This window comes from Hydractinia symbiolongicarpus, chromosome 12 (assembly GCF_029227915.1).
Source record: "Hydractinia symbiolongicarpus strain clone_291-10 chromosome 12, HSymV2.1, whole genome shotgun sequence".
Taxonomy (NCBI): Eukaryota; Metazoa; Cnidaria; class Hydrozoa; order Anthoathecata; family Hydractiniidae; genus Hydractinia; species Hydractinia symbiolongicarpus.
The window spans coordinates 8774703-8839668 of NC_079886.1; the positions used below are offsets into that span (position 1 = coordinate 8774703).

General features: G+C 33.3%; 6 protein-coding genes across 6 annotated transcripts; 2 read left to right on the plus strand and 4 right to left on the minus strand.

Moving 5' to 3' along the window:
• Window positions 1-2614: 2614 nt before the first annotated feature.
• On the plus strand, window positions 2615-14732 carry LOC130621846 (cullin-1-like). The gene is made up of 21 exons (XM_057437199.1): window positions 2615-3126; window positions 3685-3767; window positions 4922-4998; window positions 5094-5261; window positions 6212-6262; window positions 6503-6593; window positions 7052-7212; window positions 7468-7630; window positions 7980-8110; window positions 8419-8526; window positions 8941-9096; window positions 9300-9431; window positions 9918-10035; window positions 10423-10499; window positions 10613-10744; window positions 10829-10921; window positions 11312-11359; window positions 11705-11775; window positions 11931-12036; window positions 12479-12592; window positions 14349-14732. Exons 1-21 carry the CDS (start codon window positions 2990-2992, stop codon window positions 14427-14429), a joined length of 2298 nt encoding a protein of 765 aa, XP_057293182.1. The 5' UTR covers window positions 2615-2989; the 3' UTR covers window positions 14430-14732.
• A 2137-nt stretch (window positions 14733-16869) lies between these two features.
• LOC130622514 (uncharacterized) lies at window positions 16870-22644 on the minus strand. Its single transcript, XM_057437972.1, has 6 exons — window positions 22447-22644; window positions 20884-21019; window positions 19243-19344; window positions 18461-18548; window positions 17758-17866; window positions 16870-17129 (listed from the first exon to the last, which is right to left on the minus strand). Exons 1-6 carry the CDS (start codon window positions 22502-22504, stop codon window positions 17005-17007), a joined length of 618 nt encoding a protein of 205 aa, XP_057293955.1. The 5' UTR covers window positions 22505-22644; the 3' UTR covers window positions 16870-17004.
• A 4385-nt stretch (window positions 22645-27029) lies between these two features.
• Window positions 27030-28454, minus strand: LOC130621903 (syntaxin-6-like). Its single transcript, XM_057437270.1, has one exon. It carries the CDS (start codon window positions 28350-28352, stop codon window positions 27618-27620), a length of 735 nt encoding a protein of 244 aa, XP_057293253.1. The 5' UTR covers window positions 28353-28454; the 3' UTR covers window positions 27030-27617.
• A 396-nt stretch (window positions 28455-28850) lies between these two features.
• On the plus strand, window positions 28851-35234 carry LOC130621904 (protein LSM12 homolog B-like). The gene is made up of 4 exons (XM_057437271.1): window positions 28851-29040; window positions 32460-32694; window positions 32780-32906; window positions 33346-35234. Exons 1-4 carry the CDS (start codon window positions 28893-28895, stop codon window positions 33403-33405), a joined length of 570 nt encoding a protein of 189 aa, XP_057293254.1. The 5' UTR covers window positions 28851-28892; the 3' UTR covers window positions 33406-35234.
• A 3994-nt stretch (window positions 35235-39228) lies between these two features.
• Window positions 39229-41422, minus strand: LOC130621180 (tubulin alpha-1 chain-like). The gene is made up of 3 exons (XM_057436499.1): window positions 41261-41422; window positions 40719-40941; window positions 39229-40428 (listed from the first exon to the last, which is right to left on the minus strand). Exons 1-3 carry the CDS (start codon window positions 41261-41263, stop codon window positions 39299-39301), a joined length of 1356 nt encoding a protein of 451 aa, XP_057292482.1. The 5' UTR covers window positions 41264-41422; the 3' UTR covers window positions 39229-39298.
• A 527-nt stretch (window positions 41423-41949) lies between these two features.
• On the minus strand, window positions 41950-60081 carry LOC130621179 (telomere-associated protein RIF1-like). The gene is made up of 25 exons (XM_057436498.1): window positions 59939-60081; window positions 59624-59699; window positions 58830-58915; window positions 58091-58128; window positions 56341-56444; window positions 54535-54629; window positions 54309-54399; window positions 53797-53895; window positions 53496-53591; window positions 53354-53413; window positions 52814-52898; window positions 52686-52732; window positions 52240-52338; window positions 51863-52094; window positions 51181-51285; window positions 51036-51101; window positions 50766-50851; window positions 50362-50513; window positions 49262-49366; window positions 48683-49004; window positions 47796-48011; window positions 44448-46793; window positions 43475-43594; window positions 42798-43119; window positions 41950-42661 (listed from the first exon to the last, which is right to left on the minus strand). Exons 1-25 carry the CDS (start codon window positions 60046-60048, stop codon window positions 42150-42152), a joined length of 5670 nt encoding a protein of 1889 aa, XP_057292481.1. The 5' UTR covers window positions 60049-60081; the 3' UTR covers window positions 41950-42149.
• Window positions 60082-64966: the final 4885 nt, after the last annotated feature.

Below are 64966 nucleotides of genomic sequence, written 5' to 3' on the forward strand. Positions count from 1 at the left end.
TAAACATATATTTCAGTTTACTAGGAGATAAATATAATTTTGCCCTAGTAAACCCCAGAAACTGCCAAAGTTAGCAGAGCTCGAAGTATGACAGCCACCGTGGACAATACAAAACACACAACTTACACAGACAACACTACAAAACAAGACAGACAAGTGAAAAAATGTGAAAAATATTGCAATTGCAAATCCCAAGAAAAAAGTGGTGTGAAAGTGATTGTGAACAATAGTAATTTTAGGTATATATAAATTAAACATAATTAGACAACAATGTATGCTTTATTAGAGATTTAAGTCTAATTCAGATTAAGCAGGCATTATGAAATGGTGTACACCTGTCGTAATCCTAATGTTTTTGTGGACAAACCTTCGTAAATACAAGACTGGATATTTCAAGGAATTCTTTTTTTTATTGTTGAGTCTTTAATAAGTTTTAGATACTTAATCTTTGCCATTTAACTGCATTTTAATGCCTTTTTTGCTTCTAAGTTTTGTTTAAATTAAGATTTGTACTGTGAAGGTTTGGCCATGAATAGTCAAATAATAATAATAATAATAATAATAATAATAATAATAATAATAATAATAATAATAATAATAATAATAATAATAATAATAATAATAATAATAATACATATTTAAAGTGCCCAGTCCAGAAAATCACAAAAACCTATATGTAGTCAGTGGAGTGTTTCCACTGGGGGCCACTGAAACAAAATCAAACATAATAACACATTATTTTATTATATGTGAATTGAATAAGAAAATAATTAAAGTACGAAGGAGAACATCCGACTACAAATATTGATTACAGTAATGAAAGTCTTGATGAACAAGACATCATCATGACACATTTAAAGCTGCCGTTAATTAAGGAAGAAAAACATGTGTATCATGGTATTTAATTGACCAGCTAATGGTTGCACTAACGAAAGTACCTCCAATCATCATAAAGGGCAATTACATTTTTTATGATTTACCAATTTTCAGCAATTTGGTAAATTAATTGGACATTTTTGACCGGCTGTTGATATGACCCCCCCCCCCCCAAAAAAAAAAAAGGTTGCTAATGCTAAAGGTATTGATTTGGCTGTGATAACATTATTGGACTTGGAATAGGAAGAGGATAACAAAAATTTAATTTGCTATTAACTTAGTGTTTTTATATTGTTATCTCTTTTAAAAACTATTTTCGCAAAATTAGGACTTTTTCTCGTTCATGTATCGTGGTCTTTATGTATAACAAACATTCAAACATTCTATTGTGGCCACCAAGCTAATATTATCTCCATGAAGGATCATGTGACCCACGATTATTTTTTCGAGCTCCACAATTTTTATAGCCAGTATAATTTAAATGTTTTTCTTTTCAAAAAAGTCTTTGAATAAATTAAATTTGTTTGTTTCAGCTTTTATCAAGTTAAAAAAGCATATTCACAGTTTTTGCTTGGTGTATACTTTTTCGTCATGAACGCGATTGTATTTTTACGAAATGTCATCTTTCTAAAGAAGTTAAATTTTTCTGCAGCAATAGAAATGTTTTTTAAGATCGCATTTTAAAGGTTTATAAACGAAAAGCGGCGATAGAAATGTTTTTTCACATCGCATTTTAAAAATTTATAAACAAAAAGCGGCGATGGAATTGCTTCTTTACATCACATTTTGATTCACGAACGATTAAAATCTTCTATATAGCTAGCTTTATGACAATGAATTAAAACAGCAAGTATTTATTTTTTTGCGGTCGGTTTTTGATTTCATTGATAAACTAATACGATCTTTGTTGTTTTACAATAGAAGTTATCTATCGTGGACACCACAGTGTAATGTTTAATTATTGTTCGTGTAGTCCACAAAACAAGATTGTGAGGTCCATGATTGTTCGTGTGTAACGTGAAAGAAACATGAACCACGTTGTTAACAAACCTTTTCACAGTACTGTAGCTTACATTGATTGCCCAGCATTTTTTTGTGTGTGGTTATAAAATTAACTGGCAAAATTGTACCACTCCGAGTTCTGACAGTGAAGGCTATCTGTAATACACTCTTTGTCAGAATTTAACTTAATTTTTAATTGTCAGTGTCTGGCAATATTTAGTCGACAAAACAAGCCATATGCTAGCTAAGCATATACTGCTAATTAGACGATTCTCTAAATTAGAAGTAAGAAGGAAGACTAATCTATTTTAATTATTAAGAAAATATCATCCACAAATCATTTTCCAAAGCCCGGAGCCCGGCCCGGATTTCCAGTTCATAAACATGTAGTCTCATATTTCAGCTACCACATATTTCAGCTACCACAGGGCAAGTTGGACTATCCATCGCGTTGTCATCAGTTTGCAAAAAGAAGTTACCCTCAAATAAATACCACGTTTTCGTGAGCACTACTTCTATTAAAGGCACTATGTATGTACTGAAATTTTAAGTGGATTAATTGATGGTAAGAATAATCACTGGTGACAAGGAGACTTATGACTATGACTCTATGACTCTCATAACAGTACAAAATATCTCAAACATCAAAAATAAAGCAAAGCAGATAAACAAGTAAAAGAGTCAAAAACTTTTTCGCTTCCCAAAATAATTTGTGAAGCTGGTAAAGAGAAAAGGAGAGTGCAGGGTGGTAGCGAAAAGTTCACAATTCAGGCTAGTAGGCCCAAATTATGAATGCTTATGAGAGTTTCTAAATAGGATGCCCTGATGACGAGATTGGAATTCTATGGTTCGGATGCTCAAAGACAGCTTTTATGACCTTAATTCTTCATAACATTAGCATATGTTGAGTCATTATTGTTTTGTTTAACTCGCCGGCTACTATTGCGCTAAACTATGTGGTGAACTATGATGTTTTAGTGAAAAACACTTTTTCTTTAGATGTGACATTGATAAAAAAATTGTAATTATTTAATGGTCAATTATGTCTTTCTGGAAAAAAAGATTCAATGGACCCTTGTTGAACTGCTGATACTATTAATTAAATAAAAGAATGTCTTATGCTATGACATCTACTTCCCGATCGAAGACTACAAATTTGGAACAAATATGGGACGATCTAAAAGAAGGCATTCAACAAATTTTTTTAAAACAGAGCATGTCACGACCACGATATATGCAGTTATATACGTATCTTTTCATTTGGGATATTCAGTATTGTAAGCAACTTAAAAGAAACAACCAGGGAACTCAAAGAAATTTACCACAATTTCAGAGAAAATGTTTTAGCTTTTTTTACTTTATGTTAGGAAGGCAGGTTATGTAGTTGGTTTTTAAGTGCATCATTCTTATTAAGCTGTTTAATCCAACTTAATCCCTCTAGATTTAGTGTGGTAAATGTTTTGCAACTTATTTTTAACTAAACTTGTACCTAAATCACCTGAACAAAGTAGCGAGATAAAAACTTTTATGAAGTTGTGCCAGTATATAAGGTCAAAATTTTATTATATATAGCAATCATCCATTAATTTGAATATTAATTCTTGTAGTTGATTTGCATATATTCCAGTCTGTAGAATATACAGTATATATGAAAAATTGAATACCATACAGACCATTGTGCAAACTACAAAATGGAAGTTATTGATCCCATTTTGTACCACTTAATGTTCAAAATTCCTTTAAGAACATTGGTTATTTATGTATAACATTTGTATAAAGTTTTTTTTTACTTTAACTAAATGCTAGTCATGTTTACAACTACTGCACTAGTGTCCAGAATGTGAATCAAACATCGAGAATACATAAAAAGCGCTCAGCTAATCCTGGAGGTATTTAATTTGTATAAAAGTGCCAGCGGTTTCTATTTCGTAAATTTTTTACAGTAAATGGAGTACCTCTTCACTTTACCCTTCACATGCACACAAATCTTAGGACATCATTTGGTGTTTACAAAGAATAACCAATAATCTTTTGACAACTATAATAATTTAATATAGGACCACATCACCTAAAAACCTGTTTCACTTTTTGTGTAAATATTTTTTACCAAGCTGCAATTATATTACTTGAACATTTGTATTATATACTCTGCATTAGTAGGGTATTTCTTGGAACCTGCCTCAAAGTTATTGCATAGAATGTTTGCTCCTAAAATGACGTATACACCTTTTCACAGTTTAGGTTGTTTGCTCATTTTCTGTATTGAAAAAAGGAAGTAAACAGAGTGAATTTAACCAGACTTTTACCATGGGCATTATGAATATTTTACGTTTTCTGATGAAATAATTTGTCTCACGGCATGTAAATTTAGTTTATGACATTTTTTTAATGAGGTTTTCAATTGTAGACATTAAAGACTGCTGAAACTCGCTTTCAACCTATTTTTTAAAACAAGTAAAATGACATCAAGCAGGCTTGAGATGTGTAGGCTGATTTTACATATTCAAAACATTTACATATCAACAAACAGTATCTTAAACACTTTAATGTCTCTGTTGATGGGAAAACACAGGGAACAGAAAAGTAAGATGTTAGCTGTATAACTGTCAAAGTAAAAAAAGTCCACAATATTGCGTGAACCTAGGAGAACTGACATTTGGTGGAATAATAAAAATGACACAAAAAATAACAAAATTCTCATAAATATTCGATTTGCGAAATCTCTTCTCCACATGAGAAATTTGTTTTGTATAACGAAATGAGTCAAAAGTGTTTCCATTGGAATATTGTAGCCTCTTGATTTTCACAACACTAAATCTTCATAAAGGAAACGGAGTCTGAATTTCACCAATTAGCGACATTCCCAATAATTTGTGGAAATAATTCTGACAAATAAAAACTTGTAAAAGAAAGTATATAATTCAGAAAATTTAATATTTCTACAAGCTAATTGTCTATTTTTGAATTGGTAATATTAGTTATTATAAATTTGTTTTTCATTTCCATTAAAGTTTCTTTTTCCTTGTATTTATTTCATATTCAGGTGCGCAATTTGTTGGTTTGGAGCTTTATAAAAGATTAAAAGATTTTTTGAAAAATTATTTAAGTAATCTGCTCAGGGTAAGTGTACAATGAACCTAAATAAATTTATGAGACATTCATTAGTAATATGTACGTTTTCTTTGTATTATACTGACTTAACACATTTATTCCAGCAAGGCGCAGACCTCATGGACGAATCTGTTCTTACATTTTACACACAGCAATGGGAAGGATTCAAATTCTCAAGTAAAGTGCTGCATGGTATATGTTCCTATCTGAATCGTCACTGGGTTCGTAGGGAATGTGATGAGGGAAGAAAACATATTTATGAAATATATAATGTAATTAACTTTCTTAAATTATTTCTTCTTTACAATAATTAAATTACACCATATTACCTAAGGGAAGAACAGTTTGTAGAATCAAAGTTTGTGAAAAAATTGTAAATTGCAGAACTAAAAATTGGAAATTGGTGATACAATCTTGAAATTGCAGAATTAAAAATTACCAATGTGATATTGTGGAAAATCAAAATTGCGAATTAAAGCAATAATCCATGAATTTTACCATGAAATCGCTTGATAAATTTTTTTATCTTGATCATTAAGATTTGTTTTTTTGAAAACTTCTTTCGATGCAAATAGTTAAGGGGTTTCTCCTGAAAACCTTCATATAGTAGATCAACCACAGAAATACCTCGTTTTTTTTTTTGAAAATTGACAAAATTAGGTTGCAAATTTTTTTTCTGGAATTGCAGAAGAAAAGATTGCGTATTACTCCTGGCTTGAAACTTCAGAAGAAGCGATTGCGAATTTTGCCAAATTTGCAATTTTTAATTCTGAAATCTTTTCTTGCGCCATATCTTTCTGTGCAGTAATTTCTTCTCTTAAGGCAAGAAAATCGTAGTATTATGTAAGAAATTTTTGGAATAGCTGCTAAAGGGTTCATTTAAAAAATGTAAAAGCGTGTTCTGAATACCATTGCCCTATTAAATACTTGATGTTTAAATATTGTTTAAATACATTATAAAGCATGACTGCTTTCAGCAATTGATGATAATTTAAGTAGTGTGTTTGTTATGGTGTAAAATCTAAACATTAGATTGATGTTTAGCATGCCCTTTATGTCCATGCTATTTATTAAAGTAAGTTTCTTTTGCTTGAAGTTTGAACTTCTTAATCTATGATAAACTCTCACAATATATCTGCAGGCTTGCTCTTTTGTTATGTTCTATGTTTGACATTGTAATTTTTTTTACCATAGTGGAGAGTTTTTTGTTTTTACATTCTAGTTAGCATTAGTTACGTGGAAAGACATACTGTTTAAATCATTAACTTCAAAGGTTTGTTGTTTTAACTTGATTTGTGTACTCACATTAAGAGAACTAGTGTATCAGTGGAATAAAAGATTTTCAAGGAATATCGAAAGAAGGAGTTATAAGACTTAAGTCTTTGTTCTAATGAAAACCTCTCTTTTAGTTCAACTTGTCAAGTAAACCTAAAAATTACTTTTTGTGACATTTTTTTATTTGTTTTTAGGCCATTTGTTTTCTATGTATTGTCATATTTGTCCACTTTTTTAGGTAACTAATGCAGTGTTAGTCTTGATCATGAGGGAGAGGAATGGTGAAACAATAAATACCAGCTTGATATCTGGTGTCATTGACAGTTATGGTAAATTATTTGACAATACTTTAATGTTTACACGATTTCAATTTTTGCGAAACTTGCTCTAGTCTTGCAGTTAAAAAAAATAGTCTACTGGTATCTCTCTAACTTTGTTTTAAAAAATGAAAACAATAACACAATGCCAATTTCAGCACCACCACCTGTGTGTTAAAATTGAAAACTTTATAAGTTGTGGTGCTTTTTTTCTTTTTCCACCTTTATAAAAAAGTGTGGTTTTACCAGCCACATAAATTTGTTCTACAGATTTGACCATTATGACTATAAAATGTCGATTGCAAAAATAGACTCCATGAAGATGTCAAACCATGAAATTTTCTGCCCTCGTAATTTTTATTAACGGCATGAGATAAAACTAAATTATGCAAACTTTTGCAAAATATAAACAAAAATGGTATTCAAATATGAAGCGTTTAAAATTTCATTTCTGAATTGTTTTATTATAGTTCACTTAGGTATAAGTGAAGAAGACGTGTTGGCAGGTGGTAAAACAATTGTATATCGGGATTACTTTGAATCAGCTTTTTTAGCTGCTACGGAGCAATATTACGTTGCAGAAAGCAACACCTTCCTGTCGCATAATCCAGTTACAGAATATATGAAAAAAGTAAGTTGATATGAACACCGTAAATGATGACTTTGAAATGAATGACACATTTTTCACCAACTTCTTTGTTTTATTAGATTTTTCTATTTACTATTGGTTGATGCTAGATTCCAACAAAAAAATTGAACTCATTGCGATTGGAGATGTCCTTTTTTGTTTTTTCTTTAATTCATGGAATTTACTTATGTCAGCAGACTTAACAATTGACTTTATTGTCTGTAAACCACAAAACTGATAATCAATTTTTTTTGTTAGGTAGAGTCTCGGTTGAAAGAAGAGCAGAGGCGTGTTCAAGTTTATCTCCATGAAAGTTCACAAATAGAACTTGCAAAGAAATGTGAACAAGTTCTTATTGAAAAACATTTAGAGACTTTATACACTGAGTTTAAAAATCTTTTGACTGATGATAAAAACGAAGGTAATTTATAGGATACCTTTGTTGATATTGATGTTTTTTACAGAATTTTGTAAATTTTTAATGCTGGTACATTATACTTTAAGCGAAGTGTTTACAGAAGAAATTTTTGCAATTTTGTGTTTTTTGGAAAATTCCCACAAAAAGTGAGGTTGATTGACAAAAGTGTCCTTTAAAAAAACATTTCAAGTAGAAGTAGTCTCCGAGAGTTTTGCTGCTGTAACACTAAGTCCATAAACACTAGTCGTAAATAGATGAAAATTTCACAGAACCGCAGAAGTTTTTTCTCAGCAAATTTAGCAAGTATAAATTAGGTTCTGGTAGCGTTAAAGCAAATTTAAATTGCGTTTAGATTTAGGAAGGATGTACAGTTTAACTTCAAGGATACCAGACGCATTAAATACTTTAAAGGCATTACTTGAAGACCACATCTACACACAAGGTTTAAATAATATAGATAAATGTGGCGAAACAGCCATCAATGTAAGTAAAGGTGTCTACTTTCGAATTATGCAGTGGAGTTTTTTTATTGAGTGTTTGAGTCCACATCTTGTTATACTTCTCATTCAAATTCTTGTTAAGGTAAAAATTAGAAGTTATATAAAGGATTGAGTTTTGTTTTGTTTTACAATAAATGGTCTAAAATGTCAAAGCTGACATTAGATTTAGCTTGCCAACACTAAATATGTTTTTGTTAAAAAAAGGACTCTTTCGCCATATAAATCTCAGCCATCAGCTTCTTATTTATTGTGTAGGCTCAAAACATACAATGTGTTATCTATTTTTCTTAGGATCCAAAGTTATATGTTACGACCATGCTTAATGTCCATAGAAAATATCATGCCCTTGTGCTGTCCTCATTTAATAATGACAGTGGGTTTGTTGCAGCACTCGATAAGGTAAAAAAGAAGTTTTCTCTGAAACTTATTTTTTGTTTGTTTGTTTGTTTGTTTGTTTGTTAGAATAATTTATTTGAGAAGACGTAGCATCTCTAAGTCCAGCTTGAGTTTTAAAACGTCCACAATTTGTATTTCTTGGAAAAACCAAAGTTATACAAGTCAGTAGTCCTTGAATGAATCCACAGGGTTGCCTGGCTTTTATGTGTTGCATTTTGTGTGTAGCATGACTATAAAATTGTCCAGAAACAAAATATAAGTATTAATATGAGATTCCAAATTTTATCCATTTTTTAATTTATTTTAAAGCTGCAAAAGTGCAAACATAAGAACGCTATTCCTTGGTAAAGTGTGTTACCTTAGGCAGTTTTATTAGAAGTTTAGATTCAGTTTAGTTTACATACTTTGTTTATGTAGGCATGTGGCAGGTTTGTGAATGCGAACGCTGTCACAAAACAAGCCCAGAACTCATCAAAATCCCCAGAATTACTTGCAAGATATTGTGACTCACTGTTAAAAAAGAGTGCGAAAAATCCAGAAGAATCTGAATTAGAGGATATTTTGAATTCAGTAGTAAGTGCATTTTTTCTCGTTGTGTTTTTTGTGCTCTTCGTTATTGTAATGGATGATCACTATATAGTAGTTGACATTCGTAATCAGCAGATCTTCTGGTGGAAATTCTTGTTTTTCTTCACAGAAGATTTCACACTTTTTTCTGCTTAATACAATCTCTATTGTTATAGTTGATCAGAAATATTTTCAAATTTCATTTTAAGATGGTGATATTTAAATATGTGGAAGATAAAGATGTTTTCCAGAAGTTTTATTCAAAAATGTTAGCTAAACGTTTGGTTCAACAACACTCTGCATCGGATGATGCAGAAGCCACAGTTATTTCTAAATTAAGGGTGAGTCCTTATATTCAGGCATCGAAATCACGACCAGTCGTTGGTCATTGTCGACTAGATTTTGATGTAGGACTGACTATTCTCTGTCCAGAGTTCCACAGAGATTCAAAAAAACACTTTTAAAGCATTTTAAGGTCTCTTTGGCGGCATACTTAACCCCGCTGTGGTGGCTTATAGCTCAACACGTCCCCAAGTATTTTGATTTGCTTGCTATTTAGGCTCTTTAATATTTTGGCCAACAACTGATAATTTTGTTATATCGGTCCCTGATTGACTGTATTGTGGAAGATTAACTGAGAAAGTTTGCGAACAGGAAATAAAATTTTAAAAAGTTATTTTATAACCGTTTCTGTCAACATTCCTCCATGATTATACTATCATGTTTCGTTTTAAAATTTGTTGAAATCTCTTTTTAAATGTTTTTAGAGAGCTACTCCTATCTTTGTTTCATGGTTACAATCTCTTCTTTTTCTTTTTTCTTTTCAGGAGATGTGTGGTTACGAATATACTAATAAATTACAACGGATGTTCTTAGATATGAATGTCAGTAAAGATTTAAATGATAAATTTAAAAGACATTTACAAACAACTGAAAATTTAGACAGTGAGTGTTGCTGTATTATGGAAATAACCTCTACTATTGTGTGCTAATATTGACGGCTTTTAGTCAAGTATGTTTCCATAAGTAATAAGGTTGTTATGTTACTGAGTTTTCATCCGCTGTTCGAGATTCAATCCTGTAGTGCATTTTGTTTCTGACGCTCATGGAGTTCGTGTTTGTATGATTTCTGGACTGCAAAATACCACACCGCTGCCTATTAAGCCTAGAAACCGTCCTAAAATGTAATAAATAAGTTAATAGAGAGTAAAGACAATTTAATAGCGATTTAGATAGTTTAAAATGGTGGCACATACTACATAAGGCCTGGTGTATAAAAAAATTCATATTTCGCAGTTGTCTTTTTCATTATATACATTTTTCTGTTTTTAGTTGATTTTAGTATACAAGTTTTGTCTTCTGGTTCCTGGCCATTTCAACAATCTACTAATTTTACTTTACCTCCAGAGGTATGGATAAAAAATATGTTACTTGCATAATGTTAACTCGCATGGTCGATGTTTGAATTACCAAGTATGAGTGGTTAAGCGAGTGAATAATTGTAGTTTGAAACTTTTTTTAGTTAGAGAAAAGTCTGCAACGTTTCACCACGTTTTACAGTGCACAGCATAGTGGAAGAAAATTGCATTGGTTGTATCAATTATCGAAAGGCGAACTGGTGACGAATTGTTTTAAAAATAAATATTCACTGCAGGTGCGCATTTTTCTGGTTTGGCTTTATGCATGTTGTTGTTGTTCTTAGGTTGTAACCTGACTGTAACTTGCATTTCTTCCGTAGGCATCCACGTACCAGATGGCTGTGTTATTAATGTATAATTCAGAAGATAGTTATACTGTTGAACAAATTCATCTTCATACTAATATTAAGATGGTAGGCATCATAAAAAAAAACAATTTTTGGCCACTTCAGAAAGAAAAAAAATACCCCACAATTTTTCCAAATAACGTCATCGCCAAATTAATTAATGTGAATTTTCTTTGATTCGCGAAATTTTTGTGAATTTTTATACAATTAAGGTATTAAAGACTTGTGCATTGATCACCTTCTATTCGCCAGCGTTTGTCACAGCTACAACCGCTTTATTGTCTTACAAGTGATGTTCTTAACATTTAAAAAAAGCATGTTATGATGTACAACAGATTCTTAATTTCGAAAAGGCGAACAGTTGATCAGTCTAACTTCAACTGGTGGTTGTACGATAGACATTACGTAGTCGTTTTATAAAATAACAGGTTGTACAAAGTGTTGTTTAATTATTAGGATGTGTTGCAGCAAGTGTTATCAATCTTACTTAAAATCCGATTACTGGTGAGTAGTTTGTTCTTAGAGATCTGTCTGTGGTTTAGTTTTGGTGTTGTGTTGTTGTCGTCGTCGTTGTTGTCGTCGTCGTTGTCGTTATTGTTGTTGTTTTATGTTAGTACGCAGAGATAAAAGACTTTCATCTTGTCATGTGTAGCGTACGTAGACATAACGTAGGTGTACCCTGATCAACGTAGGTGTAACATGTTGAACGTAGGTGTAACATGTTCAACGTAGTTGGTGTAACTGTTTAACGCAGACATACAATGACATGTTCAATGTTGGTGTGCCATGTCTGATGTAGGTGTACCATGTTTAACGTAGGTGTTTATTCGCAGCTTCATGATTTTACAGGTTACAACGGCGTCAACCTCTTCAGAACTGGAACCTTCTGCTGTTATTCGCTTATACAAAGATTATAAAAAGTACGAAATAATTTGTGATAATTTATTTTATTTAATTCCGAAATTTCCAACTCATGTATTTGATCCGTATACCACCCTTTTTTTACTTTTTTGTTATATTCAGCTAATTTGCGGACAAATTTTTAACTGCTTTGCGTGACGCTTATTCGTTTCAGCAAAAAACTTCGTGTTAATATAAATGTTCCCATGAAAACCGAACAAAAACAAGAGCAAGAACAAACACATAAATATATTGAAGAAGATAGAAAATTATTAATACAGGTAAGAGTTTACTCCTATGAAAGGAATATATTAGTTTATGTCTTTAGCAATAGCCGTATTCCGTCTGTCTGTGTGTGCGCGAGAAAAACATTGTGCTACGGAAACACGAAATGTGCGATACACAACGGACGGGCGATCCCGTGGATTTTTCCACGGGTTAACGACTAGTCTATATTATAATACCAAAATACATCTGTCTATCACGCAAAATGGTACGGCAGGTAGCGAGACGCATGCAATGCGGTATAAAAAGGTCTGGCTAACCCGTGGATTTTTCCACGGACCACCAACTAGTAATGTACAAGTTGCAGAAAAACATTTTTAAGCGTAAATCAACCATAACGTTAGAGGCACGCAATAGACTTTTTGTTTTCTCTGGTTTCGAAAGATTTTTGCTTAACGCAAATTTCTAAATTAATTGAATTTTGTGTGTGAATTTTAGGCATGTATTGTGCGCATAATGAAGATGAGAAAAGTCATGAAACATCAAAATCTACTGACGGAAGTTTTAACGCAACTGTCCACCAGATTTAAACCTGGAATCCCTGTCATCAAGGTATGTGAGCGAAAACATTTGTGAGTTTTTTGAAATTTCAAAGATTTTGGAACAAAACGTGCAGGCGTTTCCGTACGAGTTTTACTTCGCTTATTCCCTGTTAAAAAACCGAAGCTGTTTTTTATTTCTGTATTTTTGATAAGTAAATTCAATTTTGGTCTGGTTCTTGAGTTCCTATATTTTGCTTACAATTGATAGATGGTTGCGTAAGAGTTGTTTAAAAGGAAATGGGACAGTTCGGAAGTTATTACTAACCATGCTAAGAATTGCCCAAACTAACTCTCAGTTCTTCTATTTGATGTTAAATTCTGCTAAAAGAGTGTTTTCATGAAATGATATAAACTATTATCTAAGGGAAAGCGAAACCTTTACGTCGCTCCTTGATTTGGCATCGGCCGAAAGCATAAGTTGTTGCTTATGTCCACTAGAGCAGCCATTGTATTCTACATGTCTAACGTTTGCACAACTTTAGTTGAAATTAAAGCTGTTTTTACCCCAGTAATTATAAATCAGTGTTCCAGAATCATTTATTTCGTATAATAAGTTTCTGGGAAGCTTTCAAAATTATTGGTTAAGGCTGGTTTCCATACAGCTGCATTTTGCGCCCAGTCGTAAAATGTACCGCGACTTTTATCGCATATACCGAACCATTTCCATTTAGCGATTTTTGCTTGCGTGTGGCTGCTGTAAACAGACGATATTTATTGCTGCAAAATCCGAGTTTAGTCTTAGCATCATTTTTATGGCGTAGAAATAAACAACGTCGTAAAAAATACGTAAGAAAAACATGTGGATGAAACGACTTTTCATAGAAAGAAGAACCAAAGGTCTATACAACGTTTTGGTTGAGGATTTAATGTTGTCAGATCACGAGTACTTTTTTAAGTGCCTCCGCAGATTCAATGATGTTATTTTGTTCTTCATCTTCTTTACTTGATTGATATATATTCTGATTCTCTACATTCATTTGGTGTTGATAAAAATTTAACACAGAAGCGAGATCTTTACGTTGTTGCTAGCCATCTTGAAATAATCTAATTAAAAATTGTTTCGTAATTTGTGTAGATTTCTACGTTTTGATTGGCTGTTAAGTTGAAGCGCAAAATGTAGCTCGCAAAAAGTGGAGCCTGTTCAACTTTTTTTCAATCGCCCCTGTGCATGCAAAAGCGCGAGGTCAGTGGCATTATTCTGATAAATGCGCATGCGTAGATCAAAAGTCACGGCGCTTTTTACGACTAGGGGCAAAATGCAGTTGCATGGAAACCGGCCTTAAGGAATGCTCGATCAAGCGGTGAATACATGTAATTGATGTGGGAAATTGTTTCAAGTATAATTGCCACGCATCCAAAATGTTATTAAAATAGTGTTTTAAAGATTATCAGGTCAGCAAATAAAAATCAAATATTCTTATAATACAAAAATTATTTGCATCATTTATTTCCCTATACCCCAGCCCCAACCTAGAGCAGTTTTTTTAAAAGCAATATAAACCCTAATGATGTCTGTTATGGAGATGTTGCAACAAAGTTTCTTTTTTATGTCTTAAATGCATACAAATTATATTACGTTTACAACATATCTCAAATGTTTCTATCTATTCTTTTCCTGTTTTTAGATATACTAGCAAACATTCGCGAAAATAATTCCACGCGAAATAAGTAAAAAAAGAAAAATTCATCTGCAAAAATTTATCTCCTCAGGCTATGTATCTCGTTAAAATATGCTGCGATATGTGAATAATCTTTTTTTTTTTTAGAAATGTATTGATATTCTGATAGAGAAGGAGTACTTGGAACGCGTTGAAGGTGAAAAGGACACTTATAGTTATCTGGCTTGATCTGCTCTCCACCGTTGTAGCTCGATATATTTTTAACCAACGTTTTCGAATGTTTTTGTCGGGGTTTTCCACTAAATATAGTTTTTAGCGTTCGCCTTGTGGTTGTTTTATCGCCAAGCAATGAAATAAATGTTCCAGTTTTTTAGTTTGTTTCTTGTTTTGAATACTTAACTTCGAAAAAACACGGTTTCAAAATTCTTACCCCGGAAAAAGACGTTTTTTTTGCTTTGTTAGCATTATTTGCTTTTTGTAAAAATTTATTTAAATCTTTTCGAAAGATTAAAAATAATTTCAAAGGTCCTATATTATTGAGCTTTATATTTTCATATACAGAAAGTTTGTGCAAGACGATTTTCTTAAAGATACACAATTTCCGCAAAATGAAAAACGGGAAAAATGAACTCCGCAATCCATAACGTTTAGTCTGAAAAATTTCAAGTTGAATAAACCTTAATCTTGATTTCATGGTAAATTTAATGATCAGGAGACAATAAAATTTACATGCATAAGTATTGTCTAGAAAAACTGAATTTGGCGGATAACGAAAAAGACTCAATGAGGCGAGGTTTGGCGGAAAGCGAGGATAAATAATTTTAGTAGATTTCATTTGATGGACGGAAAAATTTACGGAAGGAATTTAGTTTTGAGATTTTTTGTCAAATCCGCCAAGTTTTCTTCCCTTGTGTTATTACAAGCTAAACTGTCGCATAATTGTTGCATAATGACTGTGCACTTGAAGGACGAATTTCACGTGTTTACTTGCTCAGTTAGGCTGGTGTGCCAATAAACTAGTTTCCTTCACGTTTAAGTATGTTTTCGTAAGCTTCAAATTGAGCTTTTATTACTTGCTCGTTTTTTTTTTAAAGGATTTTTTAACCTTTACCCCGCAGGCTTCTCTTTTCTTTCTTTTTTCGATTTCGGGGGACGGCGGAAAGAAAATGACCCTGGCATTGCTCCGTTATGAAAAGAGGCAAAAAGCCCGAGGGTCAAATTTTAGCTTTGTGTTGCTTGTCGTATTGCTTTATGGAGAATGAAGCGTGAACTGAGTAAAGAACAAAAATTAACGCCAATAGATGAAGGGAAAGAGATGACGGTGATATAATAAAGGAAAAAAAATGTTTTTGGAAGAAAGTATTGCAAAATTTAAGTTTGCGAATAAGACCTCGAGAATTGCACAAAATGCAGAATTAAAAATTGGCGAATGCGCATATTTTCATTTAATTGCGGAATTACAAGGTGAATTCATCTGAATGTATAGAAAAATTAAACGACCCGGATTAAAGGTAAAATTCGAATTAGAAAATTATGATTGCACGTCTTTCCATAAAAATTCGGAATTTCAGTTTGCAAATACAAGTGAAATTCGCAACTTTTTTCTTTCCTTAAAGTATGATCATTCTTAGTTGTTTTTTCGTTACCAATCTTTCTGCTTCAAGAAGTCAAAATTAATACTACTATAAAAAAAACAATAATATAAAAACCTCTTACTTGTATGCGAAAAGAATGAAAAGGACTTTAACTTCCACTATGGGCAGAGAGATTTGTTTTTTGTCGTATTTTCTGACGCATGCTTTTGGTATACGATAAGTTTTTTATTAAAAACAACAACTTCGTCCCCAGGGTTCTTAAGTTTTTTTCATATATTTTTTTGGAGAAACCGGAATAGCACACGAACTCGCAATATCTCAATTAATGCGTGACTGGTATGGCATTTAGAAAGGTTAAAACAAACAAACAACGGTGTTCTGTTGTATGAAACATCATCTAAAGCTACCAAAGGTTTTTAAATGTCATAACAATCAACACAAGAGTTTTACGTAGACAATGTAACAGAAGAAGAAGATTATTCCGATTGGTAAGCATGTTTCGAAAAAATCAACATAATTTATGTCGCATGAGAAAGAGATCTAAAGACAAATGGGGGAGCAAGAGTTTTTAAACAGTGAAGAAAGAGAACAAGGTTGTTCTAGTTATGTTCAAAGATTTTAATTAAAGAATTTCTTTTCACATTGAGTGAGAGTTTTTTGTCGTGTTCTACCACGACAACCTCGTCCCCAGGACTTGTTAGGTTTTTTATATTAGGTTCAAGCCATCCAAACATAAAAAGCCTAACAAGTCCTGGGGACAATGTTGCTACTACGAGGGGTTTCCGACACGTGTAAACAACAAATATACTTAAGGAAGTTTCGGGAAAGTAAACTTCTAAGATCTGTTCAGTATTAAGTGTGTGACTGACACATCTTCGTGTTATCGGAATAACCAGTTGCCGATATCACCATATCTGGGAAACCGAGAAAAAGTCAAAGAATCTACTACTTTTAGAAAAACTTGTTAAAATTTCCTAACAAGGCGAGAACTTTCTGCATAAGTAAGACCACTTATATCATAGCACGCGAGTAAACAAGTGAATTTTTCTGACTAAAAAAGAATAAAACAAAGCTTCGATAAAAAGGGTATTAAAATCAGGGAATTCCAACATAAAAATCTATCAATTCCTCATAGGCTAGGAACATCATAAGTAAAACAAAAAATAAAGGTATTGAATAAAAAACTACATAATTATTCATTCACATGGTTAGTCAAAAAAAGCAATCACATTTTTGCTAACTTTGACAGATAAGCTGCATTCCATGAGTTGATCCAATTCTGCATTTGCGATGTTCTGAATTGTTTTGCAGCCATCATGAAGAACCATTGCATCTAAGAGATTCAAACAAAATTAATAAGTTTCATGTAGCAGCATGTGACATTTAGTTCTTAAAAAGAGAAGTTACTAAATATATAAACCAGCTAGAAAATGTCTCTTCTTTCTAACCATACCGCCGAGGAAATTTGAAATATAAGTTTGTGAGGGACAAAAGCTTTCACAATTCAGAAGATGTTTAACAGAAATACGGAAATTACTACGCTCTTTTTCCGTTTTCCCGATAAGGTAAGAAAGATGGAAAATGCAACCTTGTCCCAAAGGTCGTCTTGTATTTCTTTTGACATCGGAATGGCGGCCCGATGTCAGACGAGAGACAAGATGCCCTAGGGACGAATTTTGTAGAGAATACTTCTTATGCTGTAAATATTTGGAACTTAAGTTAGTTACGCCTTGACTAAAATGTTTTGGCTAACACACAACCCTTATATGCACAAAAAGGAAGTCTTGAGTGTTCAAAATGTCCTTTCAATGTTTCGGGCAGTTTTCTGTAAAATTATTAGCCTTGTTTAATGTCCCAAAATGCAATTATAAATTTTTTTTGTAAAAGTTTATATTAATAAAACATATGTATTTGATGCCAAGAAATGGTTTTATGTTTTGAACAAATAACAACAAACAAACCGTGTGAAGAAACTTCTAGATTTTTCTCAATAATATTGCATATCATACTCTCATCTAGCTCTCCATCGCAGAGCTTCTTCATATCACTTAGCATATTGCTTGCATCAACCTAGACGAAGCATTCAATCTACCAAAAAAACATAATAGTAGCAACCAACTTAGTCCCCAGAGATCTTCTACGCCTAAGCTGTCCCGTCAGAATATCATAGGCGTAGAAGAGCCCTGGGGGCTGAGTAGTAACGACAGTCTGGCGTTAAATGTGATCCGGTATCCGTGGACAATTTTTAGTGAAATTAATTGGAGGGTGTATTCTTTTTTATTCGGTAAAGTCTGCAGTTTCGTGCCTTCTGCGGATTACATCGATCACTTCCCCACATATAAAAGCCACGCGGTCACGTAAATATTTTCAGTCTTTATTTCGGTTCATAATATACAGTCCTCTCTCCTAATATTATTTAAGTGTTTTCTTCTTAACCCCACATTTGTCAACACATTTATTCTCGCGCATGCTAGTAAACTTCATCGCATCAAAGTGAGTCACTAAAGTCGCCAATTAAAATCTTGTTTCGTAGCGTCTTCAAATAGCAACCTCGTCCTTGGGGTTTTACAATCCTGGGGAAACACGATAAAGGAGCAGTTGCATCAACAATAATTTAAATTGTGCATCTGGGCAAGTGAGAATATTTCTAGCACACGTTCTTACCTCTGAATGGATAATATCCATAATTATTTCAACACACTGTGAAGCACCACCTGTGATTGGTAGGAAGGTTACATGGTGTTTGATGAAACTAAAAATAATCCGTTTGGAATTAATTGTTACTTTTATTTTAATAAAAATTTGAAAAAGAATACAATATAAAAGAAAAATTTTTTCTTATTGGCAATTTAGATGACGGTGTGGATGACAAGGTTGACAATATATATAACACATCATCATATATGGACTGTAAATTCTATTAATAACATAACTATTAATTTGAGACCTGATTTCAAGAGAAAGAAAAGTTATCATGGAATAAGTGAAGGAGGGAGTGGACGGCCGTAACATCGTAATTCCTTCTTCCGATGACAAACAAAGGGAATGATACAAAAGAAGCTGTTGTTTATGTCGGCTCACCACCTTAATTATCGAACCCGTTCAACGTGCCAAAACTGTTAAAAACCGCCTCGGTTTATGATGAGAAGAGCTGGTGAGAACAGGAAGAAACGAATCGTTGAAACCTGGTTTTAAACTTAATTTATATACACAATACACGTATTACTTAGACATTCATTTGGCTAACCCCGTTCCAGCAATTGACATTTAGTTGCAAACTAGAGGTTAAGCTACAAAAATTATTCGTTCAAAATGATTAATAAAGGCTATGTTTAGTAACTTCCTAGTCCCGTGTCCTCTCTATCTGTGACGGGCTTTTTTACGTGGATTTTTCCACGGACATAGCACAGTTAAAATCTAAACTCCCAAATTTTCAAATTCTATACTGTTTTTGAGTAGCATCCAGGATCAAAGCTTCATCCGATGAGATTTCGCTGGCAGTAAAAAGCACATAAGCATTCCTATGAATCCGCAAGAATCCATCTATCCTAAAAAAGAACAAACGTAATTAAAAGTTAAGAAAGTAAATTAGGAACTTGATGAGGGACGGTGATATACAAAGGAGGAAAAAAACTCCTAAGAAGTTCTAGAAGGTCTTGGAAACGCAATTACTTACATTGTCAGAATTAGAATCTACAATAGACTCTTCGTATCGTGAATACCCTCTATCTTGAACACACTCCTCAGTTCTTTTCTATCACCTTACAACTGATTCTCTTTCTATATATCTCAAACAAATTTTCTGCTTTCTTGCGAATTCGAGATAGAGAGAGTCCACTGTATTTTCTGTTTACAAGATTGGAATTTAAAAACAACTTAGTGATGGAAATTATTTGTGAGAAAAATGTCTACATCATCTTTTCATTCAATGCTGATACTACTAAAATGTGTCATACTTCCTTTGGAGAGCACAAGAAGTTGAAGAAAAACTTGCGTGAAACCAAATTATATATGCGAGATAAAACATGTTTATAAATGAGACTTGAATACTTTATCCAAATTAGAGAGAAATTGAGCAGTAAAAGAGGCTTAGATAATGACTGTTTAGGTAACAAGAGAAACCCGGATAAAGTAGAAGGTCTGAAAATGTGTCATACGACGGCAGTCATTTGATTTATTTAGGATCAGTTAAAGAAGGGAAAACGGAATTTGAAGAAGTATTTTTCGGGCCAGAACAAAGAAACAACGGCGGTGTAACATTTTTGTAAAACAAATTAGTGATATGTAGGTACTTGATGATATTTCAGAAAGTCTATTTATCTGTAGACAGTCTGGCTCGGTTGTAAGGCCGGTTTTTAACGTTTGTTTATCCAAAAACGTGTCTGGGTAGGCAGCTAAAAATCTCAGAATAATAAAAAAGCTTTAAGGAGTGGAAAAAAAATACAATAAAGTTTAAAACAAAATGAATTAAACACTTTGAAGATATGTGCCAGCAAGCGGGCAGAAAGAGGTTCAACAACTTCCCGACATCTTGTCCTGATTTTGAAAAAACGCGATCTTATACACCGAACCAGTACCCTGGTTAATAAAGGCACATGATAAATTGTTCGAAACAAGCTCTTATAAAAGCTGGCCATCGTATCCTCAAGCACTTTTTCCACTCAAAATAGTTCGCTCTGCAGCGAAATTTTGTTTGCCAACTTAGCTTCTTAAATGGTAAAAAATAGCTGGATGATTATTCAATTACTCATCAGGCATGCCTTCCTGTTGTTCCCGAGGTGTAGTCACCAAATAATATTGTGATTCACAGGCCATGTTTGCAAGTTGCAGATAGTGCCTAAATTTCGTATCTGAGCTTATTCAACATGCAGAACAGAATGATTCATTTTTGATGTAAAAATGAAATAGTTTCGCTCCAACACTGCAACCGCATTGTATGAACAAAAGAATCAAAACAAAATGGCAACATTGAAAGCTTACACTGGATGACCTTTTTAGAGTATTCCTTGTAAATGCCTTTGCACATTTCGAAATGATTTTTTATCTTAAGAATGAATTGGATTTTCAAACATAAAGAAATATCGTACCTTTCTAAAGATTTTTGATCGAGAAAGTACTTCCCTGTGGGCGGCCATACATTGCTCAGTTCACATAAAGGTTGTACGAGAAAAGCTTTCGAACTTTTTGGAAAGATAATCGAATGCTTAATCGTTCCATCAGCCACTAAATAGAATATCGCACAGTACAACTTCTACACAGCCCTATAGCAGACACTTTTTAAACAAGAAAACTTTGATTTTACTAAACAAATCCTTGAAGAAACTCTCACAGCCCAAACTCTTAAGATCGGACCGAATTCTTATTTCATAAAAACCAGTAAACTTTCATTGAGCTTAAATGTTCTTATTTTTTTCCATGACTTAAGCCTCAATTGTTCTTATTTTGTTCTTGTTTATGTGGGATCTTAATAAACAACACAGCAAGCGTTCTAGACTGTTTTTTTATGCCTGGACAGAGAATTTTCTTTGTTGTGTGCTTTGAAAAGAGTTAAATAGGAAAGTTCCTTGATAAAAGAACAAGAAATGAAGTTTAAAGCAAGGAAATACCGTTTTTTGTTTTGAATTTGAGAGCTTGCTTAGTATATTTTGATTTTAGTGATGGATCGAGAGACTTCGAAAATGGAAACAGACGTTAAGGAAGATCTTTACTTCTATTGACACTATTAGCCTTGTTCCTAAGTTGTTCTTATTTTTTTAACCAATTTAAGCTTTATTGTTCTTATAACGTGTGTTTTTTTTAAAAAAGAGTTTACCTCTGAATAGGAGACTTCAAAAGTGACCAACTTTGTCCGTAAGGGTTTTGCCTTTTTGACATCGAAATAGGCTTTGAAATAGGCTTTTTAATAGAGAAAAAACCCTGGGGACGAGGATGAAAAGTGGCCTTGTCTTTCTAGTGAACATTGATACAAATTGATGATCTTTGTCATTCATTGATGTCTTTTATTCACTTGTGTAGTAATTTTTTTTATTTAGTGAATGGCTTTGAACTGTCCAACAAAACTCCTGCTGTTAAGCAAGAATAAGGATATGGAGATGCGAAACGCAGATCTATCTTTTAGATCAAAAAATGTCAAACAAAAATTGACGAAGTTTTTTGATAGTGAAGAATTTTTGTCTGATAAAAGTGATTGAGAAGACATAAACAAGAATTTTCACAAATTGACAAAAGTAACGAAGTTTTCTCCCTGGGACGAATATTTTGTTCACCAAGTATTGTAACTAATTCTTCAATCATCTTTTAAAATTATTATCATTTTCAGCAATTTTCTTAGTTAATACGCTGACGTCAACAATTTTAAAATAGTTACACGTTTTCTTTTTATATAAGAACACCCAACTTTAAGAAAACCTTAAAACCTTAAGATATTCTTAAATTGTTCTTAATTTTCTGTTATTTTGCCATTTTTTAAGTTTAAAAAGAGCATTGTGGTACTTCTTGGTAAAGGCAAGTTCTTGAATGTTCTTATAAATATGTTCTAAAGTTTTGGACCTCTAAAGTCATATGTATATGAAAGAATAAAGAAAGAAAGTGTAACAATATATCGTTTTGTTTTTCATAATTTGTTGTTTCATTATTAATAATTTACGCACTACTTGTACCACGCGTCGACCACCACTTTCTCCCAATACAACACGCAACAACTTTCATAATAATTTCTTGACCAACGATTTCTTAACATCAGATGAAATATTCGGACCTTTCTCATTGTAAGATCATGGTTAAATTAACAAATACGATGACGTTTTATTATCATTAGCAAAGCTACAACACAGATTGTGTTTTAATTGATGTTGACCTGGTCAAGGGGTCAATCGATGCACGTCTTTCAGGACACGCTCAGCAATTTATAACCAAACAAAAGCTTGTTTCATTATACGACAACCTCGCCCCCATAACTTGTTAGGGTTTTTGTATTTTGACTACTAAATATAAAATAAGCTAACAAGTGTTGGGGACGAGGTTGATTATACGAATTAAACAACTCCAATGGAAAAAGTATCTTTCACGTATTTATTTTTCTCTTAGTCAATAAAAAGACCACAGCAAATTTTTGTCACGCCATGTAAAACTTAACCAAGGGTTTGCACAACCACAAATTATCAAGGTGTTTTCTCTACTCTTTCGCTATTTTTATGTTTTCTGCTATAATTTTTACAACATTTTGAAATTTTCAACCATACATTAAAAAATTTATACTCTTGCCAACCTAATTATTCGTAGGGAGGGTTGGGGGCGGAGGGTTATGGGCGGAGGGGAAATAAAGTTTTTTAAAAGCATCGTAAGGAACGAAAGTAACCCAACCGTGCAAATTCCCCCACAAATAGTTCACTTAATCTCGTTTCCAGGACATTTTGCCCTGTTGATCAGTTGATTGCGTCCCGTAATAACAAGGGACAGGGATCACAAGACCCTGGGGACGAGGTACTAAGAGTGACACAGCCAAATCGAACATAAAGAACCCTAAATATGAAATGGCCAATCATTTAAAATCATAAAAAAGAAAGTATTTAAAAGGCAGCAAACGCAACTAATACAGTGTATAGAGTTTCTACACAGAAATACATTTAAATATATATTATTCGTTTCCTAAAAAAATGAGGAATTCAAGGCTCCTAAGACAACTAAGACGCTGATTTCAAGACTTGCAAGGCTCTCCTATTCAAGTAGGCAACCTGTTCCGTCTGCAATATTTACGTTGGGGAGAACTTCACCACAAGTAAATATCCCCAATCTTTTGAAGTCATGTTCAAGTTGCTGGACCTCTATGAAACAGATACCAAACATGTGAAAAAATATTATTTTTCTATTTGTTTTCAGTATTTTTGAAACCTCTATTTGAAACAGTTTACAACAAATTTTATTTTGTTTACACACGCAAACAAAGTAATACTACAAAAAATATTCACGGCATACTCCGACCTTTTTTGTAACTTAACTGAATTGAATAAGACTTTGGCATGTAAATATACCATAAAAATATTCTCTTTTAACCCTTCCATGGATGTTTATAATATACAAGACAATTGTGGACGGCTCGAAGCTCGAAGAACGAGGCTGTGCTTTAAGTATTTTTATAATCAAAACGATTAAGATTTTGAGGTTACATTTAAAGGAAAGGAAACGGAGGTTTGGAGTTATTCACAGCAATCTAATGAAAATATCAAGTGCTATTTAACACTAACGTAAATACATTGTTTTTAAACGTAAAAGATGTTGTGATCTTTTAAAACTTTTTCTTCTTTCATGATGTGTTAAAACGCAATGTCTTTGACAGCTTAATAAAGCCTCACCAAAAGTAGACAAGATAATTTTCTAGTGTTAACTCACATCGCAACTTTGAATGAGAAAGTCAAAATATATCCGAAGGAGTGCTGAACATTTTCGACCCCAGAGCTCTTTGAGATAAACTCTGGAATTTTTAAACTCAAAGAGCTCTGGGGACGAGAATGAGTGATGAAGTGTTTTTGAAGTCAATCTAACTCTTGAAGGCGTTTGTTTAAGAACATCTATTTTTCGGATGGATGTGCTTATTTTATTCAAGGAACAAGGCTTAAGATTTTCTTATTGCGTTTACTCACAACTTTACTTTCCAAGAAGAAATCCATGTTGTAATACCCGTATATGTCTGTCTGCGTGTTACGCAAAATGGTACCGCGAGTAGCGAGACGCACGCACTGTGGTATAAAAAGAACAGGCGAACCTGTGGATTTTTCCACGGGCCCACTGACTAATAATAAATAAAAGGCCACGCTTAACACGGTTGGCTTGTGATCATTTTATAATTTAATGGGCGGGTAAACGCTGTTTCAAGGTATTTAACTCAACAACCCGAACAAAACCTATGATGTCATTTCTTACCACATTAAACGTTTTATAAATCAACTTAGTGGACGCTATCCGGAAAAAAATCGGATTCTTTTAATCACTCCGGAAATATTGAAATAAAGGAAATTGTAGCCACTGTTTTTTTTGTTTAATGGAAACCGCGATAATCCAAATTACTAAATGACCTTCCTTCCACTTTCCTCCCTCAGTAAATCACAGAAATTCCCATCTACATAAAAGTACCTAGGTTTTCTTTAGATTCGGGACTTTTTAATTCGGGAATGGAAAACCCTAAAATGTAAGCAATTGACAGTGGTTTTACTTATTGGTTTTCATAACACAGCCATGCATGTAATTAAAAACAAATTGGTCAGTAAATCACAACATTGAACTTTACAAGTTATTTTATAAGTGAGAGAAGAAACACATGGTTAAGATTATAGATACTTTCAACAGCTACCTTGTGAAATGTTGAATAAAATTTTATAGCATGACTTTTAGCCCAGCCTGAACAAAAGAAAAGTATAATACTAAGAAATGTAACATTAAGCTTAGTTTCCAATGAAGTGCGCAATTGTTGTGAAACGGTTGTTGTCGCTTTAACGATTTTTGTTATTGGAATCCTACCTGAAAAATTATGAGTACCTCAAAGAAGGGAAAATTAGTATTATCTTTCTACGGTCATCATGAAACGCTAAATGTGCTTGTTCAGGCTTTCTGATTTTTTTTTCTCAGAAAATAAATAAAGTACCAATTACCGGAAAGCTCTCAAAAAGTAAATAAAAATTACTTCAAGGACAATAAGCACATTCTAAAAATATCGCTAGATAAATGGCATATTTATGGTGCAAAATGTCAAAATTCTACTATTCTATCCAGACGGCATAAAATATTCTTTTTTAATTAATGACTAAACTCCCACAGAAAGCATCTGAACACCGAATAAAACCTTTGTTTAGAGATGTAAAAAATTAACAACAACAGTAACAACGGAAGAAAAACAAATACAATTTAAAGTTTGTAAAAAGGTAAATCTGTAACTTATATATTTTTCCTATAAACTAAATAAAGCACACTATAAGGAAAACGAAATACTATAAGATTAACTAAACGAAACCGTTTTTTCCCTAGATAAACAACGATATTTTCCCTCTTTTCTAAAAACGTTATGTTTCGTTTCTTATTAACACATGATGATGCATGACAAAAAAATATTATCAAGTATGTTTTGTTTACATTTCTCGTCCCAACAGACAATTCATCAATTATGACGTTTCTCGCTTCATTAAAACGACTAACTTTCAAATAAAACCGATGTTTTTTTTTTAATTTAAAAACCTCTGTTCTATGGTTTAAATTTGTAGACCGATTAACGAGACATTGTGCAAAATTGATTCACTCATTCTCCTGAAAAGCCTTAAGAGCTTATTTGAAATATCAATGACTGGCACAGACACAACTAATGCGGGCGTCAAAAGACAATTAATAGCTCACTATTTTGAAAATTTCAACCTATTGAAAATATAAACTGTGCTATGAGGGTGGTATCAATCGAATTTGATTTCTCAATAAACGATGACGAAACATGATACGCTAAAGTTTTTTTAAATATTAAGTAAACAAAACACTGAGAAACTATACTATGTAAAATAAGGTATATACGCTTTGTCTTTAATTAAGTCTCTATGTTACCTTTACCAAAAAAATAATTTCTATTAAGGAAAAAACTAGGTATAAATTTCCTGTTCGAAACTAAGCAACACATAGACAGTATAAATTTCCTGTTAAACTAAATATGAAACTAACTACTTTAACTATATACTGAATATTACCTCGTAGTTTGAAAAATTTACTAAGTAGTCTTTGTATCTCACTCCCCTCAAAGAATCTATGAACAATGACTGGTTCTGGAGCATAAGTCATATTTCTCTAAATAAAAAAAATGTAAAAATATTAAATTAAAGAACTATTTCAGTAGTATTATAAATTTCCCAGTCATGAAGGACAAAGTCAATTTAAACTGATGCTACCAATATAACTACTATGTCTGCATGTGTAAAATGAAGTTTACATTGGAAGAAGGGTAGCCAGCTAATCTTCACCCCCCCCCCCCCCCCCCCCCCCCCCCCCACTTCAAATAAAATTTTTTGTAACCTTTTTGTGTAATATTGCAATCACAAAAACAATTTAAGTTGCATAAACATACAGCTAAATTCCCAAGTTCTCTTTCAATTTTAAAAAGTTACAGCAAATTTTTTAGGTTCTACGTATACACCTGGCCATCCTGAGTGGGGAGGAATTTTAAATGTCTAATTTTCTGCAAGAAGTTGACAAAAAAAACATAGAATTTTTCAATGGGGAAATTTCTTGGCGAATATATAAATAAGAAATTGTTAGACGTACAAATATAAAAATTAGCGATTTATATAGCTTTCTTTACAATATATATTACCCCAACTTATCAATATTATCTATTCACCATAGGTGATTATTTTAAACCAAAAGTCTAAAAAGATAAAATAAATGTTGAGGAACACTGATACCTCCTGGTACAATTGTTTCCTAAGTAATGTGTTAAAATGAAAAAAAAAACTAGAGTAAACAAAGTAACAATTAGGTAAACAAAAACAGGCATATCAAAGTTTCTTAATAGCTATATGTTGCTACAATATATAACAATTAATAAAAACACATTAAATGAATTTCGTAATTATAATTGAAATAATAATAAATTATCTTTTTTAACAAAGATTTCCTACGCTTTTGTTACATAAGAAGTTGGCCAATTCAATTTTAATGCAATCATTAAAATGAAATTATAAAATCATTCAAGTTTTAATTGACCACATTGCCAGTATATTGTTAGTAAAAAGAAAAACAAGTAAATTCAAGAGTAAAAAATGTCTGGCAAATACAAAAATACATTTCCATTGTCCTAAAGAGCAACAAATAATATTACAACAATAACCATCATTAGAACAAGGGCGATTAAAACATAAGTTTGTTTTTTGTCATCTGCTAATCGTAACATCTTCTCAACACGAACAAGTACGGTTTGAAGTTTAGAGTCAGTTTGGTCAATTTCGTGACCTAGTCCATCCAGGATTATAGCCTGTTCTTCAAGTTCATTACCAATTTGTTGTCCCATTGATTTTAAAACACCAACAGAATGACTAACATGCTCCATTTGATTATCTTGTTGACTCATAAGAACCTGTTGCTGTTGTTGCTGTTCATTTATATATCTTTGGTTGGATTGAACAAATTCATTGTCAAGTTTTTCATATTTATTCCCTGAGTGTCTTGACAATAGAGCATTGCGTGTTCCCTTTTCGACAGTTGCGCTTGTTTCAGGGCTTAGTAAATGTTGTTTTATAAGTTCAGTGCTACTCCTCGTGTTCTTTATAAACTGTTTTCTTTCCTCAATATCATTTAGTGTTAAATGAAACTTTGTTGGGTTTGATTCAACAATACTAACAGTTTCTGTAAGATCCTCTAAATCCCATTCAATACTTCTTATGTTATTTTTAATTTCATTTGTAGTCCAAGTAAATTCTTCTTTACCGACAGCTTTTGAGTCTAACAAATCTCTCCATCTTAAGTGTAATTTATTGACATTATTTAAAGCTCTCTCTACCTCTTCTTTTACAACAAAAAATGGATCTTCCATTATCTATAAGGTATATACTAAAAAATTTTCTTTAAACCTGTTCGTTCTACTATTTTTTTTCTGTTTTGTAATCGCTACAGCTGCCCCCTCATTATTTATGTCTGTGTTTATGTTAACACGGTTGATTCTGTATTAAAAGAATTAATACCAAATAGGCCGGTAAACTAGAAAGAGCACATGATTTTAGTAAAGCCTGATGATGATAAAAGTATTGGATTAAATACAATTATTCAAAAACATTACATAAAATTTATTAGGAAGACTATGTAAAATTTTTAGTCAAATAGGGGAAATAATGTTAGGTAATTTGTCAAATTGGTGAAGTAATAAAACTATTTAAAAAATTAAAACAGAAAAAGAAAAAAAAGTTCGAAATATGTAGACCTATTACATGTAGGGTCTGGAGTGAAATATTATTATCTTTAATATTTCATATCAGGGCCTTAAAACAAATGACAAAAAATTATTAAAAGTAAAATCAAAGTCGGGATCACGAAGTGCTAGTTTGATGGACAGCGTGGACCCGAAAAGAAGTTCAAAATGGCTGCTGGAAGTGATGCTGCGAGCGAAAAGAAAAAGTCAGTTACTATTCAACCAGGATCTGTCATTCGCTGTAAAACAAATTTTGGTGAATCCTTTGAGGGTGAAGTAATGGGATATGACGAGGAAACTAAAGCAGTTGTAATCAGTATCTTTTCCTATTTAGTTTTCTATTGAAGTTTTAGAATGAATCTGTCCATCTGTGTTGTTGACATAATTTTTTACAAAAAAATACTATATTTTGCTCTAGCTATATTAACAAATTTCAGGATTTTAACGTGTACATGCAATGCAATATATTTATTTGGCACAATACAGGGAGTATTTAATTAAAACTCTTGTATATTCTCAGATTCTCAGATTATTTAGCCTAGCTATAGTTAGCTAATTAAGCTTTCTTCTTCGAGTTGATAAAATGAGTTTCTCTTAAACAAAAGCTAGCTAGGGGTTATTATGCTTGAAATTATTTTATCGTTTTCAACAAAAAGAAAATGACAAAGATGTTTAAATACACTAAGTACAATTGCCTCTATTAGTAATCAAGGTTTAAATGTTCTACAAAGGAATTATATACCATGCAAATCAATTGCAGTGAGAATTTTTCACTGCAGTTATAGCTAAAATATTGTAGTCAAATTTGTATAAAAATTTAAATAATTGTATAGCTGTTCTTGTTCTGCCCGGATAATAAACGCTGCCCTCATTAAGTACTGCAGCTTGCCCTGGTTAAGAACAGGGCAGAGAATATATAATCAGGGCAACATAATCAGAGCCGGCTTATATACAATATTTTTATATTATTTCTCACTTATTATAGAACGCATATAATCGGGAAGGCCGGATTATGTATGACAGTCAAATATTATTCGACACTTTAGAACAAATATAATCTGGGCAGACCACTTTTATAACGAGGGTGCCGATAAGCCGCATACGCCGTAAAAAGTGCGGGCGTTTTCAGGCGAGTTCGGCGTTTTGAAAAAAAATCAAGTATTTGCCCGAAAACCCTCGAATAGACCCGAACAATGCCCGAAGAAGAAAAGAAAAACAGACACTAATGATTCAAAAAACTATAAAAATTAAAATAAACTTACTACGTGGTAGCGAAGTTCTTAAAAGAACTGTTTTTGATAGTTTAAAATAAGATTTACTTGATGAATAACTTATATATAAACTTTATAACTCCTTTATCTTCAGGCGCCTTCTTCCAACTATCGTCCGCATGGTATGTTTACAAGGAATTGCATTTCGGTAATGTTACGGGCAAGTTCGGGAAAGTGTGGGCGGTTTCCCGGCGACAACCGCCAATTTAATTCGAAAAGTCGCCTGAACTTGCCCTTATATATGCGTTTGCGACTTATCGGCACCCTCTTCTTTTATATCATTGTCATCATTTCTGACAAGCAAATAGCCCTGGTGGCAAAGTTGTTGTTGTTCTCAAATGAAGGGAAATTTTGTGGCAAATACTAAATTTTGGGATTCACAAGTTTAATAACTTTTCACCAAACTTAATTCCCGCAAAAAGAATAATTTAGGTTCCATGAAATTTATAGTTATTTCAAAGTATTTTATGTTGAAATGTATTTACTACAAGAGTACTTTATACTAGAAGTACATCGAGACTTTTTTCTTTCACCATGTCTAGTTTTTAGGGGTGTTCTATTGTCCAGAGAATGTTTAATTCACAAAAGTTCAAAGAAAATGCCAATCACAGCCTTAGCGTTCATAATCTGGTCATCACGATATAACCAGTGCAAAAACAACATAATCAGACCATGTGTACATAACCCGGCTGTCCCGGTTGTAAACAGACCGTTTTCGCAATCTGGGCAGAACATTCTGCCCACGAGGGTGCTGACTCGCCGTATATGTGAGGGTGGCTTCGGGCGTTTTTTCTGGTTTTGTTCAAGGTTTTCGTTTGTAACCGCCTGGAAAAGCCTAGACCCATCCAAAACCGTCTGAAATGCAACGCATCCAAGCTCATTGTTAAATTTTTTTTTGAGTAGAAGGAAGATGCTATTTTGTTGTTGTACTCTCAGTTTATTATTTGTGGGATTTTATTACATCTATTTATCGAATAAAAGATATAAAAAGCAGTTTTTTTCAGAACTTTGTCCTTCAACTGATCGACCTTAAAAGAATAAATTATACATGGTAATAAATGTTTAAAAAATGTTATTTTAGTTGATTCAGGTTTCTCCGCAAGAAATATTAAGATTTTTTTAAAAGCCTGGAAATTGCCAAAAGCCATATGGTTTTTGCGGCGTTTCTGTCCAGATTGCAAATGAGGCCTGTTTATAAACAGGATGGCCAGATTATGTACACATGGCCTGATTATGCTTTTTTTTGCTCTGATTATGTTGTGGTGACTGAATTATGAACATTGAAAACTAGGCATGGCTAAAAGTAAAAAAGTCTTAACATAATTCTTAGTATAACTTCCTCTTGTGAGTACATTTTACCATAATATACTTTGAAGTAACTAAATTTCACGGAACTAGATTTTACAGATTCTTGGGATGACCTATGTATTATTCCTTTTGCCGGAATTAAGTTGGGTGAAAATTTAGTTAATATATAATATATTTAACTGTTGTACATATGTAAGTGCCAAATAATATAAAAAGTGTTGTACATAAGCTGGCCTGCCCTGATTATGTATTTTCTGCCATATTTATATATCACCAAGAAACCGAGATAGTGACAGTGGGCAAATTGCAATTGGTCTCAAACTATTTTTCTGCGGTTAGAATAATGGTTGCACTTTTTGATTGTTTAATTCTATTCTTTGTTCACGTGTTTAATATTGGGAAATCCTTTGTTCTGTGCATAATGACCTTAATCACCTGGATAAGTATAATTAATTCTTGCATTATTTAAGAGAGTAAGATGTGACTACGTCTCTTGTACCCTCTTGTACTCATTGGCCATGATTTGCTCTGACATTTGTTTGCATCTAAGGTTTTGTTTCATAGAAACTGCTTTTAATATCCTTGAAAAAAGCTTAGTTATCTAGGCTAATAATAGCATGGTATTCTAAATTTCTCTATAAATTTTTATTATAATTTTTGCCAATAAATCGAATTATGTTAGTTGTGAACATGTAAACAGAGAACATGGCAAGACATCCCTAGCAAAACTCACCCACCCCCAAGATGTCAATTTGACATCTTTTGTTGTTAAAGCGATGTTTAAGCAGCCCCTAAGCGAAAATTGCTAATTTGACATACTGTTCCCAAATAGCAGAATATAATAACAGGAAATGTAAGTGGTTGGCCTGTTTATAAATTAGACTGAACTTTAGGGTCAGTGAAACAAACCTGTTTGTAGCTTAATAAGCAGCCCTCTGGATTTGCAAAGATGTTTGACAACTAAAATTTGCCACCGTTAAGGTCAGCTTCAACGACAAAACGAAAGTCACAACAGCAAAATTTTGACGTTGTGAAAGATTAAAATAAAGGCAAAAGTATAAAAATGTGGCAGCAAAACTGACAAGGAGTAATTTATAGGTTTGATATGTGATTTTATTTGTAAGTTTTCTCAGATTTTTCTTAACTAATCCCACAGAATGTAAACCAACTGGTAAAAGTTTACAAAAATCCTTGTCTGATGTAATCGTTATAAATTTATCATTAGTGGAGCAGTCAAATTTTGAGCTAGTTTCGTTACCTCAAGGTGAACCTCCTCCTCTTCCTGACATCGACAAAATGAAAATTCAAAAACGCCTGGAATCAGCAAGGGATAGGGTCGGCATTGGAGTCACACCTGAAGGCCAAGGATTGTTTGATTTTATTAGAAAAACGTAAGATTTGAATTTTTTTCCCAATGTTAAATCAGTCTTATATTTTCTTCATATCTGCGATTACAATTTCCACTTCTATTCGTAGAATACAAGAGTGCTATTGGGATGGGCAGAATATAACAATTTTGGACGATGTGAAAATTACACCTCCTTATTCTTCAGACCACTGTATAGGAAAAGACACCAAAGCTGTGGAATACATAAAAAATATTGTAAGTATATATTTATGTGCGATTTTGGTTTGATTTTTGTATTATTGGCCTTCCTCAGAGGGACATCGTCATACTATATTTTTTCATTATTACATGATTAGATCGTTTTTCCTCTCTTATAAAAATTCAACACAGAAATGTTTAAAATATGTCAAATTAAGGCCGTTTTGATGCATAATGGTCGGGTAATTGTCAATGTATGAAGTAAATTCGACGTAACGTATCATTTTTTTAATCCTTTTTTCGAGCTTTGTGCAGTAGTACAAGCAGCTTTTTTTTAATTTTACCTATACAGGGGGGAGTACATGAAGTTAATTTTCACGGTCTGGTCTATGAACAACCGCATTGCCACCTAGTTGGCTAGTTAGCTCAAAAACATGCAGTATGATATAATACATTGACTCACCAAACGAGTAATGCTTATCTCTGCTTTTTTTAGGTAATAAAATATCACAGTGATAAAACGAAAGTACCTTCAGAAGAAATGCCTGCTACGTAATGTACCTTCTTCAAGGCTCAGTTGCGAAGTCACATAGTAAAAGTCACAGTAAAAGCCTGCGCCCAATGATGTTTCATCTTTTTAAGATCTAGTGAAACCATTAACAGAGAAAGAAACATTTGTGAAAGACGCTTCTCCGTTGTGCCTGTTTTCTAGTTTGCATTTACTTACTTCATTAGACTTTCTTAGGATTATTTTATTGTCAAAAATTTTAGCGAAAGAAAATCTCGCGATTCAAAAAAAAAAACAAAAAAAACCGGCGAAACATATGCATTTTTCGAGGTTGATAAAGTTAATGTATTTCGCAGATGATGAAAGATGACCAGCAGGGATTTTTAGGAATTAATCTAAAATCTAAGAACATCGCAAAATTCATTTTCCTGGTTAAACTTCTTCCTGCGAAAATTTGTATGTGTTAGGCGATAATTTTTAAGTTGTTTTAGAATATAGAAACTGTAGAATTGTTATGTGCCATCGACTTTCGATATCTTGAACTGTCAAGGGGATGAGAGTGGTTGGGTATAGCATTGTAATTACTTATACGAACAGTAAAAATTTGAGATATCGAGACTTTTACATTTTTTGCACGTTTTCAGATTAGTTGAGATTTCGCTGTTAACATCGTGACTGCAAGAACATACACGTTTATTTCTGTTTTATAAAAAACGGCTTTTAGGAAACTGTGGTTTTTGGTTAAAAGAAACGAAACTGCATTTAAAGGGGGAAAATAATGACTGATAGTTCTTTTGGTGTTCTAGAAAAATTTTAAAAAGCCAAGAAAACTATATTTTTCCACATTTCGAATACATGCCTATCTTTTACGAAACCGTAAAAGATTTGAAGCTTTTGGAACTTGACTCTTGCCCAGGTTTTTTATGTAAAAATAAACGTGTGATGATTTTTGTTGTCGTGCTGATGTGTTTATTTTTTAGGGTGTTAAATGAAAGGGTGGCCACGCCTCCTAAAACCTCCTAAGTAACCTGAAAAAATAGAGGCACTTCCAAAATCTTCTAAATGACCTAAAATTTGGATCCAAAATATTGCTTCTAAAATCTCCTAAAATTGTTTATGGTGAAATCCATTTTTTTTTGTTTTGTGGCAGTAAATTGAACATCTGTTTAGCGTGCAGTAGGACTTATAATTATTTTAACATATTTCCTCAAATTTCAAATGAACGAACTCTTTGACGTCCCAAGAGGAAAGGCTCAGTTATTTTTAAGTCTTTATTTCCACCTCAAATTTGGACAAAATCTCTTAAATTATGGATTGTATTTTGTATTTTAGTGTTTTCTTCTAACATTTGACCTTGAAATCTCCTAAAATCTCTTAAAATTCTAAAATTTGTGGCCACCCTGAATGACTACTGTCCAATTCTTTCTGCTTTGTTTTTTTTAAAAACCTACGGTTAAGAAAAAGGGAAAAGAAAAAAATGCATATTAGCAACATTTTTACCAGCGAGATGTCAAATCTTAGAAATACGCTTAGAACGTTGAACTTAATTCTAGCTTTTTGTTATTTTACTATTTTTTGTCGATGTCTTTGTAAATTTTGTGACTAACCCGACTCTTCTAGCCTCGGACACTTTAGTTTGGAAGCTAACCCCTTGTTTCTTTGTAAAGCTAACCGTTCTCTGCTTACGTATATATTTTATATACATTATCGGTTCTTATTACGACGCCTTAGTTTGTAAATATTCGTGGTCAAACTCACATAGTCAAAAAACCTAACACTGATGCTTTAACTCGTTCCGCATAGTGAGAATTAATAATGTACGCCATCTTTATGTAAGCTTTCAAATTCGTTTACCATGCTGGAATTCTTTCCTTGAAGATGAAATTTTTTTGTTTTGTTTTTTACATTTGCTTGAGTGCAATTCCCCGTTTGATGAATATAACACAATATACATAGATAAAGTGCGAATTCACTGCTGCTTTTAACAAGTTTTAAAGAGAAAGAAAAATTTCTTTAACAAAATTTTATATTGAAGAATATTTTGTTGGTTTTATTTTAGACAAGTAGTAATGTATTGGATTACTAGTTAAAAAAAAAATGAAATAAAAATTAAAAAGATAAATAGCTAAGAGTTAATTGCTTTCTTTCTAATTAATTTCCATCTGTTTTTTTTATTTTTTGATTGATGGGAAGGAGTTGATCTAGGACCATCTGAAATTGTAACCTTAATATGCGCGAGACGTTTGCTTGTCCTTGTCTTGCGCCTAATTTCGAAAATTAGCTAATTGTACATCTTAGTGTAGATAGGGGTAGCTGGATGTGTTACCGTGTTTTGCTAACTCTTTGTAAGCCCTGAGATGAATTATTCTAGATTTTCGTATTTTTTTCCATTCTATTTTTGCATATATCTCGGCTCCCCCATCTTAAACTTTCTTTCCTACACTACTTGTAAATAAATTCTTCTGTGATATCTTGCCATGTGTTTTTCTCTTGCTATTTTGCCTGTGCGTTTGCTGTGATAAAATAAAAAGGAGCAACTAATCCAAAAAAGTTTACAAAATATTGATATTTTTTTTTTGTTTTGCAAAAGGCGACTGGTTGAAAGCAACTTTTATTTATTTTTTATATGATACGAAGTGGTAATTCATAGAAAGCAACTAATCGAATAGTATTATTTAAAGATATTACTCCGGTTTGTCTGTTCAGTATTCATATTATTGAAGAAAGTTTATCATTTCTTTAACATGATAGTTTAGTAGGCGAAGTTTCTAGAAATTCTTTTCCCATCGTTCTATAATCACTCCCATGAAATTATATAAATAGATACTCAACATCAATTTACTTTGCCCGAGAGAAATAATAAATAATGAGGGAAGGATCTCCCGAAACATCGCCTGCTAAACTATCATGTTAAAGAAATGATAAACTTTTAACAATAATGCTCGACTCGTATTTCGCCGCCTTTTTAGTTACTTCGCGTCCTGTGGCAAAATTGCGTTATACTTCTTTTACTTAGACATTTTTCTATAAAACTTCATGGCTCTGTGTATTGACAAACATTCTACACTATATATATATATATATATATGAACACTATATATGAAATAACTGCACCAAAAATTAATTCTGGGAGACTATGTATTTGCAAAAGTCAGGCATACAAATATAACAATAGATGATGACGTAACTGCCCGCTGAATGCAAAAATCGTAAGCAGAGTGGCGATAAATATAATGCCGTAACAAACTCCCAATGTCGCGTAACGGTGTGCTTTCAAAGCTGTCTTTCTAGCTCTTCTGATGTCCAACTTTTCGATTGCATGCTGAGTCTATAATCAAAAGCATAAATTGACGTCAAATCATCAAAGTTTATCTGTTGTTGACAGTGCTACAAATTAAACAGATTAAACATTTTATTGATTGTCACATTTCTTGATTATAAGTAAAACATTCTTAGATGAGTATTATACACCTGGAGTGGTAAAATTTGACAAATGTTGTCAAAGAACGCCAAATTAAGAACAAAAATTCTTTACTTCCCTTAAAAAACAAAAACCATAATAAATAGACCAGTGTTAATTAACACTGCTTTATCGGTGTGGCCAAAGATTTGGGAGAATTTAGGTGGTTTTAATGTCAAAATTTAGGAGCTAACGTTCTTTTCTAAAAACGAAATAATAAAAGCAGGATGAACAATTCTAGAAGATTTTAGGAGGAAACAATGTCTGATCCAAATTTTAAAATGTTTAGCTAGGGGATTGGTCTTCATTTTAATTGGTTGGTTAGAAGAGGTTATAGATGTGTCCAGTCTGCATACTGCTACAGTCCTTTTTCTCTACATAATGTAACTAGATTTCGAAAAAGACACCCTTTTTATCCCTTGCTAAATTATATCCACGTCAAATTATCTCTGCAAGGTGTCTTTTAACGAGTTTTTGAAAATAAATCTCAGTTAGACTATTTTCGTCCATAGAGGTCTTTGAGATGAATTTTCAAGTCTTATCTCAAAAAGCATTGGGGACGACAATGGCCATAGATTTGCGCAGATTTGCGCGCTACAAATAGTGCAAAGTTGTTCGCAGATGAGAGAATTCTCATTTCTTGACAACATCGTCCCAAGGCTTCTTAGCTTTTTTAAGTCGAAATCTGACTAAGAGAAGAAAAGAAGCCCTGAAACGAAGTTGAGTTTTTGATCTAGATTTAACATTTGATTTTTTCATACCCTTCGTGACTGATATATGGCGTATACTCCTACAGGAAAGCAGAAAAATAAAGTGACGGCGACAGCATAAAGGAAATACGTAGGCGGGAAAACAACTTTACTTTCATCACTCTTCCCCATAGATCCCCATCTCCACCGCGGTATAAAAGTTCTGTTCTCATTGTAAACATGATACACTGACGCTTTTCTCTTCGATAAACCTTTCACAATAGATTGCTCTTTTAATACATTATCATGATTCTCACAAATTGCTTTTAATCTGTTAATAAATTCCTCTTCAGTTTGTACTTCTGGATCAGCTACCGAGGAGTGCGGCAAGACACTGGTTACTTTTGCTATGTCCTTCAACAACATCAAGCTTTGTGCATGCGTCGGGTTTGCACTGGCGCTAAACGAATTTTCCTGCACGTTTTTGTCGGTTTGCATAGATAGAAAAAGATTATGCTGACTAAACTTTTTAGTCAATTTGTTTAAATTTCTTGTACTGTTTACGTCCTTGTACAATAACTTTTGTAAGGTAACAATTTGACGTCACAAACAAGTGAAATAACAATTTTACGTCACAAACAACCTGCACGTAAAATTTGTGCGCTCCTTCTTCGCGAAGTAAATTTTCAAATTATTTTGAAGCATATGCCCTTCATGTAAATTCGTCTACCATAAAATTATCAACTTACACTGCGGGTTCTAACTTGTGGCTGAGTACAAATAACACAGGGTGACCCTATACTGGCGCTAAAATTTTCTGGTTTACCATTATTTTTGGAAGGCAACTCTTTTGGGGAAAACTACCTGTCTTGGTATACTAACGTATTTTTTAAAGAACAAAAGTATTCGTTGGAGTACCTTTTATAGGATTGAGCCAAATGTTTAGCACCGCTAGTTAGCACAGCTAGTTGACATTTGGTTCCCAGGCGTTCTCATCTCCCCAGATCTCAATGAGATGAGGCATCAAAGAGATCCGGGTTCGAGAATGGTCCCCAGGATGTTTTTAGGAGCTAAATGGTTTCTCTTTAATTCGACCTTGCAAGAGACCACAAAATTTGACAAAGTGATGAAATTAGCTTAAAAATTAAATATACTTTGCGGGAAGAAACTTTTGTGGTTTTTGAAACATTCGCTAAAATTTATCCCCTGAAAAAAATAACTTTTCTTGCAAAACATTCTAGTTTCTCCGAGCGCCAAAAATAACAATTATATATAGCTTCAATTAGATATAGCTTCTAAAAATTTTGCTGCTATAAAACGAAATTTATAAAAAAATCATAAAAGCAAGGCAAGACTAGATGAAATAGGAATTGCATATATTACACGTTTGTGAGGACTAGATAACCTGTTAACATAAAAAGAAAATATATCTTAATACGAAAAACAAAAGGAGAAATATTTCGATGACCCACAACGCTTTTGTCGTCAAGCCAAGAAAGTTGTTTCCTGTGCAAAATGCGAAAATTTTACGGTAACGACGGTTAATCTCAAGAGTTTCTTTCCTCAAAGTAATAGCAAACTTTAGAAGAAAATATTACGAAGTTAAAAGCCTGGGGCGACGTGAAAAATCAAATAACAACCGATGTTAAGCAAGTTAGCATTGAAATATGACCCGAACATAGCTTTCGCGTACTAAATATGATGTAAACAAAAAAATGTTGATCAAGAATAAAAAACGGTGTTGATGTATTTCTTAATTTCTTTCTTACAATGTTTTTACATATTAAAACATTTAATATTCATCTCCATCGTCCTCGTTATCTTCATCCACACTATCCATACCAACTTCTTCATAATCCTTCTCAAGTGCTGCCATATCTTCTCTAGCTTCACTAAATTCTCCTTCTTCCATACCTTCACCAACATACCAATGAACAAATGCACGTTTTGCATACATCAAATCAAACTTATGATCAAGTCGTGCCCAGGCCTCGCCAATAGCAGTTGTGTTGCTCAACATACACACAGCTCTCTGCACTTTAGCAAGATCCCCACCAGGAACAACAGCAGGAGCTTGGTAGTTGATTCCGATCTTGAAACCAGTTGGACACCAGTCTACAAACTGAATGGTACGTTTTGTTTTGATGTTGGCGATTGCGACATTAACGTCTTTAGGAACGACATCTCCTCGGTATAACAGACAACACGACATGTATTTGCCGTGTCGGGGATCGCACTTTACAAGTTGGTTTTGAGGTTCGAAACAAGCATTGGTAATCTCTGCTACAGTGATCTGCTCATGGTAAGCCTTCTCAGCTGAAATGATTGGAGCATATGTTGCCATGGGGAAATGGATTCGGGGGTATGGTACCAAGTTGGTTTGGAACTCTGTTAAATCAACATTCAGTGACCCGTCAAAACGAAGTGATGCGGTAATACTTGAAACAATTTGACTGATCAGTCGATTTAAGTTGGTGTAAGTAGGTCGCTCGATATCAAGGTTTTTGCGGCAAATATCGTAGATGGCTTCGTTATCAACCATGAATGCGCAGTCTGAATGTTCGAGAGTGGTGTGAGTTGTAAGGATAGAATTGTATGGTTCCACAACAGCGGTACTCACTTGTGGCGCAGGATAAATTGCAAACTCGAGCTTTGATTTCTTTCCATAATCAACAGATAGCCTTTCCATCAACAATGAAGAAAATCCTGACCCCGTACCTCCGCCAAATGAATGGAAGATCAAGAACCCCTGGAGACCTGTACACGCCTCACTAAGCTTGCGAACTCGATCTAAAACAATGTCAATCTTCTCCTTTCCAACTGTGTAATGACCTCTTGCGTAGTTATTGGCTGCATCTTCTTTACCAGTGATCAGTTGCTCAGGATGAAACAATGATCGGTACGTGCCCATGCGAACTTCGTCTAAGGAAAAGTGGAGAAAGGTTAGACGGTGAAGCTTTGTAACAAGAAGTAGTTGTAAATCAATAAATAAAAAATCAGTAACAAACAAAAACTACGCACTCAAAATGTCCCCAGGGCTTTTGTTAATGTTCCCGGGGCTTTTTTCATTTTATCGGGAAGAATAAAAACAAACACAAAAAGTGGTCACAAAGATAATTTTTACCGGAATCATTCAAGTTTAATTCCGATCATGTAGCTCCAGCCTGCAAAAATGTTTTAAAATCCTAGAAAGTAAAAGAATTTACACTTACCGATAACACTAGGCTCCAAATCGACAAAAACAGCTCTGGGTACATGTTTGCCGCTGTCTGTTTCACTGAAGAACGTATTAAACGAATCATCTCCACCACCAATGGTGGTATCAGATGGCATCTGTCCATCAGGTTGGATACCATGTTCTAAGCAATATAATTCCCAACATGCATTTCCAATTTGGACACCAGCTTGACCGACGTGAACAGAAATACACTCACGCTATGAAATAAAAGATATCAACAAATAAAGAACTTGTTTCTCAGCAGTTCCATGGCATTTAAGAAACCCTCAGAAAAACTAAGGTAATTTTTAATAATGATGAGAATTCTTGTCTAATGTCTCTGAAATACCACATAGAACTTTCGCTAATCGAGGCAGCTACAAAAATTTGATTATGTGAATAACAAAGTCATTAAAAACGTTTTTTTTGTGAAGTTTTGTATTAATCTTTCTTCCCTGCTTTAAAATTTTCCTTTACAAATAACCTAGATCTAAACAAACAAACAAACAAACAAACAAACACAACGATCAAACTTACCATTTTCAGTTTTCTGACTATCAACTAGATGTGACGATTTAGTTCAAGCCTCAACATCAAATGATGCTTACAAAACAAACGACATCAATATCACACTACAACTCCCAACATCACATGATGCTAATTCTCAACTTTCATTGGCTGTTTCCATGGTTTGTTATCTATTAAGATCAATTTACCTGCAGATATTTTTGAGCAGATAAAAAGAATAATTCTTTCCAATTTAATCCACAATTAATAACGTTAGAAACAGCTTTTGTCAATTTCTAATGAGGAATTAACTCTTCTTATGGACATACTGCGCCGAGCTAAGTGTTGTGCTAAAGCTGTCACGGCAACAAGGTATTACTAATAACTTTAATTAGGCATTTTAGAAAGTGCAACCAGGGTTATTAGAGCTCATTAAAAAGAACACATTCAAAACGATAACATGTTTCTGTAGATTTGATGTGTTTTCGTGGTGTGACCACATATTAAATGCAAAAAGCTGTTTCACACACCTAACTCTCCTCCTTAGATGGTATAAAGCAATCAGCAATTAGCTTTTGTTCGCCCTAATGCAGATAACGACAGGTATTTTTATTACCCTTGTCGGCGTTGCTTAGAGTCTGAAATCTAGGACTACGTGTCATGGTGTCATGTACACGTCGCACAAAAGATGGTTAGATTTTTTAAAAAAAACCAAAATATGAAATAAAATATTTTTAAAAGGTATTTATACTTGTACATATTAAAATCGTATTGTTAATACATCCCGGATCCAAACCATGATGTATTTCTTTTGGTTAGCTGGTTTAAAATAAGCACAAGATTTTGTGCATCGATGTCTTATTAAAATGATCAGAAAATATAAAAAAAAAAAAGATTTGGTTAATTAAAAATAAGATGATTAAACAGAATGCTTCGATGTCATACGAGTCCTTAATTCGTTCATGGCTTTAGCCTTCAGTTTATCTAACTCTCCGACGATGTTAAATATTTCAGTCGTTGATAGACCCGTAAAGTTTATTCTGTGAAGGGTTTCCGTGACGTCGCAATTTTTTAGCTCATCGCAATCACTAGCGTCTTCCTGTAAAACGTCGTTTTGTATGGATGTCGGAGCGACGTCGCCGAAATCGAATGTTTCGTCTTGGTTTTCTATAACCGCATCAACTTCGGGTAATTTGACAGCATCAACTGCAAGTAATTTGACAGCATCAACTTCGGGTAGTTTCACAGCAACATCCGTGTCTTCAATGTCAGTCGAATTCGTAGCTACTTGTTCAGATAATGAGGTATTTTTTAAGACTTCTTCCTCGGTAAATAACGACGTCGGTTTAACAAGTTCGGCATGACGTGACGGTGTTGCCAGAAGTGCCGCTTCTTTAGCGAGGGTATCATCTTTTGGCGGCGTGGTCGAATCTAAAAGAAAGGTTTGGATGTATATTATGTAACGTACTATAGCGCGCATGTTAAACGTGATGATTATAAACTTTACTTACTTACACAAAAATAGAGCCAGGCGGTAAAAAGGTTTAAAACAGATGTAACTTCTTACCCATCATGCTTTTGTCTTCAGGTTGTGAAATAACCAACGGTGATTTAGGAAGAGCTTTCTCACGTGATGTTTGGGACGAAAAGTTACGCAAAGCATTTCGAACTGTTTTTACTTTGGGTGATCGGAATGGCAAATTTTCAATTTGACTTTCTGACAACGAACTCAAATCTCCAACTGTTAAAATATTTTGTGCTCGGACCAAGTTGCCAATACCACGAGAAAATGTTAACGAAGGGAGGACTTTTTCTATTGGTGCTGTACACTTGATCAACTCGGGGTAAACGGCGATTTTATTAGCAGAACTAACAGTTTTATCTCGAGACTAAAATGAAAAAAAGTTTACAGTAGATGACAATAATAGATTTTTAAACAAACACATACTAAGAACATGACCAACTTTCTGAGATATTAAAGAATTTTAGTTTTGACACTAATTTGAAAATTCCTGACAGAGTGGATACCCTGGTATATGCGCAAATATATAAAAGGAAGTAAAAGGAAATTTCAAATCCGAAAAATATCACATCTTTATTATCAGTCTTAATCGCCAAAATCGCAAAAATGCCTTCCCGCTTAAATTTCTGATTTTCAATGTCAGAATATGACTGAGTGGATATAAAAATTGCTTAGGAATAAAATTAACGTTGGCAGATATCCAAGACGAATATCTCTCTCACCTTTCGTTTTAGCACTGTGAACTTCTTCGTCGATACTTCGTTTTCAGCGATAGGTTTGGCCAGTTCTTCTTGTTCTAATAACTTGCAACCTTCAGGAAGTTGAAACGAAACTCGTCTTGACTACAAATAAAATTCATAGAGCTCACAACTTCACAGGTTTATACGTACATCAAATCTTTCTGTAGGTAACGCTTTGGAAAAATTAAAAATCTCCCATTATAGATATTCCCTGAAAAAAAGAATTACTAAGATTTTTTAATAAAAGTCAAGTACTACAAAGACATGGCCGACATCTAACACTCAGAATTATTTACCTGAGTCGCCTGCGTAGAGTGGCGTTTGAGCAATATAGAAAGGTAGGCGTTAGGTCCTTGTTTACCAGTAAGCATACATGATATAAAGCCAGTTGCCCGTCACGAATTTGGTATTGCGTGAAAGCTAAGATTTGTAAATTTTTTGTTTTCAAATCCGGCATCGTTTTATATAGGATGTCATGCCGCTATAGGCACTCATGCATGCTAATCTCTATGTTAGCCTAGTCAACTAAACGTTTTTTAAAAATATAGAATCCAATTGTTTTCAAACGAAAACTCAGACGGAAACAAATGTAAGAAAAAATCCATAAAATTTAAATTCCTCTCATAGCAAACCCCCCGAAATACAATCAACCAAGGAGCACAAAGTCGGTCTGATCACATCTTAAATAATACAAGAATTATTATATTTGTTTGGGTGAATGAGGCCATTTGCGCATAAAACAAAGGATTTCCTGTGATTGACCACGTGAGCAAAGAACAAGAGAATTAACCAGCTCAAGAGCGTGGTCAGTATTGTGACCACAGAAAAATCGTCCGTAACCCTGCGTAATTTTTCCCACCTTAACTATTCCGATTTCCTAGTGGTAAAAAAATTTATGCTGCGTCCCCTGGCTATTTCTATGATACTATAAAAAGATCATTAGAAAAAATATTACCTTGCTAGGTGGTGAAGGCGAGCTAGTACCATTCGTCAACCTCTTTTTCAGTATACCTAGGACGGGCGATTGCGGTATTTCACATAGCCAAGATGGACTTCCAGCGCTAGTAGTGAGAGTAGTCGCAGCTAAGGTTTCCATCTTCGTTTTAACTACAAGTGAAGGAAGGTTAGGCTTCTCGCTCACGAAGCTATTACACGTATCGCTTTTGATAATTATTTCAACGGATTTGCTTGCACGAGTTGAGTCAAATTCGACAGATGTGTTTTTTCTTAGAGTATTTCCTATTAAATCTTTTTCTTTAAATGTTTGTATTTCTTCTGACAATCTGTTAGGTACTTGCTCCAATTTATCTTTCGTGGCCTTTTCACTCGCTTCTGCAACTTCAGATATCCTCTTTTCTTCAATCGTTTTGTCGATAGTTTCCACAACAGCAGACTTGGTTGCTTCTTTAATCGTCGACTTTCTTTCCTTGATTACAGACCTTCTTGCTGACCCCGTTTTAAAATCGGCCACTACCTTACCTTTCGTACTGCCTATACTATGGCGATGTTTCACTGGATTTTTATCTTTTCTTCGTGTTCTTCCAGCAACAGGGGACGGTTTCTTATTCTTTTCGTCCTGGCTGAAATCAAACACGTCTATGACGCGTTTAGGAGAGGAATTCTCTTTGCTTTCTGTTGCGCCTATTAAAGCATCGCCTTCTGATTTCCGTCTTTTGGTTTTGTTAACAGGTGCTAAAACGTTGGAGCGTTTTCTTTTGTCGCGTTTAGGTAACTTCTGCACTACGATCTTTGCTTCGACGTGCATCTGCTGAAAATTCTTAATCGTATCACCAGGATCTTTGTTCGCTTTTGTTGCAGAATACCTTTTCGTTTCTTCGTTGGGAGGACTGATCTCCTCCACAGAGCTGGTCATTATTTTTGACACAGGTTCGTCGCACGATTTATTTTGTTTGAAATCCAGCGGAGGAGACTCATGTGCTGTGTGTGCATTTACAAGCACCTTATCAACATTTTTACACGCACTCTCCGTCCAATTTATCAGTATTTCACTAGATTTAAATACATCTTTTAAACAAATATCATCTGAGCTGGAGCACTTTTCATCTTTTTTTAAATGTGTTTTTTCATGTTTCATAGAGTCACGCAGTTGTGTTAAAATCGATTTGTTCGCTTTTAAATCCGTGTCTGTTAATTCTTGTGTTTGTGAGGAAGGAACAATGTCAGGTGAAATATCCTCAGTTGCCTCCGCGCTGGCTGTCACGTCCAAATCCTCTATGTTTTCAGCAACAGTAATATTTTCATTCTCCGTTGTAGAATTATATTTTCTTACTACGTCATCGTTATCGTCCGCTAACAAAGATTGACTCATTTCTTCTTGACTATTCTCCTTTTGGTTCCCGACCTCGTCCGTTTTCTCTTCTTTGACTTTGCCTTCCAAAGCTGGTACATCGAGTTGTGTGGTCTGATCTTGACTGAGACTATTAAATAGCGTCGTATCTTGCGATTGGTCGAGGTTATTATACATCATCGGCATGTCGCGACGTTCTCTCATTATCTCTTTCTGATGTTCCGTCAAAAGACGCTTCTTTTTTAGCGGAGAATCTTTTATCTCCACAAAGTCGGAAGAATTCTCGTTTAAGCTGATCGGCAGTTTACGGCGAACTTGTTTACCACCGAACGGCGATTTACTAATTGGAGAATTAACGACAGGTTTTACTGGCGATTTAAATAAGTTTAACTTTGGCTTCGTGTCGCTTTTAACTCCTCCACCGTGAAGGAAACTACCACGGATCTTCATTGGTGACGCTGACGTGACGGATTTTGTTTTCAACTTAGGGGAAGTGTCAACTTTAAAATGCGCAAACTGAGCCGTGTCATCTTGAGATTCGAACAAAACATCTTCCTGATTCGAAAGACGTTGCAAACCCGGTAAAACGAGAACGACTTTCGTTTTACAGTTCAATAAAGCATGTTTTAATTTCTCCGAATATTTCAAAGTATCGCTTTTACCGAAAGTTTTGTTCCAGAATTTCACCGTTCTCACCCGCAGTGGCTTTCTCTCGCTCTTTATAGACGCATAAATTAAATCTTCTAGCTTTTCTAACAGTTCAGTGGTAAAAACAATGTTCGTACTAATCTCATATGAGTCGTATATAACAGACACTAGTTTCTCTAGTTTCATGTGCAACTTGGGCGAACACTTGTACAACAATAGTTCAGTCAGAGTTGGCGATAATTCGTGCGTGCATTCCGATACAATAGTACCACTTATTACGCTTGTGTAAAAGTAGTCTAATACATCTGTTAAGTGCAATAACAACTTGTCCGCGGTTTTGTCATCCTATAAGATATACAAAAAATGGAATTTACATATAAAAGAGCTTGAACAGTTGTCAATGAATCCTTATGTTCATTTATTAATTTATTTTTAAAAAAACCTTCAAGACTTCAAATTGTAGAACGTTTTGTACACACAAAAAAAAATTACAATCAGCAATTCTGTACCAAGATCCGCGAAAACGAGGTTATATATTATTAACCGACGATTAGGCGAGGTTTTATGGGAACAGCACCTATGGCAAATTTGAAAAAAACACTCAAGCCAGATATTCTATAAACTTTTGTAATTTGAATGACGCAGCAGAAAACCTATTTTTTTTTTTATAAAAAGCGAGAAGTTTATTTAAACATCCAAAGCTCGCATTAACTATCCCTCCAATTAACCAGGTCACTACGGGGAACGATCGTTCTGTTACATCCCGCCGTTGCTCTAACTTTTAAACAGCGTGAGCGATTTTTCGTTAGCCAAAAGTATTGTCATAATGATTATATTTTTAGGATTTCCTTGTAACAGTCATTTATTTGACAGAAAAATAAAAAAATTCGTTCCACAAGACTTTACTCGTACGCCAATTTTATGCTGTCATGATTATTATTATTAGTAATTGAGATAATTTTACGCAACCGACATAAATAGTGTAATACGTCATTTGACCCTCGCCTCAGCCCACAATATCTGGCTAAACTCGTTACCAGCTCATTAAGCTTTTTTTAATAGAACAAAATAGCGTACGCTACAGACGAGTTTGCCGAACCTTCACAAGCGTGCATAATGGCGGATATCAGCGGTACGACAGAAGGTCAACAGAAAGGCCAGGTAGTGATGCAACAAGCCCGTTTTGCACTCATAAAGAGTAAAATGAGTTTTTCTCTTTCGTTATCAGTATTTTTCAGTAGGTTTTACCCTATTTGTAGATTAATGTGCTATCCGCCCCCAACAACGCATTGTAAAATTCAGACAAGTGTAAATAAAAAAAAATAAAAAATCTTAGACCAGTTTTACCTTCTTTAATTGCTCAAAAAGCTGCAGTAGTAACTTCTTTAGGGTTATTACAAATGAATTGAAATTTCCCAAAGGATTACCAAACTTTTTAGCCATTTTTGAGGGCGTCATATGAGCAGATAAAGGTTGCCGTTGTATTTCTGTAAAGTCAGCGCAACGAAGTGCTATATCAACCATTTGAAGGAGGAGCAGATGGGACTTCTGATGCTTGAAAGACTAAAGACAAAAATGTAAAAAATATGTTATATAATTTTTAATAGTATTTCTGTTTAGGAATCCTCTATATAAAGACTAAAAATCAATCGAATTTTTATTCATTTTTATAGCTGTAAACAGTGATAACAAGCTAGATTGACACTTAAGGTGGCCACAAAAATCTTTTCCGAGAAAAAAAAGATTTTGAGGATTATAAAGGAGGTTTTGCACTGAATTCAGAGGATTTTTTTCGAAGAAATGAACAATTCGAACAAAAATAGAGGATTTTAGAGGATCAGCTTATTTTTATTTTTATAGATTTCTCAAATCTATCTATTTCTGATGCCAAGAACAAATATGCTTAGGATTATTTTCATAATAAATAATTAAACAACAATTGAAATAAAACTTTTAAAGAGAGACGTATTGTTAACATAGTTGATAGAATTAAAAGTTTATCACTATAACAAATGGTAAAACTATCAAAATCTTATCAGTGTACCTGAAAAAAAATCGAGGATTGGTCACCTATTCAACCTTTTAGAGGAAAATAGAGGAACTTAGTGAGAGTTTTTTAAAAAAGAGGACTTTTGAGGATTTTAGAGGAGGGGTGTGGCCACGGTGACATTGGTATTAAAAAAGCTGCAACCGACATATTTTCCTCATGACTACAACACAATACTCTAACTAACCTTATAATCTATCAGTGCACACAGTCCTTTACAGAACTCTTCCAGACCTACATTTAACTCCACACCAGCAAGTAAGTTAACAGCTCTGCAGAATTTCTGATATGTTTCCTTCCAAACCTTAAGTAGCTCTTTCATAGTGCCATCCGGTAATTGCAGTATGTCGATAGATTTAATTGGGTATGTTAGAGCATGCAGCATAGTTGAAAAGTCGTACTTCAATGAGTTTCCTTGGTTAACATCATTGGTCTTTTTCACGTAACGATTTAATAAGATAGTCAGAGTACTCCACAACCTCCAACGTATATCTTGCAATGTAATAAAACTTAAAAAATAACGTAAAACAATTAAACATACCTTAGTATAGTAGTGGCAAAAAATAATAACTGGTTTAAAGATAGGTCTTAAATCAATAACATGCTTTTAGGGGCAACTACCCTCGTAATCACGTTACAACCATGGTCAAATATTCGTAATGTGATAAACAATAGAATTGAAAGAACTCGATCAGCACCGATTGATTGGCAATAGAGGTGTTAAATAAGTAACTACTTCTGCGTTTTTTTAAAAGCAACAACTCACCTGTTTGCTCTCTCCAGCAGAGAAAGCAAAACTTGTGTGTGTTTCAACTGGTCCGACATTGCAGAGAACACAACACCAAGCATTCGCTCATAGATAATAAAAAATCTAAAAGAATTATGTTGAAGTCAATCTTAAAAAACTACACTGTAAAATCTTTTTAAAATTTTGAAAAAAGGGCTGCTATTTTTTGCCAACCATTTTTATTTTGTTTTTCAAAACTATTTTTGGGTATATTTTACGCCCTTATTTCAAGGTTGTTTAGTTATTCAGACAAGACATTCAGGGTATCCTCCACAAAGACAGACAGACAGGTTACTATGGGTGTTTGTATTGTAACTAGAATGAGAATCAGCTAAAAATTAGGAGGCTTGGGACGAGCAAACGAGTGTGATTTTGAAAAAAAAGATTACTGATGATGAAAATGTCAAATTTGCTATTAATTAAATATGACATCATAATTTATGCAGCATAATTTAATTTGAAAATCTTTAAATGTGAATACCTTGAGAACGAAAAGAGCTTTTTAAAAATTCAAAAAGACTTGTTAACTAACTTTTTAGGCTCTATAATAAAAGTCCAACATCATTTTATACCTCAGGTTTCCATCAAAACTAACTTTAGTGTTCAAAGCCCAGTAGACATCCTGCCCTGTCAAAACACCTCCAAAAAATAAAAAACCACCTTTTGCAAACAAACATTACTCTAATTCCAGACATTCTTGGCAGACGTATCAACACTGGTAATAGATAGGTTAATTTTAAGTTTACCAGTCTTTATCATGCGTTCCACATAATAAACCCCTCAAAAACGGTAATCGAAAGAAGAAATGTCCTGGAATTCATTTTTTCGCGAAATGCATGATATTCAATTCTAGCGTAATAATAGGACGCGAAATACTATGAGAATTAGTTTCTTTATGGTATACATACAATCAGAGTTTTTATCTTTATGACCATGTTTTGAAATTTACAATAGATGTGAATTGAATGTATATTGATATTTTACCATTTTTTTTTGTATTTTTGTTGAAGACACAAAGAATACACACAGAACAACTTGAGCAAAATTATACTGTGAATTTGTTACAAAATAAAAGCTACCTCTCTTGCTCATAACCACTTTTCTCAAGAATGTTTTTACTCAGCAATAACTGAACAACAAAAATACATGGCAATCCATCTTCATTTGAGTCGTTATGTAAATCAGGTAGAGTGAGAGGTAGGATTTCTTCTGGAATAAGTGCTAATATTTTCTGGAAAAGAAGAAATATACATGGATTTAGCAAGACAAAAATTGCATACACCCGCTGCATTTACAGCCAATCTGTATTATCCAAAAAATTAACCCAGGGTAAAATATGTTCCACGGTTTCCAATTGGGTCTTAAAATATTACTTCTAGTTGGTCTTGTTTCTAAGGTGGCTGCAGTAGTGCATAGTAATAAAATCAAAAAAACAAATTTTAAACATAGAAAAACAAACAAACAAAATAGTTTAGACTCGTACCAACGTCAGAGTCACACTTAACAGTGATTGCTCAATCATTTCTTGAATTGAAATTAAAACTTTACACCACATGGCTTTAGGTGTATCTAAACCACCGAAAAATAAGTTAATTGCCCATGCCATCGAATATAACCATAGAAAGCAAAAACAAAAAAATTGGTAAACAACAACAACAACAACATCAACAATAACAAAACAACAACAATAATAACAACAACAACAGCAATAACAACAACAACAAACTTTTAGTTAGGTAGCAGAGATGTTTACCTTCGTGTCCAACAAACTTTCTCAGTGCAATCAAAAATTCCATCCATAGCTGGATTATTTTCACTTCTAAAGAAGAATCTATACTTCAGCTTGCAGCACATAATTAACTTAAAGAGATTTTTTATCCCAGAAATATTTTTTTTACCATTTTTATCACCACAAGTCTCTGTTGCATTCATGATGTACCCCAAAATTTTATGAAAATGTAGCGATATGTTTTCCTCAGAAAGCATTGGTCCTGGAAAGTGCTCTATGTAAGAAACAGTCATAAAGTTGAAGCTTTGATATATTTAGCACATCAATGAATGACATTCTTTCCTTAAAAAAAACTTACAAAAAACAAAGAAACTCTGGTATAATTTTTTCTAAATATTAATGCCCCACTTTTGATTGTGTCAGGAAAGTTGAAATATGGAAAAGATATAGTTGCATGCTTTGCTGTTTTTAGTAGGAAAAAAAAAGAGTAGCATATCAAGCGCACTTACATACAGCTCTATTTATGTACGCTATAAAACAACAAAGCATGAAATTAAAATTGTAGCACTGGTTAACACATTTGCTTGTGGATTCTAGATCTAGCGTTGAGCAAAGACCGAATTCCAATCTCTGGGTTGGGACGGTTTGGCCAAAAAGTATAATAACATCATAAAAGGAAATTTAGTTTAGTGGGCAACGTTTCGGGAGATCCTTCTCCCATCGAAGGATCTCCCGAAACGTCGCCTACTAAACTATCATGTTTAAGAAATGATAAACTTTCCACAGTAATATGAATACTGAACAAACAAACTGAAATAATATCTTCAATAATAAGGAAATTAGTTACACACCCAATTTAAAACCCCTAACACCAGTTCTTTCAGTTTGTTCCATTAGTAACTGAATAACTATCTCAGCTGAAAGTAACTTTGTTGAAGATGTGACGACATGTGGTGACTTAGGTGATCGAGCAGTTGACTTGGTTTTGCTTGATTGTTCAGGTGTTAAAGCACTTGTTGTAACAGGAAGATGCTTGTAAACATCTGGTGGAGCGAGATACACATCAAGTAGTGGAATAACCATCTATAACAAAATACAAGGTAAATAAACATTAACATGCAACAACCCTTACCTTTCCCAGATCCATATCATATCATCCATGGCATATCCCAGAGTGAAAACAGAAATTTTAGTTTAATATAGAATAAAAATAAACAGAGATAAACACCTTCTCAACATATTTGTTTATTTGGTTGTTAATTTTACATATAAGATGCCAGTTTGTTTTCAAACTTTCATTTGCTACAACTTCATTTCTGTATCGAATCTAAATAACAATTATTTTCTGTACTGATAAGCTCAGTAGATGTTCAATTTATAGCTAATAGAGATAAACTTATGTTCACAAAATAGAAATGTGAATTTTCTCTCTTCTTTTATTTGTTTTCACCTTTTCAACATTTGTGATTTTATATACTGGTAAGTGGAGGTCTATAGGAACCAAATCACATTTACAATGGAAATGTTATCTATCAACAGAATATCGTGCAAAAAAATTTTGATAAGAAAAACAAAAACCAGCAAATATTTCAGCATTGAAGGTAATGCTATGCACAGTATTATCACCATCTGTGATTGAAAACTGTTAAACTATATTAAGAATTTATTGCTTACCTTTAATGGCAGTAAAAAGATTTTTTCCATCTTTCGTGTAAATTCATCTAACAAAGCAAAATAAACAAGCAATGCCCAAATTGTTAGCAAATACTTTTTATTCACAGAAAATAATCAATGGTATATACCTGGCCTCATAAAAACAACATCAATAAGTGCTCTCCAAAGATTATTTAAAGCCAAAGTAATCTCAGGTGATTTGGATGCAAAAGACTAAATTGAAAAAAAAAACATTTGCACCTTTTATTTGTTTATTATAAATGGCAAAACCCTAAAATACCAGTACGTAAAGGAAAAAATTCTGGATAAAAAAACGAGCTTAGCATTAAAAATCACTAAAGAAAAGTCCTAAGAGAGACTAAAATTGTGTAAGTGAAGAATGTGTTATTATGATGTTGATAGTTTAGATGATTGGAAAGAAAAAACAAAACTCAACAACTTAAATTAAAATAATGTTGTTAAAATAAAAGATGGGGGATCAAAAAATTGATGTAGCTTGCAGGTTTTGGGAAAAGAAATCAGACCCAACCCTTTCAGCTTAATATAAGACACTAACTTATTCCAACAGTAAGATGTACTTTACTGTAATAAATTAGTACAGAAATAATTTCTATTTGAAACACGTACCAGCATCACTAATCAATTAAGACTTGTATAAGGAATATTACCTTTTCAGCTATCTTTAACAACGGGTTGGTGACACTTACAGGATCCAATTCAAAGAAACCCTATAAATTTTTTTACAATGTAAACACCCTTTCATGTAATACCCTACACACATAATAAAAGAAACAATGGTGCTTTTATTACCTCTCCAATCAATCGCAAAATACAAGCCCAAAGATTTAACACATGCACAGGACAGGTGTTGTTATGAAAAAAATCCTTTAGTGTTTTGCTCAATTCCTAAAAAAATATAGTGTATAGTTTAGCCGTTGTCTGTCTGTCTCTGCACAAAATAGTACTGCAAGTAGCGAGACACACAAAATGCGGAATAGAAAGGACGGGCAAAACTGTGGATTTACCCATGGACCACTGACTAGCATAATAATAATGCACCATCATAAAAAGAGCAAAACAAGTTGAGGACACTTAAAATTTCACAACTCACTCTTTGATTTAGTTGATCCAGCAAATATGTTTGAACAAACTGCTGCGAAGGCAAGAAAGTTAAACTAGCTTCGATAACCTCTAAACCAATATCTCTGTTCTATATATAGAAAAAATAAGCTTTAGAAGAATTATAAACAAAATGAACAAAGAAAATACAAAAAATAATATTACAATAACACAACTTTTTATGACATATCATTATTATAACAGCTTGTTTTAATATATCTCCTGTTAACAGACTGTTGGGGTGTGGTAGAGCGTTTGCCTCCAGTGCGAAAGGTCTTGGGTTCAAACCCGACCTAGTCATGCCAGAGATTATAAAAGTGAGAATCGATCCTTTCTGCTTAACATTCATCATAGCTCGGATAGGAGCTTTAAATGCACTAGGACTTTCTTCACAGGACCCTCATTGATAACAGTTCTATTAGGAACTGAAAAGGCCTTTCCGGGTAAATAATAATAATAATAATAAAATTCCTCATAGCTCAACATTTTTATCAGAATACATACTTTTGGAACAGCACTAGTCGCTAGATGAAATACTTTTGGAATCCATAATTTCGAATGTTCTTTCATTTCATTTGGACACTGTTCACACAATCTAAAGCATTAAGGGATAATAAACTATAAAATAAACAAAGGTTACAGTCAAGAGTCTCCTAAAATCACAAAACGGTTTGGCATTACTTAAAAGTCTTTATATCATGAAGTTTTATAGGGTTTCTTTTAACAATACCTTTTTATAGTCTTTAGTCCTTCATTAAAGATAGTTCCAGATTTATTCTTTTCCTCTGTACACATGTCAACAAACAATGATATAATTTTCACAACCTGAAAAAAAATTACTGGAAAATAAAGGAGGTATAGAAATTTCAAAATATACATAATACGTTTTGCAAAAAAATTGTTCATCTTGTTTTTCAAAGTAAATTTTGGTTTACAATGTAAATCACTACATGATTCAGGCCATTCCTTGAGACGAGTGCGATCGCATGCGCACTCGCCCGCAAACTGGTGAAAAAATTTACGAGTGCTTTTTATCGCACTCGTAAATTATTTCTTTTTCTAAAATATTATAGAATGATGAAAAGAGCTATTAAACCTAAAGTAAAAATTCTGTTTTTTATGTATTTTTTTAGCATAAAAATAAACAACATAATATTTATCACGGGTTGTCTGTAACAGCGATGTACGGAACAATCTTTTCTAATGTTTATAGAATTTTGTTATCTATTTATATCTCAGCAATCACAGTGTGCACGATAAAATGAATGGCGGCAATAAAAAGGAGATAGTTGCGTGTGTCTAATTAATTGTATTTTATATTTATTTTTGATATTCTCTGTGGCCACCTGTTGCTTGAAGGTAGCGAACATAAAATTATCAGAAATAAAATTATCATCTATACTATTTATCTATTTATTTTAACATCAATATTTTCAACAGGAATTAATAATTAAGTCCTGGGCACTAGGTTGTGAAATACATGTCAATTAAACTTAAAAATGATACCTGCTATATTGCTCTATTACCAGAAGCAAATCATTTCAATGTGCTCAATGTGATTGCAAAGATATAAATAGATTAGAATTACATTCAACACAAAAGAAAAATGATCTCCAGCATTGTGTTTCAGAGAGAGCTCATAACATTAGCAAGCAATAGAAAGTAAAAACAATTTCACAACATTTTTTTGAATAGCAGAAAAAAAGATGTTGTGCAATAATTGAAATGTATTTTTATATTTTCACCACTAGGTGGCTGAAGAAAACACCTTCTTGGTGGCCCACAAATATAATTGTTCGTACACAAGAAAAGTATGACGTGAATATTCATCTTTATGCCCTTCAAAATAAATATTGTTTTATTCATACACAATGAGAGTGCACAACTCAAAATCTTCCTTTTATATTTCTTTTAATCATATATTTCTTGCAAGACTTAAACCTCATTTCTATACAGCTTAAATAACATATAATGTTGTGGTAAACAAAAAAAAGTTAAGTGTGAATCACACTTGCAGATATTCATATCGCACTTGTAAATTTTGCTTACGAGTGCGATTTTTCACACACCATAGCACTTGTAGCTCTGGCATAGTTTTATTCAAGAAATGGCCTGATGATTCTGTAATCAGTACTTGTTTTCTAAACTAGTACTTGACAGAAATAAAACAAAAGAATCGTTTAGCAAATCAAAACATTTACAGAAATTTACTTATCTACTTTAGTTCCTATGTTAGTCAAGGAAATCATGGTTAAAAGATTTGAGGCATCTTTTATATGCTGTTTTTGCTAGTGAAATTTAACAGCAAACAAATGATCTTACTTTTGCCCTATGCCTATACAAAACAAAGGGAGATGTTATTCGTTAAATTTACAGCCTTTACACCTTGAAAATGGTACAGTTTAAAATACTAATGTTAAAACATATTGGAAGGATAATTTATCACTCTCAGTAAAACGAACCAGATGAGTAAGCTTGATTTATTTTTATTGGCAAAACCTATTTAAATTTACATTTGTTTCATTAAAAAACTTACATGCTCAGACATAATTTCTGCTTTTATTCGCTGATGACTTAAACACCAGAAACATCGAACGTATACAGATTTCTCATGCTCTGTTTTCAATGTGCTGCAGATTTCTACAAAAACAATAGCATTGTTAAAATTTAAACTATTCACTTTGAGAACACATGAATAAACAAGTGATACTATTCACCCTTGTTACTGTAAGTTAACCATAGTGGGATGAAGGGAAAAATTTTAGACGGAAGTTTTTACTACTTTCTTAGTCTCGATTGATCTATCACCTTTAGGGGGACAAGAAATGATGGTTATAAATTACAAATTCCATTCACAAAACTCAAATATGCAAAATCTGGTTTCTTTTCAATGGGTGTTACACTATACAACGAGCTACCATTAAATATTCGTAAAATTGAAAATTTTAATTTGTTTAGGAAAAATGTTTTGAAGATTTTTAACCGTTGATTTGATTTTGATTTATATCCGATAGTCCCATACTCCATTGGATAGTACAGAGTTGTCTGTTTGATTTAACGTGCTTATTTTTCCTGCGGAGACTTAACTTCAGTTGTGATATTTTATTTGTAGCCTGTTAGTTTCATAAACAGACATTTGCTGTTTATTCTATCATCTCACACAATCTGGCAGTTTTAGCTAATTTTAAGACTTTTTAACTAGTTTTATTTTTATTGCTTATATAATATATATTTTTACCTTACTATATTTAGATTTTTATTTTTAAAGACAGGACGTTTGTCAACAGCAATATTGTATATATTGAAAATCTATATCCTGTATAAAAATTGTTTATAATAATAATAATAAAATTTGGTGGTGCACTAATTTTCCAATAACTAATGGTATTTATAGTACATAATTCTTATTTAGCAGTATATAGTGAAAACATAAATAATAATTTGCAAGAAATTGTCCTCTTGCTCAGAAGAGTTGTCATTCAAAATACATGATGCAACAACATAAAATCTCCATTTTTATAAAAAAGTGCAAGCTGCCAGTGACATACATACAAAATTCTTAAAAATACTTTGCTGAAAATCTACCCTAATTAAATTCATGAAAAATGTTACCTATATGGCTACTTAGTAAGGTATTATGTTAACTTTGAAATACAGAGGAAAAGAAGGGTTTTTACATAGAGTTTCAGTGAAAAGAAATTGCTCATTATACATGGAAATCTGATAAAATATCTAGATTTGGCTTTGTTTATAGTTAAAGGGTGGCTACGAACAACTCACGCGACTGACGTCATTTTTTCAATCTTTTTTACGTCCATTTTTGATACCATTGTATTGTAATTTTTGATACCATTGTATTGCAACTTTTACGGTTAGGTTTTTTTACTACTGAAGATTGTCGTCTGTGTGACGACATGAAACTATTAGTTTAGAAAATACAAACAATTGTTTTCTTTACTTGTGTTGTAGAAATTATTACCTTTATTTTTATTTTTAACATTGATTTTTGAAAATTTATAACACAGTTATCTTGATAAAGGTATCCTTATGATGCGTAAAGTGTTGTCCTTAGGGGTCATCTAAAAATTCTGTGCCAATTCAGCTCGTCAAAAATCGTCTCCGAAGTTGAATAACATTCGTCTGTTTGAATTCATAGGAGACGATATTATTGCTAGAAAAATTCGACTAAAATCGAATTTAATTAGGCTCTAATTTATCTAACTTTTTTTGATCGAAAAATTTCAATTCGTCTTTTACAAAGAGTAAAAAATATAAAAAAGTGATACCTTTTAATGTGTCACCCAATATGTCATCTTTACAAAATCTAAACATTAAAAAAAAAACATTCCCTCTAACAATAAAATGTTTACATTATATTTTTATCTTAATTTACAAATCCTATTATGCAGGCTGAGTTGCAGTACTAACACTCTGAATTTCCTTAACTTATTTGCTCCTAACAGAACTGAAGTGATTTCATGTGTTAATCTTATATGCTATTTTGATCAACAAGCTCTATCCAACATGACCACATTACCATTTAAATTTGATAGTTGCTTCATCATAATTTTATTACGTCAAACAAAAACGCAGGATGCAGACAATGTGGGTAAAAAAATTGAGTTGAGTTTCCTACTGTCCCGCTTTTGTAAATTAGAAACAAAAGTTTTTGTTAACAAAAGAGAATTGTATCCAAGCAAAATGAGTTGATATCACAGCCATTATACTAAATATTGGATAATAAAGCACAAACAATTAAATACCAGTAATATTATTTTTTTTACAGTTGGAGATGTAATAAAATACAAAATTTGTTAGGTGTACATGGTGATGGAAACAATGTTTGCTTGAAAACTGATTGGTTAAAAACAAAATAGCAGAGAGTTTATATAATATGTAGCACTAGCTAGAATCTTGATTTAAGACTTATCTTGAATTAAGTCCACCTCTTTTTGACAGTTTTTGGCCACTTTTTGATGGTTGTTGTGAGTAGTTGCATTAAAATTAAAAAAAAAAAAATATTACCCAAGAACATCTTCATTGGACATAATTTGACCAAGTACTGATAGTCCAGCTTCTATGATAGCCCTTCCTGAAGACTTTATGTGTGACTATAAAAAAGAGTTGAACATAACAATGACATGTGAATGTTTTATGTTATTTGTATAAAACATTTTCGAAATTTTTGAATATTGGGCACACTGGTTTTTAACATTTGACATCACACATTTTTTTTATGTATGCAAAAGGCATCTAGAAGTAAGGTCATTCCACAATAGAATAAAATCACTGAAATCACTTCCAATATTGATGAAATTTGGTACATAATCTAAATTGAATAGTACGGTAATGTGTACCAATTTTTAGCTCTCCTTATGGTTATGAAGATATAGACACTAAGTGGGACGTAGTGTCTATATTGTGCTATGTCTATATTGCCCTTTATTGTTCTTTATAGCGTCCTACAAAATCACTTTTCAACGCTGCAACATTTTTATAAGGGGAAGACACTTATTCTTCTTTAAATTCAATGAAATTTAGTACTTTACTAAGCTTCATTCATTTTGGATAAATAAGTGTCTTTACCTCATAAAAATGTTGCGGCAATGCAATATTAATTCATAAAAGGGAGTACAATCGTAAAGATAACATAACAAAATCTAGCTCTGTATCAAATTTTACAATATTTGGAGAGGTGGGTGTCACACCCTAGTGATTTTATATGAAATGACCAAACCACCTGATGGTTTTAAATATATATTCTTAATTTGAATTTGAAGCTGAGCACATAAATTAAACATCTTAAACATACACTTTACCTGAAGAACTGGCAAAAATGTGTTGATTTGACTGGAGACACAATTAACAGTAGTGTGCTTGTCAGTCTGGAAATGTCTAAAGTTTAAAAAAGGACAGTATTCATTTCTATCGTTAAAAGCTTGTGTTTTATATTTCTGACTACAATCTTAGACTGCTGTTTTGTATATTAAACAAAAATAAAACTTTGTACGAATTAAATGGCAATAAAATCCATGTCAGCTAGTCTAGGGCAAGCACTTTTTAAATAAAAATATTATTTCTTTATTACTTTCTTTAAACCAAAAACTGTTTAAAATTGCTAGCGTAGTACTCACGAAAATAACGTTAAATATGAATCCACTTTGTCCTCAGGTTGTACTTCAGTTGAATAAATAATTTTTATCAAATGGTCAATGGACTCTGAAATATCACTTGAGTTAGTCATTTTTTAATTCTAAAAACAAAAAATAAATTTGAAAATGATTTGAATCTGTATATTAATAATTATGAGGCTTTTTTCCAGAAAATTTCCAGAAAAGACCTGGCACGATTGGGGTGGTTTCTATAACTATAAAGCTTGTCTTTCAGTTTGTAAAGGGGATTAGTCTCCTATGCTTGCAAAAGACATTGGTTATATTTAAGTCGTGATTATTATTGCCTGCCTATGAAAACCAACATTTACCAACCCTCCCATAATTGTCATATTGAATTTTCCTCTACTAATTATTTCATGCCACCAACACACAAGTCTATCAATAAGGAAATAACACCCAAGCAATAAATCCCTCAACCAATGTTACAAAAATTTAGACTTGGCGAGCAAGATAAAATTGATTTCCATGTGAAATGATTTGAATTTGCTTAGCCAGACAAACTTTTTGTAAAATTGGGGGAGCAATTATTGGCTCAGCTAGTTTCTCATTTCTCAGAATTAGGTCAGTCTGTGTGAGCAATAGCAAGCACTTTCCCCTTATTGATAGGTCTGAACACGTTCACAAATGGAGGATATGAACTACCATTTTTCCTAAATCATTGTGGCATAAACATGTGGACATCGTTGAAACCTAAATCGATTGCTAAACGTCTTCATTTGAAGCTATACAGACAACTCAATTAAACCTGTTGTGGGAACACCAACACAACACATCCTGACACATTGTTTCTGTGTGAAGGTCTTCCTAGCAATTCACTTGCCTCTTGCAAGCTCTGATCAGAGGTAGCACCTTCTTTGTCAGCCGATTAGGCAAGTACTGTGGTGATAGAAGTCATCGTAGTCTTTTGAAAACACGAGGGCATGAGAACCATGGTATTATATCAATCATAACCTCTAAGAAACTGCAAAAGCATTGACTTAAAGTGGATCTTTTTTCAGACGTCTATTTAATCTGTTTATTTTACCTGAGGCTGCACTAATTATTAAATATTGTTAAAAAACTTGGCAACATTAAAATTATTTTGATATATACATCAGAAGATCTATGTTTTCAGGAAACAGTGAAGAGAATTTATGAATATAAAACTCTAGGTAAATTTATGAAACGAAAGTTCTAGATACAGCACAATGCAGCATATAGTCATCATTGTAAGATTTCACAAACTGTTAAATGAAATAATGGCTAAATCTGCAAATGGTACCAAAAACATTCTTGCCAGAAAAAAACTTCAAGTGTTTATTTTAAGTCACCCAAACTCACCCTTATTTCAACAAGTAAGCACATACAAACATTCACTAAGCTTTTTAACTACATCCTTACATAATTGTCCAAGACTTTTACATGCAAAAATGTAACAAGTTAAAAGACAAGGTTATGGAAATACATAACGTAAGTCAAGGCGCATGAACCAGTTAATAATGAAGGAAAATATGAAAATTTAAGCAGAAAAGATCTCCACAGTATAATAAGCGACTATTATACTGTACGTACCATATTAGTATCCTGTATCACATGTCCTGTATTGGCTATCCTGTTGCAGGGTAATATCAAATCAAATATATGTATTTCATGGAATAAGGTACATGGAATGTTAGCTAGCTAACTACTATATTATATATAAAATATATATTACCCCCACACTGTTAGAATTCCAGAGTTGGGTAGACTGTCCTAGACTTCCATTCGTGGTGTGTGTGAGAAACTCCACTAGTGGCTACACACTCACTGGATGACAGACAATACATAAGCAGTGCAAAAATAATAGATAAAAATTGGTACGATTTTGTAGCTTAGCTGGAGCTAGAATTAGTTAGCTAAATCAGATTATAGAAGTAATTTTTTATTAATAAGAGAAGTGTTTCTATTTAGAGAAGAAGAGAGGAATATGGGCCATCGTAATAATAATCTCTATCTATTATCTCAAACGTTCGTGCAGGTAAGATTAGTCATCACAGTTCACCTAACTTCTTCAGGCTGCATGCACAAGCTATTCCCGCCATCATTAGCCCGGGAAATTTGTTTTGCTTCTGTTGCGCCCAGATTGATTGCGATTGTACCGCAATACCATAGGATTTATTAGAAGCGTAAATAATAATCCCCTGCTCCTAGAACTGGTTTCTACGTTTTACACCGGGAAAGATAAAGAAAGATGGTTTCCACATTTCTACTTCATGATTCGTTTTACTTTCTGGTTGCGTTAATTTTTGAGGAATAGTTTTTGTACCATTTACATTTTTTTCAGATCCTGGCAAACCTTATCCCAGAACTAATTACTAGTTAATTTTTTCGTCTGTTTTGACAAAATAAAGAAACCTAACAAGCCCTAAGACGAGGGTTTTAACTTTTTTGTTAAAGCTTGAAGTTTTGTTTGACGCTTGGTTTGAGATGTTCACAGTATTATCTAAATGCCGGCCTATATGCTATTCAAAACTAGGCTCTAAATTGCAGAATGTTGAGCGTATGTAGTGTGCAACCTCGACTAGGTGTCGAAGAGCCTGATGACAAGGTTGACGTATTGTAGAAATGTGATGGCGCAAAAATTTAAAGTCATAGTTGATCGTGAGAAAAAGGTACGTTGTCTTTTAAAAAATACAGTAAGAAATTTTAAAACATAGTTTTCAGCTCGCCTATATAGAGAAACTATCCTTCGACTTGCACTGACGTTTTAGCAGACTTCGACATATTAAGGGTGTTTCTAGGAGAGGCCCGGCGGAGCAATTTTGAAAGTTGGGGGCTAAATTATTCAGTATCAAAGAGGGCCAACGATAGTTGGGGCCGACAGGCTAAAAAAAAATTTTAACTTTCGGCTCCCACGATTGGCTAAAACATACTTCAAATCCCTCGAAAGCCTTCACAAAATGCAGGAGATTATATAGAAATGTAGAAACGCCATGTATTAAGTAAGATATATTTTCAAAATAAGCAATAATATCAAAGAAAAAATAAAGATAATACAGGCATAGTATATGCCAACCACTAGTCCTCCTTTGTAAATTTCCGATTAATCTCTTTCTATTGTCATCCGAATGAACAAATGCGTTGGCAATTTTCATCAGGTCTAGTTTGTCAGTCCTATCTTTGTGGAAATTGAGAATCGAGATGGAGTTGAAACGAGCTGGAGGCTTTGTTGATCACATCCAGATTTTTACTCTTCTCGCCAAAGAGAAGGTTCGCTCGGCTGTGGCACTAGATGCTGGATTTACCGCCAAAATTCTGCAGATTTTACAAACGTTAACCAGAAATTTCTTCTCCTGGGTTTTCCAAGCCTCATTTCTTTCAACAAATCATGGAAATGTTTTATCTGCTTATCCATTAAAACTTTCAATGTTGCAAGCTCTACATGAACACTTATGTTAACATCACTTCCATAATTCTCACAAGCAATCTTTATTTCAGCCGATGTTTCCCCACCTTTCAATGTTTTGATCAGTAAAGATTCCAAATTTTCAAACACTAAGAAGGACGGTTGGTCAAAACGGTCACGCACACAAGATATCAAAACATCAATGGCTTGGTAAAATGGCTTTCGATAATGATCACGAGGGTTAGGGAGGGGTGTGCTGCGGATCTGCTTTAGTATCCGTCAAGGAAATCCAGTATCGAGTATCTTGGTTCTTTTCGCTTTTTTTCAGGACAGGTTCTTCCACGAATTAAAACTTCTGAATTTCCTCCAAACATAAATCATAGAGGGCGGCGAAACTTTCCGAATTACGCATATTAGATATGGTTTCAATAGTAAGCATGGCCAAGTCTACTGCTAACAGCTGGTATCTTCTTACTTTGTAGTGTCTCTGATAATTTTTCAGTGTGTAAGTAGAGCAGCTTTCCAAGTTTCAATCCTAAATAGAAACTAAATGTCTCTATTTGTGCTTTACATCCTATGATTCTTGATATTACATCTCTGCTAAGGCTAGATACCTTTATACAATCATCTAAGAATTTGTACAAAAAGTAATAGTTATCAATAATTCTTTGGAAGCAATTCGCTCATACTGTCCATCTAGTTGGGGAAAGCTTGCTGATATGGTGTATGTGCACGTCCTTTTCATACGTTACTTTTATCGACTCCAACTTTTGTTCTCGTTTAGGCGAGTATTTAATCAGAACTGCAATTTTGCCACTTGTATCCATGGATAGAATCTTGGATTCCTTTGTTGTTTGTTTCACTAAAAGGCTCAGTGAATGACAATGGCAGTGCGTAACAAATGCTTCAGGTTGAATATTAAGTATTTACTTCGCTACACCTGACGTCTTCCCAAGCATATTGCTAGCACCATCATAGCACTGGCCTCTACAGTTATCTAACGAAATTCGTGTTCGCAGCAAAACATCCGTTATAGCAGAACCACGTTATAGTGAACGTATAGTATAGTTATAGTGAACGTTATAGTGCCACTCTTCATATTTTCAAGCTCGTAGAAACCCAAGAAATCTTCATTAATATTGAACGATTCGTCAACCCACCTTAGGCATAATGTCAACTGCTCCTTATTGGAAATATCCGTGTACTTGTCGCATATGGTTGCGTAAAACGAATGTCTAGTTTCATCAGTCAAATCACGCAAGATCTGATGTGCCATTAACTTGAGAATCTCGTTTTGAATGTCATGTGATGTGTATTTCTCTGTTTTCTTTTTCAACCATTCTTTCAGTTTCAGAAAGTCATCACTTCTCAATTTAAGAAGTTGCATGAAATTGGAATTTTCGTCACTTTGGTCTCCCCTCAATGCAAACCGTTGTCGACCAAGAATTTGTAGTATTTTATCATTTTTATTAGGCAATTTCGGTTTACTTGCTGGTCATTTCTTGGATATTCCCGCACTGAGGTATTGTTATCTCGAAAGTTAACGCTGCTATGTGACATTTCGATTTTTAACGATCTTTGAACCTACGTAGAGCCTTTTTCCAAATACGAAAACCACTACTAAA

Excerpts from the sequence above, each read along its gene's own strand:
- LOC130621180 (XM_057436499.1), bottom strand. Across the intron at positions 40,429-40,718 it reads TTTGGAGCCTAGTGTTATCG|ACGAAGTTCGCATGGGCACG; the intron begins GTAAGTGTAAAT and ends ACTTTTCCTTAG.
- LOC130621846 (XM_057437199.1), top strand. The coding sequence starts at position 2,990 with ATGTCTTATGCTATGACATCTACTTCCCGATCGAAGACTACAAATTTG. Across the intron at positions 10,500-10,612 it reads ATTTTACTTTACCTCCAGAG|TTAGAGAAAAGTCTGCAACG; the intron begins GTATGGATAAAA and ends AACTTTTTTTAG. Across the intron at positions 12,037-12,478 it reads ATAGAAAATTATTAATACAG|GCATGTATTGTGCGCATAAT; the intron begins GTAAGAGTTTAC and ends TGTGAATTTTAG.
- LOC130621179 (XM_057436498.1), bottom strand. The coding sequence starts at position 60,048 with ATGACTAACTCAAGTGATATTTCAGAGTCCATTGACCATTTGATAAAA. Across the intron at positions 53,414-53,495 it reads TTTTGCGATTGATTGGAGAG|GGTTTCTTTGAATTGGATCC; the intron begins GTAATAAAAGCA and ends AAAAATTTATAG. Across the intron at positions 52,339-52,685 it reads TCTTTTTACTGCCATTAAAG|ATTCGATACAGAAATGAAGT; the intron begins GTAAGCAATAAA and ends ATTGTTATTTAG.
- LOC130621903 (XM_057437270.1), bottom strand. The coding sequence starts at position 28,352 with ATGGAAGATCCATTTTTTGTTGTAAAAGAAGAGGTAGAGAGAGCTTTA.
- LOC130622514 (XM_057437972.1), bottom strand. The coding sequence starts at position 22,504 with ATGAAAGTTGTTGCGTGTTGTATTGGGAGAAAGTGGTGGTCGACGCGT. Across the intron at positions 21,020-22,446 it reads GTCGACGCGTGGTACAAGTA|TGGCTGATGGAACGATTAAG; the intron begins GTGCGTAAATTA and ends TATTCTATTTAG. Across the intron at positions 19,345-20,883 it reads GATCAAAAATCTTTAGAAAG|GATAGATGGATTCTTGCGGA; the intron begins GTACGATATTTC and ends GTTCTTTTTTAG.
- LOC130621904 (XM_057437271.1), top strand. The coding sequence starts at position 28,893 with ATGGCTGCTGGAAGTGATGCTGCGAGCGAAAAGAAAAAGTCAGTTACT. Across the intron at positions 29,041-32,459 it reads AACTAAAGCAGTTGTAATCA|AATGTAAACCAACTGGTAAA; the intron begins GTATCTTTTCCT and ends CTAATCCCACAG. Across the intron at positions 32,907-33,345 it reads TGGAATACATAAAAAATATT|GTAATAAAATATCACAGTGA; the intron begins GTAAGTATATAT and ends TGCTTTTTTTAG.